Source organism: Phyllobates terribilis, unplaced genomic scaffold (assembly GCF_046119375.1).
Source record: "Phyllobates terribilis strain yellow unplaced genomic scaffold, ASM4611937v1 Scaffold_3__8_contigs__length_932513732, whole genome shotgun sequence".
Classification (NCBI taxonomy): Eukaryota; Metazoa; Chordata; class Amphibia; order Anura; family Dendrobatidae; genus Phyllobates; species Phyllobates terribilis.
In genome coordinates this window covers 756116230-756188318 of record NW_027362763.1, presented here as the reverse complement: position 1 = coordinate 756188318, position 72089 = coordinate 756116230, and the positions used below count along the sequence as shown (strand labels likewise).

Below are 72089 nucleotides of genomic sequence, written 5' to 3'. Positions count from 1 at the left end.
GCAAAGGATGGGCTAAAAAAGTGGTGAAATGATTCCGCAAAATTGATGTTACCAGCAGATACTGTGGTTCTGTTACGGTTTGAGTGCTGAACACTTGACGGTCCCACGGTTGGCAAGTTGGAACTGTGAGATTCACTACGTGCACCACTGGTGTTTTGTGGAAAAGCACATGTAAGATTCTGCAACAGTCTCTGCTGATACTCCTGCATGCGTGCATCCCTTTCTATGGCAGGAATAATTTCTGCAAATTTACTTTTGTACCGGGGATCTAACAGTGTGGCAACCCAGTAGTCAGGATTATTTCTAATTCTCACAATTCGAGGGTCATGTTGCAGGTAGTGCAGCAAGAAGGCACTCATGTGTGTTGCGCATCCAGGAGCACCAAGTCCCTGTTGTGTTGGTGGCGAGGTAACAATCATGCTTCCTTCCTCTGTCCTCTCCCCCCAACCTCGCACAACAGAAATGTGATCAAGGTCTCCCTCATCTGATGAGTCTTCCATCAGTTCGTCACCCTCACATGCCTGCCGCCTTGGTGCTGCCGACCGTCTGGACCTTGCAGATGTTAGCCCTTCCGCATACAACTCCTCCTCCTCTACTTCCTCCACCTCCTCTTGTGCCACCACCTGACTCCGAATTCTGTTTAACATGTGCTCCAGCATGTAAATCACCGGAATAGTCATGCTGATAATGGCATCGTCAGCACTAAACATCTTCGTCGCCATTTCAAAACTGTGCAGAAGGGTGCATAGGTCCCTGATCTGAGACCACTCCTCCAGCGTGATTTGCCCCACCTCTGGATCTCGTTGGCCCAGGCTATACGTCAGAACGTATTGCACCAGGGCTTGTCGGTGCTGCCACAGTCGCTGCAACATGTGCAGAGTTGAATTCCACCGGGTAGGCACATCGCATTTTAGCCGGTGAAGTGGCAGGCCCAACGACTTCTGTAGAGATGTAAGTCGCTGAGCTGCGGGATGCGAACGGCGGAAGTGAGCACACAGCGACCGTGCCCTCTGCAGAAGGCCATCTAGTCTGGGATAGTGGGCTAAAAATTGCTGGACAACCAGGTTCAACACGTGAGCCATACAAGGCACGTGTGTGACATTGCCCCGGCGAAGGGCCGCACCCAGGTTTGCAGCATTGTCGCACACGGCCTTCCCTGGTTTCAGGTCCAGTGGAGACAACCATTCATGAAATTGGTTCTCCAGAGCTGACCACAACTCCTCAGCTGTGTGACTCACATTTCCCAGACATTTCAAAGTAAAAACCGCCTGATGACGTTGAGCCCTATTGCCAGCATAGTAAGGAGGTGTGCAGGATCCCTTCTGCGCAGTTAGAAAGCTTGTGGCATGACCAGACAGGCTTTGGGTGCAGGTGGAAGACCGAGAGGAGGTTGAGGAGGCAGAAGCAGTGGAGGAACTTTGACATAAAGAGGATTGACGCACAACTCGTGGGGACGGCAAGACTTGGACAGCAGCCCCTTGTCCTGCTGTCACCATAGTTACCCAGTGCCCAGTCAGCGACATGTAATGCCCCTGTCCATGCCTACTCGTCCAAGTGTCTGTGGTGAAATACACCCTGTCACACACAGAGTTTCTCAAAGAAGCGGTGATGTTGTGTGCGACATGCTGGTGGAGCGCAGGCACACCTTTCTTTGAGAAGTAGTGCCGACTGGGCATCTGGTACTGGGGCACTGCGACGGACATAAGGTCTCGAAAATCCTCTGTGTCCACCAGGCAGAAAGGCAGCATTTCTGTAGCCAAGAGCTTGCAGATGGTGAAATTCAACCTCTTAGCTTTCTCATGGCTAGGAGCAAATGGTCTTTTACTTGTCCACATCTGAGGGACCGAGGGCTGGCTATTGTGCTTAGACGGCGTTGATAAGAGTGTCCCCGGCAAACTGCCGGTCTGTGAGGAAGATGCAGGCGGACATGTTAGGTTGCCTTGATCCAAAGGTGGTGCTATCGATGTCGGACAGCGCTCAACACCAGCTGGTGTTACCACCTCCAAAGAAAATGATGACCTGCCAATCACGCTGGCTGTTGCGGGTAAAGAGGTGGCAGGTCTGCACCCCAAAACAGGTGTGATTGCTGTCCCCCCAGTCACAGAGGATGAAGAGGCCGCGGATGCACAAGATATGGCAGACGGCGGTTGGCCCGGCCGGCTAGGCCGCATTGTAGCACACTGAACTTCCCACTGCAACTTATGCTTCATGTCCATGTGCCGGTTCATGCATGAAGTACTCAAACTATGTATTTTTTGGCCTCTACTTAGCTTTTGCTGACAAATGTTACAGATAACACGAGTTGGGTCATCTTTATCGATCTGAAAAAATGCCCAGGCTATGCAAGGCTTAGCACCCATGCGACCTGAAAAGCCACCACGACTTGTGGTGAGAGGCAGAGTTGTGTTTGAGGATGCAGTTGTTGACGTGCTTCCAGTACTACGTCTCTGTCCAGGAAGGCGCAACCTGACCTCGTCGTCACTAGCATCTTCCTCCACCTCCTCTGCTGACCTCATCTCTTGGCTGACTGTGGCTTGACAGTAAGTGGGATCTCCAACCTCATCATCATCACCCTGTGCGTTATCACACCCGTCGTCCTCAGAGCCAACCTGTTCCTGCCCTGACAAAAAACTAAAGTTGTCGCTCCAATCAGGTATTTGAGTCTCATCATCGTCTTCCTCATTGTCTCCACCAACAGGAGTTACAGTTTGGGAATGAGGGTCTACATTATGGTCAGAACCTTCTGCGTCTGGTCCTGGATCCGACTCATAAAGATTCTGGGCATCAGTGCAGATCATTTCCTCGTCTGGATTCACAGAAGCGCTGGAGTCGACCTCTGATTCCCAGGCTATAGTATGAGTAAACAGCTCTGCAGACTCAACCATCTGTTCTACCTCATACTCAGACGGGCAGCTGGAGATTTGGGGGCTGTGAGGAAGCAAGTGCGATTGGGGTGACACCTTTGAGGACTGGAGTATTTGTGATGTTGAAGTTGATGTGGAGGAGAGCCCACTTAAAGGAGCACTTGATATCCGTTGAAGCACCTGCTGTTTTTGTGCCTCATCTGGAATTTGTAGCGATTGGCGTGGCCGTAAGAAAGGGATCTTATCACATTGTCCGCTAAAAGAAGTAGACATTTTAGTTTGGCTGGAAGATGGTCTTTCTTCTGCAGATGTTACTGTTGCTTTAACACCTACCCCACGGACACAACCTTTTTTCCCCTTCCCAACACGCCTATTCCCCATTCCACCAGCAGCAGGCCTTTTTCCACACATTTTGGTGGTTAACTAATTCACAACTCTGGAGTTGTTTGCACAAAAAAACAATGGATGGGAACCGAGCAGAGCTGAGTGGCTAAACTGTGGTATTAGGCCAAAACTATTGGCTGGGTTAGATGCAGAAAAAAATTATATTCAATTTGCAACCTGATGGAGGTCAGTATAGATGGACTAATAGAACAAGTCCCACACACAGCTAGAAGCCCAAATATTTTTTCAGAGGTAGATGCAGAAAAAAATTGTATTCAGTTTGCAACCTGATGGAGGTCAGTATAGATGGACTAATAGAACAAGTCCTACACACAGCTAGAAGCCCAAATATTTTTTCAGAGGTAGATGCAGAAAAAAAATATATTCAGTTTGCAACCTGATGGAGGTCAGTATAGATGGACTAATAGAGAAAGTCCCACACACTGCTAGAAGGCCAAATATTTTTTCAGAGCTAGATGCAGACAAAAAATTATTTTTAATTTGCAACCTGATGGAGGTCAGTATAGATGGACTAATAGAGAAAGTCACACACACTGCTAGAAGGCCAAATATTTTTTCAGAGCTAGATGCAGAAAAATATTATATTCAGTTTGCAACCTGATGGAGGTCAGTATAGATGGAATAATAGAACAAGTCCCACACACAGCTAGAAGGCCAAATATTTTTTCAGAGGTAGATGCAGATAAAAATTATTTTTAATTTGCAGCCTGATGGAGGTCAGTATAGATGGACTAATAGAGAAAGTCCCACACACTGCTAGAAGGCCAAATATTTTTTCAGAGCTAGATGCAGACAAAAAATTATTTCGAATTTGCAACCTGATGGAGGTCAGTATAGATGGACTAATAGAGAAAGTCCCACACACTGCTAGAAGGCCAAATATTTTTTCAGAGCTAGATGCAGATAAAAATTATTTTTAATTTGCAACCTGATGGAGGTCAGTATAGATGGACTAATAGAGAAAGTCCCACACACTGCTAGAAGGCCAAATATTTTTTCAGAGCTAGATGCAGAAAAAAATTATATTCAGTTTGCAACCTGATGGAGGTCAGTATAGATGGACTAATAGAACAAGTCCCACACACAGCTAGAAGCCCAAATATTTTTTCAGAGGTAGATGCAGAAAAAAATTATATTCAGTTTGCAACCTGATGGAGGTCTGTATAGATGGATTAATAGAACAAGTCCCACACACAGCTAGAAGCCCAAATATTTTTTCAGAGGTAGATGCAGAAAAAAATTATATTCAGTTTGCAACCTGATGGAGGTCTGTATAGATGGATTAATAGAACAAGTCCCACACACAGCTAGAAGCCCAATATTTTTTCAGAGGTAGATGCAGAAAAAAAATATATTCAGTTTGCAACCTGATGGAGGTCAGTATAGATGGACTAATAGAGAAAGTCCCACACACTGCTAGAAGGCCAAATATTTTTTCAGAGCTAGATGCAGACAAAAAATTATTTTTAATTTGCAACCTGATGGAGGTCAGTATAGATGGACTAATAGAGGAAGTCCCACACACTGCTAGAAGGCCAAATATTTTTTCAGAGCTAGATGCAGATAAAAATTATTTTTAATTTGCAACCTGATGGAGGTCAGTATAGATGGACTAATAGAGACAGTCCCACACACTGCTAGAAGGCCAAATATTTTTTCAGAGCTAGATGCAGAAAAAAATTATATTCAGTTTGCAACCTGATGGAGGTCAGTATAGATGGACTAATAGAACAAGTCCCACACACAGCTAGAAGCCCAAATATTTTTTCAGAGCTAGATGCAGACAAAAAATTATTTTGAATTTGCAGCGTGATGGAGGTCAGTATAGATGGACTAATAGAACAAGTCCCATACACTGCTAGAAGGCCAAATATTTTTTCAGAGCTAGATGCAGAAAAAAATTATATTCAATTTGCAACCTGATGGAGGTCAGTATAGATGGACTAATAGAATGATGCTATGCCCAAAAGATTTTACTTCACTAAGTGCAGTAAAAAAATTGGTATTCTATACACAGGTGGTATATCTTGCAACACAGATAAGCTACTCCACTGACTAACACACTCTGCAATAGGCCAAAAAGGATTAGCTTTGCTAGATTCAGCCAAATGCTGTGAAAAAAACTTGCACAGCACTGGCACAGACCTGCCTGGCAAAAACTGATAGGAACTGATGTAACCTAGTCCTGAAAAGGACTGCAATTACAATTAGTCTTTACTCCCACAATCTATCTATTTAAGAGCACAGACCTGCCTGATAAAAGTCGTAGGAAATGCTGTAACCTAGTCCTTAAAAGTACTGCAATCACAACTATTCCCTACTCCCAAGCTATCTGTAGATTTGTGCGAAAATTGGCTTGAAATTAACAAGGTATAGCGCACACAGCAACAGCGGTGCCGTTTAACACGCAGCTGCAGCAGTGAGAAAATGGTGGCGACGGGGAAAATGGCTTGGTCTTATAGGGCAAGGACATGTGACATACACTGCCAATGACACATGCCCTTGCTTGTGTGAAAAAAAGCACTTCGCTCCGTGTGTGCGCTGCTGATAGGCTGACAGATTGCACCTCCCCACTGTAAATGCGGGAAAGAGAAAAAAAAATGGAGATCTTCATTATTCCTGCAGAGATCGATCCCCTGCCCCTCCCCCCACCCCGCTGTACACTCAAACTGCGTATTAACATTAATTTTCATCATTACTGAGAAAAAATCCAGTTATGATTTTGGTGCACGAACAGTTATCGAACATAACCTCGCACAGCCAAATTTTTCTCAAATCGTTTGTGTTCGCCGAACGGCTCGAACACCGCCCAAAACAGCTCGAATTTGAGATTGGCGAACAGTTCGAGTCGAACAACGCTCATCTCTAAAGGCAACCCTAATTAATACTTGGATGCACACCCTTTGGCATTGATGACAGCCTCCAAACGCTTCTTGTAGCCATCTATAAGCTTCTTGCACTTCTCAGCTAGAATTTTCTCCCACTCTTCCTTTGCAGTTTGTTCTAGCTCTTGAATGTTTGCAAGGTTCTTTTTCCTAATGACAGATTTCAGCTCACCCCAAAGATTTTTAATGGGATTGAGGTCAGGACTCATTGCTGGCCGTTTTAAAACAGTCCATTTTTTCTTTTTCAACCATTCCTGTGTACTTTTGGATGTGTGCTTTGGGTCATTGTCTTGCTGGAGAACCTATGATCTTCGACTCAAACCAAGTTTTCTTGTTTTTTTGGCTTTCACTGAGTAGGACATTTAGTTCTAAAATCTCTTAATAATTCTCTGATTTCATGATTCCTGTGATACAGTCAAGGCCTCCAGTACTGGACGCAGCAAAGCAACCCCACAGCATTATGGATCATCCACTATGCTTAACTGTTGGTAAGGTGTTCTTTTCCTTCTAAGCTTCATTGCGCTGTCTGTAAATAAAAGCATTAAATAAAAGCATTTTCCCAGAAGGATTGTGATTTGTCAAGGTACTCTTTGGCAAAGATCAGTCGTTCCTTTTTATGTCTTTTCTTCAGCCATAGTGTCTTCCTTGGCCTTCGCCCATAAAACTCTGCTTGGTTTAGTGTGTAGCGTATGTTTCTTGTTGAAACCATGACCCCAGACTGTTCCAGGTTGACCTTCAGGTTTTTGGATGTTTGACGTGGTGTTTTTTTCCACCATTCGCACCAACTTTCGAAGATATCTCTTGTCAATTTTCCACTTTCCCTCTTGTCCATTAAGGTTCTTGACGGTTTCATGCTTGGTAAACATTGCACACTGTTGAAACCGGGATACCAAGGTCTTTGGCGGTGGCCTTATACCCTTTGGAAGTCTTGTGTTTGCTAATAGCCGTTCTGATGTCGTCAGACAGCCCCTTTGTCTTCACCTTTGTGACAAAGGAACAGGGCTTACCATGTGACTTTTTAAAACATTGAAGTCATCATTCATTGGCATCGACACATGGGCACCGACAATTAATCCCAGGAGAATCTCTTTTCTGATTTACCACAGGCGAGTCAAATGTGTTTCCATACTAAATTAATGTAAAGGGTGCCAATACCAGTGACACAGCAAGCTTTAGGTTTTTCTATTCTTCCCTCCCATTGTTTTTCATTTTAAATTATTGTTTATCATTTGCTCTTTTGCATTTAACATGAGTGCTCTATACAAAAAAAACAGTTTCACTTGATTCATTTTTTTCAGGAGATATTCCACATTATGTACTTAAACTTCATGGGTGCCAATAACGATGAGCAGAACTGCATGACTTCTGAGTCTAACTATTACCCACCATCCTACTTGCCACCACACGTTTCACCGGCTCAGCGCCTACTTCCTCGGTGGAAATAGGGCAAAGGCAGCAATTTACATGTTACCAGAGTTTCTAAGACTTATATTTGAGGGTCATTACAAGGAGTATATTTTGCTCAGCATATCATTTTTAATTTAGGGGACACATGTATTAAAATGATTGACACATTGCTGCACCAATAACTATTTCAGATCTTGCCTCCACTTGGAGATCTTCCTCAACACACGCGCGCTCACTATAACTACATTGATTGACAAGCCTCAGAGCCAGTCAAAGAAGAGATTACACCTCCTACTGGAGGCTATTTTGGACACACGCACTAACATATTTTTTTTGAGCATGCACTCCATAGCAAGGCATTCTTTTAAACCCACATCCTATATTAACTTTATGGAACATGCACATTATATTTAGCAATCCAGGACCTGCACACAATGGTCCTCAACCCACATCAAGCACTCCTTCTTCATCTTATCCTGTAGTCAAAACTATCCTCTTTGTAATGAATGAGTGGCACAAATGTTTGTTCCATTTTTGCTCCACATGAAATACAACTTGGACAGAAAACAGCAAATGATGAATATTGAGGAATAAGGCTCAGGGTCTGATGAGTCCTTAGAAATTTAGGATCTGTAGTTGATGGAGTGAATGACAGTCCTTTTTCCAGGACTGATCTCTAACACCAGGTTTTCACCATTTTACATGGGTTAAAGAGGTTGTCCAGTGAAAACGAGTTAGCATCTAATGATATGATAGTTTGTTGATCAGAGTGTGTCTAACCACTAGGACTAGGTAGGCACAACAGGGAAATTTTATCCCTGTTAGAATAGAGTGGCAGTGCGCATGGGCGAGATGCACTCCATTCATTCCCTAAGAGGTGCAGAGTATTACGCTCGTTTCTTCCCAGCAGCCCCATAGAGGATGAATGGATTGGCGATCGGCGTGTGACCTGCCGCGCCATTGTGTAACAGATAAAAATGTACCATTGGGAATAAAAGTCCCCCTATCTGCCCATCTTTGTGAGTTCCCAGGGGTGGGACATCCACTGATCAGCAAGTTGACATCTTTCCTGTGAATAGGTCATAACTTGTTTTTACTGGACAAATCCCTTTAAAGTTATTAATGATCTTTGCCCATAGATTGACATTATAGAAAATCATATTGGGGTGACTCATCATAACCTAAGACAGTTACAAACAAAAGAAGGAATGGCGATAAGCATTTGATAGAATTTGGAAATGGAAAATATAAGAGGTATAGATCAAGTCCAACCTTCATTCTCCACATTGAAACCGAAATCAACTACTCCACCTTTTTGACAATTTGAAAATATAGAAAGATTTCTTGGAAGGGTCACTGAAGAGATTCTGCAAATCCAAAGAAGTTTTGAAATCTAAAAGCTGAAGAAGAGCTTGATGATTTGAGGAATAATAATATAGATTGTAAACCCTCTAGTAAATAGGGCAATCTTGTCATCAGGGATGAACAAGATTATCAAAGTATGGTCAGGAACCTACTTGAGGACTAAAACACTTATATAGTTCTGGATGAGAATCATATGAATCAATATGTGGCACCCCAGGGTTCTGGTTACCACAGTAATAGAAATATTACGTCTGAGAGCAAGTGGGAGGTTCCCTGGTCAGGAGCCCTTAAACATGCAACACCTTCTGTCCCAGACCAGATAGGGGAGGAACCTGCCCTATATAAACTGGATATGGGGCGGGGTTATTTCAGTTAGAGCCTGGAGTGAAGTTCCAGAGACAGGGAAAGCAGCAGCTAAGAGCTCTGTAGGAGCAGGAGCTGAGTGCCAGGGACTGGAAGCAGATATTGCTCGTCCTGGCTGAAGACACTACGACCGGACACAGGAGTCCGAGGCTGTGGGGATCTCTAAGTCCAGCAGCAGAAACCAGCCGGCAGGGGATTCCAGGTCCTCTGGCCATAGGAAGCCCGGAGGCTCAGTCACACACAAGGGACCGGTACAGCCATCGAGGAGCGGAAGCTACCAGAGGGTCCAAGTCACCAGCCATACGGGTGAGCACCACACGGTATACTCAGGGACGTGGGCTACTTCCACTCGCTTACAGCAAGGTAGCCAGGAAGAGTGCAGATAGACGGGGAGGCCTACAACTCCACCTGGCCAGGGGAACTCCTGTTTGTTCACAGACTGACCAGGCCCCTTATGCTAGCCAGTAATCCCGGGAGGGTCTGCCTTACCATCATCAGTAAAGACCCTGAACTGCACTGCAAAGACTCTGAGTCGTTCCTGCTTCACCCGTGCACCATCACTCCCATCATCCACACTCACTGCCCTGAGGCTATACTCCTCCCGTGGGGAGTTGTCCCATCCTCTGCTGCGCACACCACACCTGCCTCAGCGGTCTGCCTCGCAGCGGCGGTACACCCTGACCGCAATCCACGGGTGGCGTAGTCAGACATTAAATCATAAAAACCCTATAAAAGACGGCCACTGGTCTGACCACCCTGAGCCATGGACCGGGTCACCGCCACGGAGACTACAACCCCCAGAGACCCGGCTCCGGGTAACCCACACACGTGCAAACACACGGCCCAGGGGGTGCGTCAAATACATGAGGGAACTTAAAGATAATATATTATCAGAGAATGTCCTATTGTTTAAGGCAGGTGTTTTGTTACAAGTATTAACATAGGTCTAAGGGGTAACGTTTCTACCTTGTGGAGAGTGACATACCGGCTCTGCCAGGTCACAGAAAGGAGGTTTATTCGCCGGGCTGTTGGCTCTGATGAGGGTCAACAGCCCAAAACACCGTGTCTGCAAATTGAGATTTTGATTTGGCTATTATCCTAAGTCACATTGCAAGACTCTTTAAAGGGTCGATTGTGACTTGTAGGATTGCTGCTTCCAATAGGTGGCGCTATAGAGTTCAAGTCCTCTTTTTCTCTGAAGAGGCAATTTGCATATTAAATTTCCCAAATAAGCATTGCAAGTCAAATAGGCCTCCTTACCTTGGCATGTCAGAGCCGGTATGTCACTCTCCACAATGAGAAATGTTACCCCTTAGGCCTCAGTTCAGAGCCTCTCACCTAGCCAAATCAGTTCTCATACTTTGCACTGATGAGGGCCAATAGCCCGAAACACCGTGTCTGCAAATTGAGATTCTGGTTTGGCTGTTATCCTAAGTCATATTGCAAGACTCGTTAAAGGGTCGATTGTGACTTGTAGGATTGCAGCTCCCAATAGGTATTGCTATAGAGTTCAAGTCCTCTTTTTCTCTGAAGAGGCAATTTGCATAATAAGTATTAACATAAAATTGCCAATTTTTTTAATTTTCATATCGTAATTTTTATTAGAAATTAGTAACGTTGCAATTTTTACACTAGCCACTATTTTAGACTCATACTTCCTGTCCTTACAGGAAGTTTTCAGCAGGCTCATTATCATCAGAGTCAGGATCATAATGGCGGATAACACCCTTATACACAGATGAAAACACAGGATCCACCATTCTCAATAGATGATTTCACAGCTCCCCCTGCCTTCCTAATGACCCGCTCATTAGATGCTTCAGCACTAGTGATGAGAGAACGTGCTCGCCACTGCTCGGTACTCGCCCGAGCAACATGGTGCTCCACAAGCTCGGCAAGTATTTCCGGTCCCTGCCCTGCATGTTTAGCGCTTTTAGAGAGCCAATGAACATGCAGGGATTGCTTGCCACGCACTGTAATGTTATAGCCATGTTGGTTGTGGGCATTACAGTGATTGGCTGGCTGCACAGCATCATCAGGTGTATATAAGACCTGGCACCGCTATGCTCGTCCCAGTCTACCCCGGAAACAGGCTGAGTAGGGAGAGCTGCTGCTGAGTCAGGGAGAGATTTGCTTGTTTATAGTCAGTATAGGTATTCCACAACATGTATATATATATATATATATATATATATATATATATATATATATATATATATATATATATATATATATATATACATATCTGAACTAACAGTCCTTCTGAGGACTAATCCAGCTGCATATATTCAGTGCTGATAGCAGGAGTTAGGCAGGCAGGCAGTGTATGTGGCAGACTGCAGTGCATATAGTACAAGAGGGTCCATAGCACGTTCCTGCTGCTGCTGTTCTTACAGATATTTGTAGACACAGCCCTAGGTATCAGGGGCCAGGGCAAAATGTTTTTTTTTATCTTAATCCTGGTTATTTGCTTAAAAACCAAGGCAGGCAGGGTATGTGACAGACGGCAGTGCATGATATAGCACAAGAGGGTCCACTGCATGTTCAACTTTTGAGTGATCCTGCTGTGACAAATATTTAGAGGGTGCCGAAGCAAAAAAGAAAAATGATCCTATGGCCCATTGTATTTAAAATATGAAACAACTTTATTCAAAATATTAACACAGAAAATCTGGGGGGGAAAAAATGCCAAAAATACATACATTACTTTAAAATATCATTAAAAGCAAGCAATTGTCATGCAAGATGCTCCGCAGGCTCCGCTTTATCCTCTGGTAATGATGGTAGATGGCGGCTATTTATGATGGATGGAGGGAAAGTGACATGAGTATTTAGGTGTGGCTATTTATATTATACATACAGGTTTACTTTTCCTTCCCTATGTATCAGCACACTCTCTCCATCATATGATAATTATGGAATATTAAAAAAAACTTTGGAGAGGTGTGATACCTGCATCTTGCATGACAATTGCTTGCTTTTAATGATATTTTAAAGTAATGTATGTATTTTTGGCATCCCCCCCCCCCCAGATTTTCTGTGTTAATATTTTGAATAAAATTGTTTCATATTTTAAATACAATGGGCCATAGGATCGTTTTTCTTTTTTGCTTCGGCACCCTCTAGGTTTTAGCTGTTGATGACAGGCCTTCTGTATATCCATTGAGTAGGTTGCAGTATGGATGACATATGTACGTTTCATGTAATATTTGCAATTATACTGTGCAACCCAATACTCTTTTCTAATTTTCCCCCTTGTGTGACAAATATTTGTAGACATAGCCCCAAGTATCATGGGCCAGGCCAAATTTTTTTTTTATCTTAATCCTGGTTATTTGCTTAAAAAAGCAATCCAGAGTACACCATTTTCCTGCTCCATTTGCTTGTTAGCACTGCAGAATACAGCCAGATCTGTTCCATATTTCAGCGATAAAAATCCAGAAATTTGAACAGTGTATCGGTCAAGCAATTCACACTAGGTCTCTGTTAAGAATAGTATTAGTAAACTACAGGCCTGCTATTTAAAACCGTGGTTCTCTGTCAGACGTATCACATATAACAGCGTTCCAAAATCAGCCATTTCTGCCTTCCATTTCCATTTTGTTGCAGTGTGCCGGTCAAGCTATTCACACTAGGTCTCTGTGAAGAATAGTATTAATAAACTACAGGCCTACTATTTAAAACCGTGGTTCTCTGTCAGACGTATCACATATAACAGCGTTCCAAAATCAGCCATTTCTGCCTTCCATTTCTATTTCGTTGCAGTGTGTCGGTCAAACTATTCACACTAGGTCTCTGTGAAGAATAGTATTAGTAAACTACAGGCCTGTTATTTAAAACAGCGTTCCAAAATCAGCCATTTCTTTCTTCCATTTCGTTGCAGTGTGTCAAGCTATTCACACTAGGTCTTTGTGAAGAATAGTATTAGTAAACTACAGGCCCGCTATTTAAAACCGTGGTTCTCTGTCAGATGTATCACATATAACAGCGTTCCAAAATCAGCCATTTCTGCCTTCCATTTCCATTTTGTTGCAGTGTGTCAGTCAAGCTATTCACGCTAGATCTCTGGGAAGAATAGTATTAATAAACTACAGGCCTGTTATTTAAAACCGTGGTTCTCTGTCAGATGTATCACATATAACAGCGTTCCAAAATCAGACATTTCTGCCTTCCATTTGCATTTTGTTGCAGTGTGTCGGTCAAGCTATTCACACTAGGTCTCTGTGAAGAATAGTATTAGTAAACTTCAGGCCTGCTATTTAAAACCGTGGTTCTCCGTCACACCTATCACATATAACTGCCGTTCAAATCCAGGTATTTGTAGTGAACGTGGAAAATATTGTCCTCCATTTATAGATTGTAGCAGTGTGTCAGTTTACACCATTTTACAGCTCCATTTGCTTGTTCGCAGAATACAGCGAGATTTTTTTAGTTTTATTCATATTACGGTATTGTGGGAGCAGAGGAACTTTTTTCAATGATCAGACGCACGTGATCCATATGACTGCCGTAATAATACCGAAATTTTGTGGAGCTTGCTAAATATTCCACTCCATTTAAAGTCAGCCACCTGTGTTTTGTTGAACCAATTGACACTTGGTCGCTGACAAATACCATAATTTTAGGTGACTGCCTGAAACCGTGGCCATCAGACGTTATCCCATATGACTACCCTAATAATCCAGCAATTATTGTGAGAGTGTCAAATATTAAATTCCATTTAAAGTATTGCAGTTGTGAGTTTAAACCAATTCACAGTTGGCCGTTGACAAATAGCATATATGTGAACAATGTTGTCAGAGTATTACGCCACTTTTACTTACTACCAAAAAAAACATACAAAAAACAAGCTAAAATGGAAAAAATATTAAGAAACATTCTTTCCAGGGTAATGACGTCTATATAAGGCCAAAGAAATAAAAAAAAAATAAAGTTATGGACTGTGGAAGACATTTATGCGACCAGAATGAACCCTCATCTGTATTTGGTGATGATGATACCACCTAGCAGCACCTGGCCCTATTGTAAATGCATCTAACAGTGTTATTGATAGGGAATAGAATTGATTTTACATTTTTTTGGGCAGAACGCAGTATAAGGCAATAATACCTGGCTGGATTGATGTAATACGCTATCCATACTGTGATACCTCACCGGTAAAAGAATTTCAGATAAGACAGTTAATATTCTAGAATATAGAATCTATTTGAATTGCCGTAGTTGAGGCATAGATGATGAGGGCATGCACTAGTGTTTTTGCAGATTCATGGTTGAGAAATGTGCGGATGTGGGATGATATTTTTGAGTTGGAGTTGGCAACAAGTGGGAAGGGCTTGGATATGAGGTTTGAAGGAGAGATCAGTGTCAAGAGTTACCCGGAGGCAGCGAGCTTGCCGGACTGGGGAGAGTGGGCAGCCATTGACTTTGATGGATAGGTTCAGTTGGTGCGGTAGGATGAGATGGTGGAAAGATGATGAAGTCAGTTTTATCTATGTTACGTTTTAGAAATCTAGCAGAGAAGAAGTATGAAATAGCGAACAGACATTGTGGGATTCTGGTTAGTAAGGAGATGATATCAGGTCCAGAGAGGTAGATTTGTGTGTCATCAGTATAGAGATGATACTGAAAGCCGTGAGGCTCTATGAGTTGTCCAAGGCCGAAGGTGTAGATAGAGAAGAGCAGGGGTCCTAGAACTGAACCTTGGGGGACACAGACAGATAGGGGACGAGATGAGGAGGTGGTGTGTGAGTGGGAGACACTGAATGTCCGATCTGTTAGGTATGAAGAGATCCAAGATAGGGCCAAGCCTGTGTTGCCAAGAAATGAGAGAATCTGTAGTAAGAGGTTATGGTCCACTGTGTTGAAGGTAGATAACAGGTCCAGGAGGAGGATCCCACGCATGTAACAGATGTTCTTTATATGCCAACGATAACAACTTTTATAAATCTGGTGAATCAGAAGAAATAATATGTCTGGCAGTTTATGAACTGTCAAACCACAGGGGTAATTAATCCCACAATATGTACTAGCCCAAACTTATGCATGTCACGATTCCTCTCAGTATTGTGAGTGGCAGCTCAGCGGTCCAATCTGGGGCAGGGCATGCTGAGTTGTCAGTGTGGTGAGTGACAGTCCAGCCGCCTAATCAGGTTCGGGGCTGTCACAGGGTTACCGCGACAGTTTGGAGCCAGAAGACCTCAGCGTCAGATGGCTCCAGCTCCGAGAAGAAGCACTTCTCCGTCATTTTAAATGTGTGTTTATTTCTTCCAGCAGAACAGGGGTTAAGAGGCCATGTTGGAATTCCCTGTGCTCACAGCTGAGCTTGGTTAGCCCCTGACGTCGGCGGTCGCATGACCTGTCACATGACTAAATGATGTCATGAAAGGTCCTTTCACACCACCGAGAGAAGTGCAAGAGACTGGACGCAGGGGAGAAAGACCGGGGGCCATCGGAAGGTAAGTATAATCTTTATTTTTTATCATTCTTATTCCTTTTTTTTTATAACTATTACTTAGTCACACTATATAAATCCATGCCGGTTGCATGGATTTATATAGTGTGACCAAGTTGTCAAGCACTTTTCCAAGTGATGCTAAAATCTCTTGGAAAAGCGCTTGATAACCCGCATGCAGAAATGCATGCAAAAACCCTTGACAAACGCTTCTACCTGGCAGGAAAAACGCATGTAAAATCTCCATGCGTTTTTCCTGCCAGGGAGAAGCGGAAAAAATATGCAGCATTTCTGCATCGTGGGCATTTAGCCTTACTGCTACATGTTATTACATTCTCACATGAGACTATGCATTTTGGCTAAGATATCTCTGGTACTTGCTTACTCCCTCCCAGGGATGCCTGGGCTTGGGTTTATATATGTGTATATGTACTACCCTCATTAGTTACTTATATAGCAAGAGTCTCCTTTACCCCCGAGGGTGGTTTGTACGTTAATGACCGGGCCAATTTTTACAAATCTGACCACTGTCACTTAATGAGGTAATAACTCTGGAACGCTTCAATGGATCCCGCTGATTCTGAGACTGTTTTTACAATTTGAATTTTTATGCTCTTAAATCAGAGAGATATGTCTCATAAAATAGTTAATAAATAACATTTCCCACATGTCTACTTTACATCAGCACAATTTTGGAACCCAAATTTTTTTTTTATTAGGGAGCTATAAGGGTTAAAAGTTGACCAGTGATTTCTCATTTTTACAACAAAATTTACAAAACCATTCTTTTAGGGACCACATCACATTTGAAGTGAACATTTAACTTTTTTCACAAAAATGTTACTTTAGACCCCAATTTTTTTATTTTTGCAGGGGTATCAGGAAAAAATGGACCCCAAAATTTGTTTCCCCTGAGCATGCAGATACTCCATACGTGGGGAAAAAACACTTTTTGGGTGCACGGCAGGGCTCAGAAGGGAAGGAGCGCCATTTCACTTTTTGAATGTAAAATTTGCTTGAATAATTAGCGGACTCCATGTTGCATTTGGAGAGCCCCTGATGTGCCTAAACAGTGGAAACTCCCCACAAGTGACACCATTTTGGAAACTAGATCCCTCAGGGAACTTATCTAGATGTGTGGTGAGCACCTTGAACCCCCAGGTGCTTCACAGAAGTTTACAACATTGAGCCGTGAAAATAAAATTTTCACATTTTTCCCACAAAAATGTTTTTCAGCCCACAGTTTTGCATTTTCATGAGGGTAACAGGAGAAATTACACCATGCAACTTGTTGTGCAATTTTTCCTGAGTAAGCCGATACCCCATATGTGGGGGAAAACCACTGCATGGGCGCACGGCAGGGTTCGGAAGGGAAGGAGCGCCATTTGACTTTTTGAATGTAAAATTTATAACATAGAGCCGTGAAAATAAAAAAATCTAACTTTTTCCACAAATAATATCTTTTAGCCCCAATTTTTTTATTTTCACAAGGGTAAGAGGAAAAAATGTAACCTAAAAACTGTTGTACAATTTCTCCCGAGTACGCCAATACCCCATATGTGGAGAAAATAAACTGTTTGGGCGCACGTCAGTGTTCAGAAGGGAAGGAGCACTGTGTGACTTTTTGAACGCAAAATTGGCTGGAATCAAGAGCGGATGCCAAGTAGCATTTCGGGAGCCTATGAAGTGCCTAAATAGTGGAAATTCCCTACAATTGAATCCATTTTGAAAACTAGACCCCTCAAGGATTTTATCAAGGGGTATAGTGAACATTTTGAACCCAGAGGTACGACAGAATTTGATAACATTAGTTCATCATATTGAATAATTTGTCATTAGTCTTGAGCGCAAGTGCTTTCTACTTGAGTTTGCATCGGATACTCGGGTATGCACCATGTATCGTGGCCCGGGTGCTCGAGTGACATGTTCCTCTCCGCATGTTTAATGGTTGTTAGACACCCAAAAAAACACATGCGGGGATTGCTCGTGCATGTCAGACAATCCCAGCAACATTTTTTTGGACTGCAAAGCATATGGGGCGGAGACTTGAGCATATCACTTGAACACCCACGATACTCAGTGCATACCCAAGCACCCGATGCAAACTCTAGTGGCGAGCACTTGCGCTCAACACTGGTCGCCATATCGTCATCATTTTTTTTTTCTTTACTTTTAAAAAAATCTCAACCCTAATACAACCCTAGCCCAACCCTAACACTAGCCCAACCCTAACACTAGCACAACCCTAACCCTAGCACAACCCTAACCCTAGCACAACCCTAACCCCAACCCTAATAAAACCCTAGCCCAACCCTAACCCTAGCTCAATCCTATCCCAACCCCAACCCTAGCACAACCCTAACCCTAGCACAACCCTAACCATGACTTTATTTTTTACGCCGTTCCTCGTGTGGTATAAGTGATTAGACAACTTATTCTTCGGGTCAGTGCGATTACAGCGATACCAGATTCATATGGGGTTTTTATGATTGACAGCTGTCACACACTAAAAGACGCTTTTTTTGCATCGCCATATTTTGAGAGCTATAATTTTTCCATATCTTGGCCGACAGAGTCATGTAAGGACTTGTTTTTCGCAGGACAAGTTGACGCTTTTATTGGTACCATTTTCAGGCACGTGATATCTTTTGATTGCTTTCTATTCCGATTTTTGGGAGGCAGAATAAACAAAAACCGGCAATTCTGGAATTTTTTTTTTTATGCCGTTCCACCTGTGGTAAAATTGATAAGGCAGCTTTATTCTTCGGGTCAGTACGTTTACAGCGGTACCGCATTTATATAGGTTTTTTATGTTTTGGCGCTTTTATACAATAAAAACTTTTCTAGAAAAAAGATTTTTTTTGTATCGTTTTATTCTGAGAGGTATAACTTTTTTATTTTTTGGATGATGGAGCTGTATGGCGGCTTGTTTTTTGCGGGACAAGATGACGTTTTCAGCGGTACCATTTTTATTTACGTTCGTCTTTTTGATCGCGTGTTATTCTATTTTATGTTTGCAGTATCATGATAAAGCATAATTTTTTGCTTCGTTTTTTCATTTTTTTCTTACCGTGTTCACTAAAGGGGTTAACTAGGGGACAGTTTTATAGGTCAGGTCGTTCTGGATGCAGCGATACCAAGTATGTGTACTTTTATTGGTTTATTATTTTTTTTTTCATAATAAATAAATTTTATGGGTACAATATGCGGGGGTTAATGTGCCAGCAGCGGTGCGGGACCACTCCTGGCACATAGCACCGGGTGTCAGCTGTGACAATCAGCTGACACCCGGCGGCAATCGCCCCGCACCGCTTGTGTGCGGGCGCGATCGCAGCGCGTGTTATAGTTCGTGGCTGGTCCATACGTACTAATACTGACTTGGTCGGAAAGGGGTTAATATTGTGGTTACATTTTGATACTATGGTTGTCTACTGCTCATGGTTATATATACCCTGTATAACACTGTGGGGGCAAATTAGTCTCTGACTTATTCATTTTATTATCAACAAGGTTGAGTCCTTGGATATGGTCTACATTATGGTCTGTGGTCGTTGTTTTTAATTGTTTTTAGTGTGTGTGCATTAATAAAGCTATTATTTTTTTATACTATTCGCTTGCAATTTGGTGTGCATATCCATCCTGTGCATTGATTCTTTCTTCTCTTGATGCTATTTATTGTCTTAAAAAATGCAGGATATAGCTCCCAATATTACTTTATCAGGTACATGGTGCACCCCTTTTTTCTATATATAATCCCTGTCATCTAAATGAATCCTACCCTTCTTTTCTTTTTCCATCTGTACTGACACCGACACAGGGTCAGACACCCGACTTGCCAGATCATATCCACTAAACAATCCACCCCCAATCTGCGGACCGACCCATGCCCATACATGCCCTGGCTGTCCCCTGCCCCCTTCCAAACGCGACAACAGATCTCTAACGCTTCCAAGCACCTCCTTCACCCCTTTGCTTCCCAAATCCAATCTTCCCCTAGTGAACCCAGCGTTCCCAAATCCTGATTACTAGGAGCACACAGACATGCGCTGTGATCCTTCCAGCCGATATACCAGAATCCAGTTGTCCGTCTCCATCCCTGGGTCGTCCTGATGAGCCTTCAGGAGCCTGAAGCCCGAATCCTCCTGATTCCTTTGCGCCTGACGCTGCTAGATACTGTTACATCCCTGGCGGCGTGCTTGCATAGTGCACCACCTCCCACTATGCAAGACCGCAATCTTACCTGTCAGTCCAGTCTGCAATCCCTGCTCCAGTTCATGCTATGTGCATTTCTCTTGACTGACTGCTTAAGGCGGCGGCCCAGCTACTTCCTGATTCTTATAGCTGCTGTGGGCGCACCCCTAATGCGTCTCCAGCCTATTGCTGTGAGTCTCTGGATATTTAAACCCCCTCCACCCAGTAGGAGGCGCCTGAGCAACACCTTCACTCAGTTTGTCTTTGCAACTGTATTGCCCGGTCATGTCCTGTTATCTCTGACTTCTAGTCTGTTTCGGCCACTCTGGGGGCCGCATTCCCAGACCTGTTATCTCTGACTTCTAGTCTGTTTCCACTACTCTGGGGGCTGTATTCCCAGGCTCGTTTTTGTATCTCATTGCAGTAGCAGTTCCTGTCTGAACTGTATCCTAGCCTGTTACCTGTTTGTCTCTATGTCCGTACCTTCTCTTTTCCTGCAGTATCTGAACCTGCACCTAACTCCAACTCGTTGTCTCTGTACTTGTGTTTGTGAGTTTTGTGTCCACTCGCTACTTCATAGGAAGTACCTTGTGTGTATCTGGTTCTGCCTGTCCCTTTTCCCTTCCTCCGTATCTTCCTGTATTTTCCAGTCTGTTCAATGTGAACAGAGCCCTGTCCTCTCTGCCTTGCCCACCGATCCGGCGGTTTCTCTCTGCTCTGAATTGCCCACCGCTCCGGCGGTTTCCCTCTGCTCTGCCTTACCCACCGCTCCAGCAGTTTCTCTCTGCTCTGACTTGCCCACCACTCCTGCGGCTTCTCTCTGCTCTGCCTTGCCTACCGCTCCGGCAGTTCCGCTCTGCTCTGCCTTGTCCACCGCACCTGCGGTTTCTCTCTGCTCTGCCTTGTCTACCGCTCCGGCGGTTGCGCTCTGCCTTGCCCACCGCACCTGCGGTTTTCGCTCCGCTCTGCTTGCTCACCGCACCAGCAGTTCCTCTCTGCTCTGCCTTGTCCTCTGCTCCGGCAGTTTCGCTTTACTCTGCTTGTCTACCGCATGTGCGGCTCTGTACCTGTCTCCCAGTCTGTACTGGACCCTATCCAGCCTGCGCTCCAACCTGCTAGTACCTCCCGGTCTTCACTCCAGCCGTGCTTGCCAGTATCTCCCAGTCTGCATACCAGCCGTGCTTGCCAGTGCCCACCTGTCTGCGTACCAGCCGTACTTGCCAATACCCACCTGCCTGTATGCCAGTCTAGCCTGCCTGTTCCTGCATTCCCCGGTGTGGGTTAACAACTGTGACCGGGGTCTGACCTGGAGTCGCACCTGGTCCCTCTGCTCGGTTCCTCCTTGGTCCATGGAGTTGACTAAGCCGCCGTGCGACCTTGGTCGGATCGGGTTGATACTTAATTACGCCCCTCCAGGCACTCCTCGGTTCATGGTACAGTGGGATCACTAATCACACTCACGCCAGTCAGTCCGGACGCGAGCGTAACAGATACCGATCTCCCTGTAGGATAATGACCAGTGGGTAGTATCCGGTGGGGTTCTCCAGCCTCTGTTAGCTCATAATCCGCTGAACCGACAGGATGCGGGGTTTGATTCTCATTGTCAGCAACAATCATTCCCCAGAGGGCGGTCCACTGCTCCCCCACATGTACCGGCAGGCCTCCATGCCTGCCGCACTCCTGCCGTAATTCAGGATGGCCGGTGGTATCCACGTTGCTGGGAGGAGCGAGCCGTGCGGCCAGAACATCACCGCGCTGACCCGCCGTCACGTCATGGTACCCAAGGTGCTCGACGCATAAAGTACCCGCCCCCGTCGTGCGCTCCGACCTAGACACCGCCGCTGAACTCAGCATGGCAAGCGGATTCCTCCCACGCCGCACCCGGCCTGGAGGGTCCCCGGAGGGGCTCTTGCGCCGTTGCTGAGTTCTGGGAGCATAGTCAGGCGACAGCCTAGCAGGAGGCCGCTGTCACGCCAGGTGTGAGTGCAACACAGAAAGTCACGTCAGGTGTGAGTGCAACACAGAGGGCAAAGGGTGCCCAGACACTAGGGATAGGGGGTAGAGGTGACCTCCTAATCTAAGCTAGTGTCACCCTGTCTCCCCCTAACGTCCGTATACAGCCTCCGCAGCTGTCGCCGATCATGTGCCTCGTCCTACTATCCCTGGTGTAAGGCTATAGCTGGGTGTGGAAAGAGATGAGCACTAGTCAATCTCCGCTAGCACTCTAAAGACAAAAGAGGAAGACAACAGAGGGGAGCTTTAGAAGAACCCCAACAGGGCACACGGGCTCAAGACTCTAAAGAGGACGTGATGCTGCTTCAGCCAAGTTCCAAGTAGAAATGAGTATAGCCGACGACGCCCACCTAGACACACCAGGTATATATACACCCAGACAAAAGGGAGGTAGTCGCTGGGTACTAAACACAGCCTCCTATCTAGGCAGCTGTCTGCATTGCCAAACGTGGAGATCTCCTGCAAACCACTGCAGGACAACTGTCTGTCACCTCTGATACACCAGTGACAGCCGCGCCCAATGGACCGCCACTCCGGAGGTGTTGCCACCGCCGCAGTCCCGGCTCCCCCGCCGATGATCCCCGCTACCTGGCCCTCCAGCCACCCAGGCGGCTGCGACTTCTGCGGCCCTCAGCATCTACAGCAGTTGCAATTTGGATGCCATGAGGTAATACAGGGTAATGCAGGAGGACTAAGTTTGACCCCTGTGAGTGGGAAAGTGTGGCCTCCCCCCTCCCTTCTAGTCCTAGAAATGCCCTACTGACCATCCCCATTCCTTTAGCCAACACGCTCCTTCCCACCCATAGTCATGCAGGCCTTCGCCCACGCCGTGGAGGTGGGTCAGCTGTTCTCCCGCCTTTTTCTTTATGATTACTGCACAGAGATAACATTTCAAATAAACATCTTTTGACAGATGAAGTAAAATTATAATTGTATATATAACTAGCATAATGGATTAAATTAATTTATTAAAGCCATCCAAAGTAAAACCTTAGAATGAGGCTAAGTACCTTGGCACGTAATATATGTAGCACCCTGAGGACTCGGCTGCTACAGGGGTATTGCACCTCACTCCAGAGGTGTGGTATTCCACTCCCGGGTAAGGATGGAGTGTGGGACTGAGCTCAGACAGCTGCATGCACTACACTCATCCCATTTCCGGGGGACAGAACTACGGTACTCCCACCAGTTAGATGTGCAGGTACGACAGCGTCTGTCCCTGGCTGGAGTGGGAGGGGGGGAGGAACATCCCAGTAGTGTAGGGGCAGATAGGGGAGGGACTCTGGGCATAGAGGTAGGAGCCCATTGGGTGCTAGTCACCTGGGTTCACACATAGAGGGAGTATATATGGTGGGCACCATCTTAGGACAGGGTCAGTCAGTCTGAGGAGGAGCAGAGCAGAGGAGCTCAGCCAGGAGGGCTGACAGGGAGCTGTGGCTCCGGCTGGGCCCAGCTCCAGGGCCAGGCCTGTAGTGGAGAGAAGGAGGAAGAAAGGCCCAGAGACACAAGACAAGAGGGAACCCTGAGATCCCAGAAGTAAACCAATAGGGTGAAGGGTTGGCAGAAACGGGTACTGGAACCCTAACTGGCAGAGGCTAATGATCCTTAGCCAGGAACCGGAGGTCGTGGTTAAGTTTTGCCACGACCCTCACCACATCCACCAGGAAGGCACACCACGAATAGGGTCAGGAAAGCCAGAGAAGGTTTTACCACCAAGAGGCCCGAGGGAGCCGGACAAAGGTGGATCCCTGGTGGGAACGGCCAGCAGAGAGAGAGAGAGAAGGGAGCTCAGGACCACGCTCTGGACTGCCTGGGAGTTGGCCGAGTCCCACACCTGGTGGACGCAGCACGGCTCGGGTGGTCACTCAAGGCTGGAGTGACCGGAGCAACACCTGTGAGTAAAAACCCTGAAACTGCATCACCTGTCTCTGAGCTTCCTTGCTGCACCATCACAACCACCAACTTCCACATCTGCTGCCCTGAGGCCATACCCCTCCCGTTGGGGGTTATACCATCCTTGCTGCACAATCCTACCACCGGCCTCAGCGGTCTGCTCTGCAGCGGCGGCCTCCTAGCCGCAATCAACGGGTGGCGTAGTCGACACTTAAACAACATCTACAAAGACTGCCGCACACTTAGTTTGACCACCCTGGGCACGGACCGGGTCACCGCCACAAGGACTACTACCCCTATCTAGATCCGGCTCCGGGTATCCCTTGAACATGGCCCAGGGGGCGCGTCAACTTTGGCGTAGTCGGCAGGATTACGTGCCCGCAATCACCGGGTACTGCGTGCCTGAAGAAAAGTTCATATTTACCGTAAGAAGAAGTCTCCCGCCGGTTCCGGAGGGTCCCCGCCATCGGACGCCATCTCGGGTCGTTTCCCGCCATCTGCAGCCTTTTACCGCCATCCACGGAGTTTCCCGCCATAAAGAGACAATTCCCGCCATCTGAGACGATTTCCCGCCCTGGCAGAGCGGACGCCATTATGGGCGTGCCAGAGAGTGGCAAGAGGCCACCTCCCATCGTGGGCCAGGTCCAGGAATGGCGCCAAAAGCGGAAACCGCCCCCACCAGCAGAGACTGCAATGGTAGAAATGTCCATCAGCGTGAGAGGGCTGCCCCTGGAACTGACAATCACCAAGTTGCCCCAGGACCGCCCTCAGGATGGGCGGATCAAGAACAAAAGAGAGAGGATGGGTGCAGCCTGGAGGAGTCTGGAGAGAACGCACCCGGAGATGGAGGGAGAGTCAGGCAGCACCGACCCGATGGTCAGGAGCCTGCTGCAGGCCGCCACCCCAGAAGGCCTGGTGGAGATCCTGGCACAGCTCCCCAAAGATCGGGAGCATGCACAGACCGCGCTGGAGGGCTTGGCTCGGAAGATGGCCCGAGTGCAGCAAGAAGTACTGGCCGAGTGGAGCAGAGAAATGGCCCTGCAGGCTGGAACCCGCCAGCATAGGACGCCACCCGCAACGAAGAGCACGCCTGCCTCTGAGGATGGTGCAGGAGGGACGAAGGCCGGAGACGACGCCGTGGAAGGAGCTGAAGAGATGGAAGCAGGTAAAGGGGACGTCACCACCCCAAGCCTAGAAGCCGTAAGCCTGCCCCAGCTCCCCGTCGCAGAGCCCGAAGTCCCACTGATCGTTCCCGTTGCTGCACCGTCACCGCTCCAAACTAGGCCTCAAGCGGCAGGAGCCGCGGCCACGCCCCCTGTGACGTCACACGCCTTGACCCTGAGCGCGACCAAGCAGGAAACGCCACCGGCCTGGTCGCAAGGCCGAGTACCCCCGGGCGCCGCTGTCTCCACAGTGCCCTTCACCTTTAGGGTGCCACCGGCCTGGTCGCAAGGCCTGGTGCATCCGGGCGCCGCTACCACCACCGCGCCCTCAACCTCCACTGTGCTACCCTTGGGTGAAGACCTGTTCACGCAACATACTTGCCCGGATGGGCAGCCCTTTGAGTGGCCACCGGAGTACCTCAATCCCCGACTCCGGAAGGAAAGACCCCTATGTGAGCCCCTGATCCCGGCTCCGGCGCCCGCCAAGATCACCCCACTCCCGTTGGAGGAGGCGCAGTTCGAATGGGACCCCACCGGCGAAAACCTCATGGGGTTCACCCAAGAGACCCGGGCGGCCGCAGCCCAGCGTGCGGAGTGCTGCCGTCAGCAGCTGGAGGTCTTTCAGAGGGAACGGCGAGAGAGGCGGATCCGCGAGGAGCGGCTGCAGGTCCAGAGCGCGGAGCAGAAAAGCCGGACCCGGCGAGACCGCCGAGCGGCCCACGGTCCCCGCGCCACTGGGACTGTCATCAAGTTCCAACTGGAGCACGGTTGGGGCTTTATAAGGGATCACAGAACCCCCGGCGACGTCTTTGTCACCCGCAGGGATGTCGAGTCTCATCTGCCGGAGGGACACCGTGGTCGTGACCTTTACCTGGGTGACGAGGTCACCTTCAACCGGCATCAGTGTGCCAAAAGACCGTACGCCCTTCATGTGCACCGGTTGACGGAGGAAGAGCTGCGGTACGAGGAAGAACAAGAGGACCCGGACGGGTCTGAAAATTACCATCAGGAAGGAGCAGGAGGGCATCGTTACCACTGAACGGTAAAGAGAACTGTATAAAGTTACCCGTCGGGGTATGAGAACTGTTACAAGAACTGTTATGTGCATTGCTGCTAAGTGAAGTGTGGTCCCCGTTGGGACTAGTGTGAACTGTTACCTGTGTGCCCCTTTTCCCCACAGGCTGAGGACTGTGAGCAGCCATCCCTTATCCCCACTGACCGAGGACTGAGAGCGGTCGTTCTTTCCCTCTACCTGGCCGAGGACTGAGAGCGGCCATAACCTGTACATAGTTGCGCTTCCCAAGGCGCCCCCTACCGGTTTTATAGGAAAACTGCTGTTTTCTTCTAGTGACTGTGGCCCTTTACCTGGTCACAATTTGCACAGTGGCCAGAAGCTTAAGAACATTTTATATGAAAAGTTTTATATCAAAAGTTATATTGCTAAAATAATATATGAGAAGTTACCTGTCATATTATATGTGTTTATAATGTTTTATATGTTAGTGTATGTTTTAAAAAGTTTGTATGTTTTGGTATGTTTTATTCTTTTACAGCCCGAGGACGTGCTGTGGTTTACCAGGGGGGAATGTAGCACCCTGAGGACTCGGCTGCTACAGGGGTATTGCACCTCACTCCAGAGGTGTGGTATTCCACTCCCGGGTAAGGATGGAGTGTGGGACTGAGCTCAGACAGCTGCATGCACTACACTCATCCCATTTCCGGGGGACAGAACTACGGTACTCCCACCAGTTAGATGTGCAGGTACGACAGCGTCTGTCCCTGGCTGGAGTGGGAGGGGGGGAGGAACATCCCAGTAGTGTAGGGGCAGATAGGGGAGGGACTCTGGGCATAGAGGTAGGAGCCCATTGGGTGCTAGTCACCTGGGTTCACACATAGAGGGAGTATATATGGTGGGCACCATCTTAGGACAGGGTCAGTCAGTCTGAGGAGGAGCAGAGCAGAGGAGCTCAGCCAGGAGGGCTGACAGGGAGCTGTGGCTCCGGCTGGGCCCAGCTCCAGGGCCAGGCCTGTAGTGGAGAGAAGGAGGAAGAAAGGCCCAGAGACACAAGACAAGAGGGAACCCTGAGATCCCAGAAGTAAACCAATAGGGTGAAGGGTTGGCAGAAACGGGTACCGGAACCCTAACTGGCAGAGGCTAATGATCCTTAGCCAGGAACCGGAGGTCGTGGTTAAGTTTTGCCACGACCCTCACCACATCCACCAGGAAGGCACACCACGAATAGGGTCAGGAAAGCCAGAGAAGGTTTTACCACCAAGAGGCCCGAGGGAGCCGGACAAAGGTGGATCCCTGGTGGGAACGGCCAGCAGAGAGAGAGAGAGAAGGGAGCTCAGGACCACGCTCTGGACTGCCTGGGAGTTGGCCGAGTCCCACACCTGGTGGACGCAGCACGGCTCGGGTGGTCACTCAAGGCCGGAGTGACCGGAGCAACACCTGTGAGTAAAAACCCTGAAACTGCATCACCTGTCTCTGAGCTTCCTTGCTGCACCATCACAACCACCAACTTCCACATCTGCTGCCCTGAGGCCATACCCCTCCCGTTGGGGGTTATACCATCCTTGCTGCACAATCCTACCACCGGCCTCAGCGGTCTGCTCTGCAGCGGCGGCCTCCTAGCCGCAATCAACGGGTGGCGTAGTCGACACTTAAACAACATCTACAAAGACTGCCGCACACTTAGTTTGACCACCCTGGGCACGGACCGGGTCACCGCCACAAGGACTACTACCCCTATCTAGATCCGGCTCCGGGTATCCCTTGAACATGGCCCAGGGGGCGCGTCATATAGACAGCCAAAGAAAGCTAAATCTAAATTGACTTTACTGACGCATTTCTCTTGGCAGTAGCACTTTATTTAGAAACGCGCTTTGAATGTTTATTACGAGTGTGGGCTGCAGGATGGACAAATCAAAAAAAAATTTCTAGCTATTCATATCCACTTTTAATACCCTTAATTAAAACATATCTTAAAAGAATATCTGATCATCTGCAAAGGTAGACATGATTTGCCATTTAACAGTCTGTTGATAATCCCGGCTCTAAACCTCTGCTCAATTCATGTACGGTTCATAAAGCGTAGGGATAAAAAAGGTATTATATTACATTTATGGCAGCTCTAACTAATTCTCTAGAAATGTCAAGTAGTTACAACTTAATTAATTCCAGCTCATTTAACTATATTAATTACTCATTTTAATAACACAGCATTTTTGTCAAGTATCTCATAGGATAAAACATTGAATGACCAAAAAAAAGAGGCAGCATTTATAAGACGCTGGAGATGCAGACACTGATCCACGTCAATCATTCAGATTACAAAATGAGCGTCCTATTAATCAAGAATATTGTGAGTCATTAGGAACACCTTATGGAAAACTGAAATTTTTTGTAAACGATACTTGTTCACTTCATTGCATATAAAAACTTTATGTGAACTGTATAGTTAAACTGCTTTTCTGACACTTTAATATTAATTAACTATACTTAGGCTAAGTCATCAATACCAGGTTGTTGGGGCTGCGACACCTAGTACTCTTTCCGATCAACTGTTCTCGGTGCTGGCAGTGGTCAGATGTGCTTAGTTGTGGAGCAGAAAAACACAGCTCCATGAATTGTATAGTGGCCGCAGCGCGGTACTGCAGATCCACCCCTATTCATTTGAATAAGGGCGGATGTGCAGTACCCAGCCGTGGCCACTATGCACTTGACAGAGCTGTGCAGCTCCACAACTGATCACATTCGGTCAGCACCGTGAGCAGCTAATTGGCAGGAGTATCAGGTGTCGCACTTCCAACAACCTGGTATTGATGATCTATCCTATGGCTAGGGTCACACTAATGTATTGACTCTCATCTCAGAGAATCGGGTCGATTATGCTAATCACACTCTGATCAGCATTTGACCAGAGTGTGATCTGATTTTCTTGGATGAGGAGAAGATGGAAAAAAATTCTCCATCATCTCCATTCTGTCAGTCCGTGAAAATTGAACCGCACTCGGATGTCATCTGGGTGTGGTGCAATTTTTTTCCACAGATTGTGCATGGTGCGATTTTTTTTCCTTGGACAGATTCGGTCGCAGGAAAAAATCAGACATGTACACTGTCCTATAGACTAACATTGGTTTGATGTTTTGTCGGAATGCACTCGAATTGAAAATATGGTCGTCTACAAGAGCCGTCACGTGTCCCCCACATCACATTCACAGTGGTGACAGAGCTGTCACACAGGGCCGACTTCAGATTTTCGTGGGCGCCGGGCGAAAGAGCCTCATTGGGCCCCTTTAATACATGCGACATGCACACACATACAGTATGTTGCCATGCACACACATACGGATACGCAGACATACACACACATACAGTACGCAGACATGCACACACATACAGTATGTTGACATGCACACACATACAGTACGCTGACATGCACACAAATACACGCAGACATGCACAATTACAATACACAAACATGCACGCACATACAGTACACAGATATGCACACATACAATAAGCAGACATGCACACATATGGTTCACAGACACATGCACACACACATGCACACATACAATACGCAGACATGGACATACATAAAATATGCAGACATGCACAATTACAATACACAGACACACACACACATACAATATGCAGACATGCACACACATATAGTTTGCAGACACACGTACACATACACACACATGCACACGGTACACATATGCACACATACAATACGCAGACATGGACATACACAAACATATGCACAGATACTTACACACAGGTATACATACGTATACATATTTGAAGATAAATTCACAAAGACACATGTAAACAGACATAAATATATACACCGCGTGCAGAATTATTAGGCAAATGCATATTTTGATCACTTTGATACTTTTTATACATGTTGTCCTACTCCAAGCTGCATAGGCTTGAGAGCCAACTACCAATTAAGTAAATCTGGTGATGTGCATCTCTGTAATGAGGAGGGGTGTTGACTAATGACATCAACACCCTATATAAGGTGTGCTTAATTATTAGGCACCTTCCTTTCCTTTGGCAAAATAGGTCAGAAGAGAGATTTGACAGGCTCTGAAAAGTCCAAAATTGTGAGATGTCTTGCAGAGGGATGCAGCAGTCTTGAAATTTTCAAACTTTTGAAGCGTGATCACCGAACAATCAAGTGTTTCATGGCAAATAGCTAACAGGGTCGCAAGAAGCGTGTTGGCCAAAAAAGGCGCAAAATAACTGCCCATGAATTGAGGAAAATCAAGCATGAAGCTGCCAAGATGCCATTCGCCACCAGTTTTGCCATATTTCAGAGCTGCAACGTTACTGGAGTATCAAAAAGCACAAAGTGTGCAATACTCAGGGACATGGCTAAGGTAAGGAAGGCTGAAAAATGACCACCTTTGAACAAGAAACATAAGATAAAACGTCAAGAATGGGTCAAGAAATCTCTTAAGACTGATTTTTCAAAGGTTTTATGGACTGATGAAATGAGAGTGACTCTTGATGGGCCAGATGGATGGGCTAGAGGCTGGATCAATATAGGGCAGAGAGCTCCACTCCGACTCAGACACCAGCAAGGTGGAGGTGTGGTACTGGTATGGGCTGGTATCATCAAAGATGAACTTGTGGGACCTTTTCGGGTTGAGGATGGAGTGAAGCTCAACTCCCAGACCTACTGCCAGTTTCTGGAAGACAACTTCTTCAAGCAGTGTACAGGAAGAAGTCGGTATCGTTCAAGAAAAACATGATTTTCATGCAGGACAATGCTCCATCACATGCATCCAACCACTCCACAGCGTGGCTGGCCAGTAAAGGTCTAAAAGAAGAAAAAATAATGACATGGCCCCCTTGTTCACCTGATCTGAAACCCATAGAGAACCTGTGGTCCATCATAAAATGTGAGATCTACAGGGAGGGAAAACAGTACACCTCTCAGAACAGTGTCTGGGAGGCTGTGGTGACTGCTGCACGCAATGTTGATCGAAAACAGATCAAGCAACTGAGAGAATCTATGGATGGAAGGCTGTTGAGTGTCATCATAAAGAAAGGTGGCTATATTGATCACTAATTTTTTTGTTTTTTGTTTTTGCATGTCAGAAATGTTTATTTCTAAATTTTGTGCACTGATATTGGTTTACCTGGTGAAAATAAACAAGTGAGATGGGATTATATTTGGTTTTTATTAAGTTGCCTAATAATTCTGCACAGTAATAGTTACCTGCACAAACAGATATCCTCCTAAGATAGCTAAATCTAAAAAAAAGACACTCCAACTTCCAAAAATATTAAGCTTGGATATTTATGAGTCTTTTGGGTTGATTGAGAACATAGTTGTTGATCAATAATAAAAATAATCCTCTAAAATACAACTTGCCTAATAATTCTGCACACAGTGTACACAGTCATACGCACTGACATACACAGACATACACATCATACATGCACAGACATACAGACACATTAGAAATATTTTTAATATGGGGAAGCTGGCAACAAGCCTCACTCACCTCTCCCTGGCTTGTCACCCGTCCTGGCCTGTGGCTGTGCAAGGCGCGCTGCTTGATGGCCGTCACTTAAACAGACATGGCCGCGCGCAGTGCACTGTGCGACTGCTTCTGCTACTAATGACGCAACCGGGTCGGCACTGCACCTTTTAATTTTGTGTGTCGGCCCGGCCTCGTTATTACTAGCAAACACAGCGCACTACACACGACCATGTCTGTTTAAGTGACGGCCATCAAGCAGCACCGAAGAAACAGGTGGCCCTACACAGCTGCTGGGGGAGTGGCCCCGTCCAAAACGGCGAGTGGGCCCCCTCCCTTTGTCAGGACGACTGCACCGTATTGAAGGGAGGATGGATGGGGTCATGTATTGTGAGATTTTGGCCAACAACCTTCTTCCCTCAGTAACAGCATTGAAGAAGGGTTGAGACTGGGTCTTCCAGCATGACACACAGCCAGGGCAACTAAGGAGTAGCTATGTAAGAAGCATTTCAAGGTTCTGGAGTGGCTTAGCCAGTCTTCAGACCTGAACCCAATAGTAAATCTTTGGAGGGAGCTGAAACTCAATGTTGCCCAGCGGCAGCCCCGAAACCTGAAAGATGTGTACAAGATCTGTATGGAGCAGTGGGCCTAAATCCCTGCTGCAGTGTGTGCAAACTTGGTCAAGAACTACAGGAAACATCTGACCTCTGTAATTGCAAACAAAGGTTTCTGTACCAAATATTAAGTTCTGTTTTTCTATTATATTAAATATTTATTTCATGCAATAAAATGCTAATTAATTATGTAAAAATCATACAATGTGATTTTCTGCTTTTTATTTTTAGATATTTTTTAGATTCTGTCTCTCACACTTGAAGTGTACCTATGATAAAAATTACAGACCTCTCCATTCTTTGTACATGGGAAAACTTGCAAAATCGAAAGTGTATCAAATACTTATTTTCCCCACTGTGTGTGTGTATATATATATATATAATACAATATGACACCCTACATTGTGTATAGGATGTGATACATATTTAGATAGATAGATAATGGATAGATAATGATTGCTTCTTACAGCATTTTTTGCAGTATTTGCGGCAACCAAAAATAAAATGCAATTTTGGCGGTTTTAATTTTTTTCTGTTTAGGGGTTTACCGATAAAGTTAATTAATTTTATATTTTGATAGACTGGACTTTTCTGTAAATGGCCAGACGACATATCTAGTATCCTGGATAGGAGCCACTGAGAGAGTTAATAGGACCAATATATGGATCCAGGTTTTTTAGGAATGACTAGATGAGATGGGCAGAACTAGTCATTCCCATCCTCCAATGCAGAAGGTGCAGCTGGTTCTGTTCATTCCTTGTCTGAGGAAGGTTATGGAGTTAATAAACCTTCCTGTTTGGACAAGAAACTGTGAACCTGTGTGAACGCTGCCAACTACCTACGAGCTAGATCCCTACAATTGGTGGAGAATGCGGGCACAGAATCCCAAAAGGTAAAGGTGATTGCTGAATAAAGTCTGCATGTCCTGGGTGAAGGCAGTGTCAGCATTGCAAACATGGTCAGAAAGTATGGAGGAGCTTGTGACGCAATAAGTCCAGGTGCAGCATCAGCAGCAGATGGCTCTCATTGCAGAAACTGTTTCCGCCAGCCAAAGGGATGGTATACGTGTGAGGCAAACCATACAAGAAAATGACTCTGGAGGATGATGTCAAGGCTTTTCTGACTGCATTTGAGTGATTGGCAGACAGGGAGAAGCTACACCCAAAGCAATGGACCATACTGTATGTTACAAGGGAACCACAGAAGACGTATTATGACCTTGCCCTGCAGGATGCTAAGGAGTATGATAAGCTGAAGGTGGAGATTCTGGCACGTTAGGGTGTAACTCTGGCAGTCTGGGCGCACCTCTGGCGCTACCAAAATAATAAACCTCCCCGGGTCCAGATGGTTGACCTCCTGAACCTGGTCCAACTATGGCTGCAGCCTGAGACTTGTTCCCCAGAACAGATAGTGGAGAGGGTGGTGATGGACCGGTTTATATATTCACTTACTAAACCTGCATTTTCCTGAAGTCTTTTCATGGGCAGCATGAATCTGAGTCTGGCTGCACGATTGTGGCCAGGTATATCTTTCTCTGAAGCGCTCCAGCGTTTCATAGAGATTATAATTAGAAGAGATGGCTAGGGAGCATATCCAGACACCAGACTGACCGGCTTCTCCCAGTGCCGCTCTGCGTGATTGACAGGTCTCTCACTATAGGAACTGCGCTGGGAGAAGCTGGCCGGAGGTGGCGCCGGACTAGTGTGGTCTCCGGCCATAGTCCCCAGCTGGATCTTCTAACTAAGGTTTGTATGAAACGCTGGAGCGTATCAGAGAAAATTATACCTGTCTGCAATCATGCAGCTAGACTGATTCATGGTGCCTGTAGTTCAGGGAGCATGAATCAGCTGATAGGTTCAATTTAAGGGTTACTCTCAGGTTCCCAGCCAGCTTTTGTGCCACTGTGCTCCTGTGATGCTACAGGGGTGAAGCTTTGCTCTAATAAAATTCATACCTTTTAGAGCAGAGGTCCCCAACCGCCGGTCCGCGGACCAGGACCGGGCCGTTGGGGTTTTTCAGCCGGTCCGCGGGGAGAGGGGGCCCCTCCAGCCTCCAGCAGGGCCGCCATCAGGGCATGACTGCCCTGACTCCAGTATGGGGCCCGGCCGGTAGGAGCCCCCTCGGAGCCCCCCTCTTGTGCGTCTCTCTCCTCATGGGGCCCCCGGCCCCATGCTAAGCGCCGGGTCCGGGACATCTTAGCGCTGCGCTGCTGCGGCAGCACCTTCATGATTCCCCTGACTTCCGGTCATGTGACGGCGCCGTCACATGGCCGGAAGTCAGGAGAACCTGGTGTCAGCGATTTGGACGAGCGCCAGGATTCTGCAGGGATCGCATGGGGGTAAGTATAACAAGTTTTATTTTTTTTTAAATACAATTAACTAAGAGTGGGGGGAATGGGAGATGCACATGGGGGGAGGGGAGAGATGAGAGATGCACATGGGGGAGGGGAGAGATGAGAGATCCACATCGGGGGGAGGGGAGAGATGAGAGATGCACATGGGGGAGGGGAGAGATGAGAGATCCACATGGGGGGGAGGGGAGAGATGAGAGATGCATATGGGGGAGGGGAGAGATGAGAGATCCACATGGGGGGAGGGGAGAGATGAGAGATGCACATGGGGGGAGGGGAGAGATGAGAGATGCACATGGGGGGAGGGGAGAGATGAGAGATGCACATGGGAGGGAGGGGAGAGATGAGAGATGCACGGGGGGGTGAGAGATGCACGGGGGGGTGAGAGATGCACGGGGGGGATGAGAGATGCACGGGGGGTGGATGAGAGATGCACGGGGGGGTGAGAGATGCACGGGGGGGATGAGAGATGCACGGAGGGGATGAGAGATGCACGGGGGGTGGATGAGAGATGCACGGAGGGGGATGAGAGATGCACGGGGGTGAGCTGCACATGGGGGGGTGAGAGATGCACATGGGGGGGTTATGTTTACATAACTTTGTTGCCTTATGAAGGGCGGGGGGGCCCCCAAAAATTTCTTGCACGGGGGCCCACTACAGTCTGTGTCCGCCCCTGGGATGAAGTAAATGCAGCTGAACAGCAGCTGTCAGGACAGCTGCCCTGTCCTGCTGCAGGGCGTGATGGGGCCTCAGTGATGCGGCTCCTGGCATAGCTCCTGGCGGGGACCTGGTCTACACTATATGATAAGTATGCACTAAACTCCAAATCCCTCCATTACCCCGCCCCCATATGACCAAAGCCCCGCCCACCCCACCCCCTCCTTGCTGGGCCATGGAAAAATGATCTTGCTTCAAGCCGGTCCCTGGTGCAAAAAAGGTTGGGGACCACTGTTTTAGAGTATGTGCTCACGGTGCGGATTTGCTGCGGTTTTGATGCTGCATTTTTATGCTGCGTCAAAACCACAGCGGCCAGATGTTACAGCATAGTGAATGGGATTTCTAGAAATCCCATTCCCACTATGCGTTTTTGTGCACCTGCGGATCACCCGCGAAAACTGACATGAGGTGCGTTTTTCAGATCCGCAGCATATCTATTTCTCTTGCGGAAACGGATGCGGATTTTCCCCATAGACTTGCATTAGATGAAGAAAATCCGCATGCGTAAAAACCGCATGTGTGTTTTGTGTGCGTTTCCGCAGCGGAAACGCACACAGAAACGCTACATGATGATCAATACAGTTTGTTTAAAAAAAAACACTATTCTCTAATTTCAACATGAAGACATGAAAAACGCATGCATAAAAACTGCATCAAAAACCGCATGTAAAAACCGCACCAAAAACGGCAAGTAACCTAAGTTGCATATTAGGTGCGGAAATGGTGCAGAAATTCTGCAGCGTCAAAACAGCAGCAAATACGCACCGTGTGCACATACCCTTAGGGTACGCTCCTATGATGAGGTTTTGACGCCGTGTATTTTTGCTAAGTTCAAAACGCATCGTCTGACAGTTCCAGCAAAGTGGATGGGATTTATAGAAATCTCATGTTTTTATTTTACTCAGAGTAAGCTGACCTGCGGTGCGTGTTTCACATCCACAACATATCAGTTTCTCTTGCAGGTACGCTGAGTTTTCGGGGTGGATTTTCCCAATAGACTTGCGTTAGGTGCTGAAAATCCGCAAATAAAAAACGCACCTGCATTTTTAGTGCATTTCTGCGGCGTAAACATGTAAAAAACGTCTGTAATTCGCACGTGACTGTAACAATAAAGTTTTGTCAAAGCCAAATACCAGGAAGTATACAAAACATAGATTTATTTGAAGCATGACCCACCAAGAAGAGACAAATAATACGTGTCAAAAACAAAATCGCACACAAAAATACAATGCAAAAAGCGCAAAGAACCTGAATGAAATGGACGTGGTATGATCCGCCATTAGGCTTTAAGCTGTTGCACATTAGTCTGTGACTGAGTAAAGTCTGGGATTGGCTCCAATGATGAATTAGCTGAAACCATGAGGGTAATGAAAACCAAATCAGAGCACAAACCAAAAAATGACAGGACTGAAAATGACCAGCGCCATAATGGAGCCAACGCAGTTATATGTAATGGGGGATTATTTAGGTATTTTTAATTTGAAACAAAAAAAAATGAAATCCAAACTTTTAATAAAAAAGCACAAAATGAATAATGAATCGGGGTTCCATTCTGTATCTTATAACGTATTACAGGTTGTCAGAAGCCTTTGTGACACAAGGTGCATCGCAGCCCCCGCATCCAGCCAGCCTCATCACACAGACTGCACAGCACACGAGCTAAGCACTCCGTGATCGGCAACCTGAAGCTTTCAGCCTAGTGGAAAACGACGTCGAGCATGCTGGGAGTTGTAGTTTCCGGACACTCCGGAGCGACTCAAGCTGCAGGAAGAGATCGATTCTGACAGTTCTATTTGCCCACCAAAAAGATGGCCGCCGCCATATTAATAACATGCTCTGATTTTACGTCACTTTGCGTCTCAAGTCACATGATGAACGCGAGGCTGCTGGGGAAAAAGTGACGTTAGCACGTTGCTGTGTAAAGAGCCGGCCAGCATTCACACGGTAAGTAATGGAGTGTCCTGGTTTTCCTCTTCTGGAAGCCTGGCCATGCGTTGTGCTTAGGGCGCCGGCCGTTCTGTACTGGTGCTTCGCCCGCTGGTCCCTGCACGGTTATATGTGCCGTGCGCTCCCTGCGGCTTCTAAGCAGTGAGCGGGAATAGTGTGTGCGGCAGCCTGTGTGACTGCACATTACTGCACTATGGAGCTGACGGGGAGCAGTCAGGGGTTAATGTGTTTTAACCAGTTCCTGACAGTCCCCGCACCCGAGCAGCCATTCACTTCTTACCCCTTTCCATATCGGGCTATGTACCCTGCTCTCGACCGGGCGCGCTGCCTCCTTATCCCCAGCCCCCCACTGAACCATTTACTCCCTAATCTACTCCCGCCCCCGCACCAGGCCATATACCCCCTGTATCTCCCCCCCCCCCCGCACCAGGCCATGTACCCCCTGTATCCCCCCCCCCGCACCAGGCCATGTACCCCCTGTATCCCCCCCCCCCCGCACCAGGCCATATACCCCCTGTATCTCCCCCCCCCCCCGCACCAGGCCATGTACCCCCTGTATCCCCCCCCCCGCACCAGGCCATGTACCCCCTGTATCTCCCATCCCCCCCCCCCCCCCCGCACCAGGCCATATACCCCCTGAATCCCCCCCCCCCTGCCTCGGTACCAGACCATGCACCCCCTGTATCTCCCCCCCCCCCCTGCACCAGGCCATGTACCCCCTGTATCTCCCCCCCCCCGCACCAGGCCATGTACCCCCTGTATCTCCCCCCCCCCCCCGCACCAGGCCATGTACCTCCTGTATCTCCCCCCCCCGCACCAGGCCATGTACCTCCTGTATCTCCCCCCCCCGCACCAGGCCATGTACCTCCTGTATCTCCCCCCCGCACCAGGCCATATACCCCCTGTATCTCCCCCCACCCCCTGCACCAGGCCATGTACCCCCTGTATCTCCCCCCCCCCCCCGCACCAGGCCATGTACCACCTGTATCTCCCCCCCCCGCACCAGGCCATGTACCTCCTGTATCTCCCCCCCGCACCAGGCCATATACCCCCTGTATCTCCCCCCACCCCCTGCACCAGGCCATGTACCCCCTGTATCTCCCCCCCCCCCCCCCCCCCGCACCAGGCCATGTACCCCCTGTATCCCCCCCCTGCACCAGGCCATGTACCCCCTGTATCCCCCCCCCCCCCGCACCAGGCCATGTACCCCCTGTATCCCCCCCCCCCCGCACCAGGCCATGTACCCCCTGTATCTCCCCCCCCCCCCCCCCCCCCGCACCAGGCCATATACCCCCTGTATCTCCCCCCCCCCCCCGCACCAGGCCATGTACCCCCTGTATCCCCCCCCCCCACACCAGGCCATGTACCCCCTGTATCTCTCCCCCCCCCCTGCACCAGGCCATGTACCCCCTGTATCTCCCCCCCCCCCCCGCACCAGGCCATGTACCCCCTGTATCTCTCCCCCCCCCCCCCTGCACCAGGCCATGTACCCCCTGTATCTCTCCCCCCCCCCCCCGCACCAGGCCATGTACCCCCTGTATCTCCCCCCCGCACCAGGCCATGTACCCCCTGTATCCCCCCCCCCCCGCACCAGGCCATGTACCCCCTGTATCCCCCCCCCCACACCAGGCCATATACCCCCTGTATCTCCCCCCCCCCCCCCGCACCAGGCCATGTACCCCCTGTACCCCCCCCCCCCGCACCAGGCCATGTACTCCCTGTATCTCCCCCCCCCCCCCGCACCAGGCCATATACCCCCTGTATCCCCCCCCCACCCCGCACCAGGCCATGTACCACCTGTATCTCCCCCCCCCCCGCACCAGGCCATGTACCTCCTGTATCTCCCCCCCGCACCAGGCCATATACCCCCTGTATCTCCCCCCACCCCCTGCACCAGGCCATGTACCCCCTGTATCTCCCCCCCCCCCCCCGCACCAGGCCATGTACCCCCTGTATCCCCCCCCTGCACCAGGCCATGTACCCCCTGTATCTCCCCCCCCCCCCCCCGCACCAGGCCATGTACCCCCTGTATCCCCCCCCCCCGCACCAGGCCATGTACCCCCTGTATCTCCCCCCCCCCCGCACCAGGCCATATATCCCCCCCCCCGCACCAGGCCATGTACCCCCTGTATCCCCCCCCCCCACACCAGGGCATGTACCCCCTGTATCTCTCCCCCCCCCCCCCCTGCACCAGGCCATGTACCCCCTGTATCTCCCCCCCCCCGCACCAGGCCATGTACCCCCTGTATCTCCCCCCCCCCCCCCTGCACCAGGCCATGTACCCCCTGTATCTCCCCCCCGCACCAGGCCATGTACCCCCTGTATCTCTCCCCCCCCCCCCGCACCAGGCCATGTACCCCCTGTATCTCCCCCCCTCCCCCCCGCACCAGGCCATGTACCCCCTGTATCCCCCCCCCCCCCGCACCAGGCCATGTACCCCCTGTATCCCCCCCCCGCACCAGGCCATATACCCCCTGTATCTCCCCCCCCCCCCCCCCGCACCAGGCCATGTACTCCCTGTATCTCTCCCCCCCCCCCCCCCCCCGCACCAGGCCATATACCCCCTGAATCCCCCCCCCCTGCCTCGGCACCAGGCCATACCCCCCCTGCCTCGGCACCAGGCCATATACCCCCTGTATCTCCCCCTCCCCCCCCCCCCCGCACCAGGCCATATACCCCCTGAATCCCCCCCCCCCCGCACCAGGCCATATACCCCCTGTATCCCCCCCCCCCCGCCTCGGTACCAGACCATATCCCCCCCTGCCTCGGCACCAGGCCATGCCCCCCCTGCCTCGGCACCAGGCCATGCCCCCCTGCCTCGGCACCAGGCCATGCCCCCCCTGCCTCGGCACCAGGCCATACCCCCCCTGCCTCGGCACCAGGCAGAAACTGTCAACCCCTTTTCTACCCTGAAACAAAGTGCCATCAATAGGGGGGGGGGGGGGTGGTGGTAAGGGGCTGGAACATCACAACACTCCCCTTGCTTCGTTTGCCTCCCTGAAACGAAGCGTCATCGGTGACTGATTTCAGTGGCGGTGCTGTCCCTGAGTGTCTCCCTTGTACAGTGTCTTCCCCTGTGCGATGATTGCAGCATCCGGTCTGCTTAGATGAATAGCTGGAATTAGCCGGCGGCAGAGCGGTGTCACTTGCAGGGGTGGCGCTTGTCGTTCTGCACACCGAGTATAGTGACACCGCTGTGCTGCCGGCTTACTATTTATCTAAACCAGGGAAGTAAAACTCAAACACACAGAGTGCCAAAATGAAAGACTTGGACAAAGTCACGGGCCAACCAGTATACTGAATAATGGGCCCCACACAGTCCTCCATGCAGAATAATGGGCCCCACATAGTCCTCCATGCAGAATAATGTCACCCACATAGTCCTCCATGCAGAATAATGGGCCCCACATAGTCCTCCATGCAGAATAATGTCACCCACATAGTCCTCCATGCAGAATAATGGGCCCACATAAGGGTGGTGGTTCTTGTGTAACAGGCCAAATAAACCACCCTGCTGGCCAGATTTGGCTCATGGGCCAGAGTTTGACATGCATGATCTAAACAGACAGGAGACCGGACGCTGCGCGTATCGCACAGGGCACTGTGAGACGCTACATGGAAAGCACTGCCCCTGAAACGAGCGTCACTGATGACTCTTCATTTCAAGGTGGCAAACGAAACAAGGGGAGTGTCGGAATGTCCCAGCCCCTCCATGACGCTTCGTTTCAGGGTCGAAACGGGAGTGACAGCACTAGGGATTCTAAAACTAATAGTCATAGGAAGTGGGTAATATACACAGAACCCTAACTTGCAGGACAAAGTGAATGGCGGGGAATTTTACTATGACATTACAAACTAATAACTTTTGTAATTTAAGATTTATTAATTGAAATTTACTTTTGGGTTTCAGAGTAACCCTTTAAAATATAAGAAGCTTCTGATTACTGCTGACACTTCCATAGCTTCTTGTTCTCTACATTGTAATGAATAATTGATTTTTCTTACAGACGGTCAGCACAATGGATATTCGGCCAAATCACACAGTTTACATCAACAACTTAAATGATAAAATCAAGAAGGAAGGTAAGAGAATTCTCTTTTTATCTCACAGAGAGAACACCTCAACGTTTACAATGTATTGCAGTGTAGAATGAAAGGAGCATCCCACAGCCATAGGGGAGAAATGTCTGATGGCTCTCTAGAGGTGAGGGACCTGAGGCGCCTGTGCCTCAAATGCAATGAGGATGAATGGAGCTGTGGTGGGGCACCATGATGTCTATGGGGCTGACTGAGAACAGCTGCTTTCTAAGGGTCTGTGTACATGGACCGACCGGCAACACGATACGATCTCCAATCTGTAAACTTTTAACAATCAGTGGTTGTTTTATCTGCCTATTTACACAGGCAGACCAAAGTAAGTGATGCACGCTAAGCAATCTGTACTAGATCTCTCGGCGCACATAGGCTGCCCTGGTTTTCTGCAGCACGAGTCTTGATTACACAGGATGACGCTCTGCGGAGAACGATAATCTTTTCCATTGCGCAAAAGATCTTTTCAAGTGTTTTCCTCGTTCATTGGGTGATCAGCAGCCTGTTTACACTGCAAAACAATGCTTAACACTGCTTGACTAGTTTTGTTGTCCCCCAAAATATAAATTGGGTGGCAATGTATATCGATGACCTGCTCCTCCTCACTGAGGTCATGCAGTAAGGAAAGATTGGGGGGGACTCGGGAGCTGTTCCAGTGATCAGTAGGGCTCGCAGCAATCAGACATTTATCGCCTATCCTGTGTAAACATGATTGTCCTTTACAGTAAAACACCTTTAAACATTAAAGCCATTCAAGCATGCTATCTTTGGTGGTTGCCAGTCATGTATGGGGGTAGCCTAACTTAGATCTGGGTTTTTAGGTTATCTATTGCTTTTCCCTGTTCAAGGCGCTGCTATTCAGTGCGGCAACAGCAGTAGCTCAATGGACACATTGTGAAGCGAACTAGCGTGAGCATTGGCTTATCCCCTGTAGGAATAGTTTGTGCCATAAAGCACTTGCCCCTTGCAGCAGCCTCAGATCAGCGGGAGAGTAGGTGTCTGGCAGCTGGGTGGATGCCAGCTCTATCTTACGACTGACTGGCTGTACAGTCGGACGAGGTGCTCACATTTAGGTGTTTTGTTTCTTTTTTTAATGTCAAGATTTCCATCTAACTGGTTTGGCAACAGACCATTCCTTTCTGTGCTGATGGCATAAAACATGATGGGAGAAAGGTATCTTGTTAGGTTATGGTCCCAGCAGAGGGGGTCACCTTGTCGTTGGCTGTTGGGCACACATTTTTTAACTTATTTTCTATCGCAGCAATGCAATTCCAATTTCATATATTCAATGTTTGCATACTATAGCATTTCAGAGTGCATCTTTAATTTGTTACTTATATATAGTGGCTCTCTTAGCTGACACGTTCACATTTGTCTTTCTGTTTGGAACTGACTGTCAGTATTTTGATGTTTCTGTCTCCACTTGTGTCATCCCAGCGGCTCTCTGCCATTTATAGTCCAGTAATTCTCATCTAGCATCATTTCTGTACAATAAAGGCCTCTGTCTATAAGGGCTGGTTTACAGTGGGATTTTCATGTATACATCACATATGCATCAAGCTGAAAAAGTACATGACTATTAAAAGGGGTTGTCTCAAGATGATTTGTCGAGGGAGAAGCCCAGGGGCACTGGGGCTGGCGAGATCCCGCGATCGGGGCACTGGGGCTGGCGCGATCCCGCGATCGGGGCACTGGGGCTGGCGCGATCCCGCGATCGGGGCACTGGGGCTGGCGCGATCCCGCGATCGGGGCACTGGGGCTGGCGCGATCCCGCGATCGGGGCACTGGGGCTGGCGCGATCCCACGGTCCGAGGAGCTTCATAGCGACACAATCTGGCTGTAAAGCATAGTGCCAGCTTGTGCCACGCTCTTTGCCTGGGAACCCGTCCTCTCCAGGACTGCAGGGTGATCAGTAACCAACCTCACACTATAAAATCTGCCCACTCTTGAGAATACCGAGGAATTTAATAATCGGCAAATTTCAAAGTTGTTTGTTTTTTTGCAAGCACTTTGCAGTTTTACCTATTTATGAACTTGAGACAACCCCTTTAATATATACATGTGTTTCACATCCCCTTCAGGAATTTTAACATAATGTGATTTTTCTGGTTTTGTTCCCAGAACTGAAGCGATCTCTGTATGCGCTGTTCTCCCAGTTTGGCCATGTAATGGATATTGTGGCGTTAAAGACCACGAAGATGAGGGGACAAGCCTTTGTAATTTTTAAGGAGCTTGCTTCAGCCACCAATGCTCTGCGGCAATTACAAGGATTTCCTTTTTATGACAAACCAATGGTATGTAGCATCATGTTTTCTGGGGTTTTTATACACTTGGAGAGAATGATGAACTCCCCTCTATGCCAGTTTTCTGGTCTAAATAATAGACTATTGCACTATTCTATAGGTTACGTAAATGTTTTCAGAAATTCTCAACAGCTTATAGCTGCCATAGATTTCATTTACTGGCACATGGACAGCCCAAAAAAAGAATATGAAAAAATATTAAGGTTTTTTTTATTTCGTCTTTTAAACACCAGGGGGAGCAGCTGCTGACATTTGCCATGAAAACCTAATGTAGTGCTAGCTCACTTTACGACTGCAGTAAATGTGGGAGGGATCTACTCCATGTGTGATGTCTCATCTCGTTCTGGTTGTTTGTGGGGAAGGCTGAAGTTTAAGATCATAGTGCCGCACTATTTTGTTGGTGATTGAAGTGTGATACTGATATGTGGACAGGGTCACAGAAAACCACCGACAGTGCCGATTCTGGCTTTACTGCTAACTAAGTGAATATTGAAAAGCGCCCCCCTTCCCCAAAGTGCAATATAAACGTGCAGTGATTCAATACCTCCATTTTTTTGAGGGAGTTTATTTAAAGGGAACTTGTCACCAGCAAACACGCTATTAACCTGAAGATATGGGGTTAATCTGCAGGTTAACGGCGTAATTATGCTGCCGGCTCCTGCATGTAGTCAAATGCTCCAGGGAGAAAATTAACTTTATTCTTCCCGCCAGCAGAATACGGAGCGTCTGCTGTAACCGCGCCTCCGGCCCTGACTGCCAGGCGGCCCCAATGCAGATGGAGGGTCTGTCAGTGCCGGGGGTGCAGTTACAGCAGACGCTCCTTATTCCAGAGTGGTGAGTGAACCTGTGCTGGCCCCACCCCCGTGACTGAAACCAAATGCTCGCAGGAAGAATACAGTTCATTCACTCCCCGGAGTGTTTAGCCACACGCAGGCGCCGGGCAAGTTAGTAACGCTATTAACCTGTTGATTAAGCCCATATCTGCAGGTTAATAGTGTTTTTGCTGGTGACAGGTTCCCTTTAAAGCATTCATTGTATAATAAAAATGTACTGTCATGATCCTCCAGGTCAGTGTGATGACGGAGATATCAGACTTATATTGATTTATTTTTTTGAGAAAGAAAAAAAAATTGTTTTGTGGCACCATTTTCTAAGACCCGTTACCTTTTTTTTATTTTTTTCATCAATGGACATTAGTTAGGCCTTGTTTTGTGTTGATCTCATTTTAGGGTACATTCAAATGAAGAATGACAGCTGCAGTAGCTGAAGAAAGAAATAAACAAATGTTATATAAAAATTTCATAAAAAAAGTAAAAAAAAAATGGTGATGTGTTCCATTTAAAGGGAACCTGTCGGGTCCGATAGCACTATTAACCTGTAGATATAGAGTTAATCTGCAGGTTTAATGTTATGAAAGTACTCGGCTGCAGTTCTGACAGTGAGGCACTCAGAAGAAAAAGGCCCCAGAACTGACTGACAGCCAGCTTAGCAGGACATCCGTACAGAGCCGGCTGTCAGTCAGTGCCAGTGTGTACTTACAGCTGCTCTCAGTGCTGTGAGCAGAGACTGTTATTGCTCCTTGCATTCCTGTATGACTGAAAGCTGGCGGCTCTCAGGAGAAATAAAATTAATTTTCTCCTGGGTGCTGCACTTTTCAGTACTGCTGCCGGGCACCTTCATAATACCTGCAGACTAACCCTGTATCTGCAGGGTAATAACGTTATCGGACACAACAGGTTAAAGAGGTCTACGTCTTAGTCCGGTTCCACAAATCCAATATTCATGGTCCGATGTATGATCAGCCCCGGCATCTCCTGACCTGGACTCTACAGTCACATATCTGCCTATGAGGCTTTTGGGGTAAGATCAGGAGACCCGTGGTCGGACCTTACATTGTGGTGTGTGCTCGGACCATGAACCTTTGCTCACTTATGCTTTATATGCATAATTGCTGTGTGATCCTGAAATCTGTATACATGTCCTCCTTCATGTCTTGTATTACAGATTTGGTATCATACCCTTGAAATTCCAGAATATCCCATGCATAGATGTGCTTTTTTTCTAGGTGGCGTATTGTCTTTACTATGTGATAAGTGTCATCCTTATATGTTCTCCTGTAGTAATGATGAGGGTTTCTCCTGCAGCGCGTTCAGTACGCAAAGACAGACTCTGACCTGGTGTCCAAGATGCGGGGAACGTTTGGAGATAAGGAGAAAAAGAAGGACAAGAAAAAGAACAAGGCTCTAGAACAAGCCGCTAATGCCATGAATAAGAAGCCACCACAGGTAAGTAAAGCGCTTCCGGACCTCTGTATACAGGGAGCCCGCATGTCTGCATTATTATTTCCCAGTGTGGAACGAGTCATTGTGGGATGAATGTGTGTTATGGACGTATCTAATTAATTGTGTTGTCTGTAGTCTCCATATCCATGCTTGCCGGGAAAAAAACTAAAAAATGGAGCATCCACTGCTTTAATGTTGTGGTCTTCTCTTACTGAATTACCAACTCGATTGGTCTCTTCTAAATGGATCTGATCACTAATTTGGCCTAAAACCTACATGCCTTTTGATTTTGGTCATATTTTTTTTATTTTTAGATGTCTGAAACAGAAAACGCATTACCTGGAGGATCACTGAACTCACAGGTAAACTGATCTGCGAGAAATCATTTTATGGCCACATTCACACGTTCAGTATTTTACACCAGTCAAAATCAGGAGTGGAAGAATCGGAGGAAAAGTATAATAGAAACACGTCACCACTTCTGTATTTATCACCCACTCCTGGTTTTGGATTACAAATACTGATGTAAAATACTGAACATGTGAACGTGGCCTATCTGTGTTTTATAGGTTTTTTTTTGTTGTTGTTTTTTTGGTCTAGTTTGTAACTAAATGAGGATTTATTTTTAAAAAAAAATTTTTTTTTAATAACTAGCGATGGTCACAAATTTTTCATACTCTCTGCGTATGATATTAGTAAATAGAAAACTGGGCCATTCCCTTCCTAAAATGGGCACATCCCTACATAACATTTTACTAGCACCAATTTTTCGCCGCCAACACCCAACTGGTAGCCGGATTTTAAGTATTTATAGGTAAAGCTGAACAATCACTTACTAAGAACAAGACCTGCTGATTTGTTCTCTTCTAACTCCTTGGCTACATCCACTGTGTGTGTGTGTATATATATATATATATATATATATATATATATACAGTACAGACCAAAAATTTGGACACACCTTCTCATTTAAAGATTTTTATGTATTTTCATTACTTTGAAAATTGTACATTCACACTGAAAGCATCAAAACTATAAATTAACACATGTGGAACTATATACTTAACAAAAAAGTGTGAAACAACTGAAAATATGTCTTATATTCTAGGTTATTCAAAGTAGCCACCTTTTGCTTTGATGACTACTTTGCACACTCTTGGCATTCTCTTGATGAGCTTCAAGAGGTAGTCACCGGAAATGGTTTTCACTTCACAGGTGTGCCCTGTCAGGTTTAATAAGTGGAATTTCTTGCCTTATAAATGGGGTTGGGACCATCAGTTGTGTTGTGCAGAAGTCAGGTGGATACACAGCTGATAGTCCTACTGAATAGACTGTTAGCTGTTTTTTTCTTGCCATAATACAAATTCTAAGTAAAGAAAAATGAGTGTCCATCATTACTTTAAGAAATGAAGGTCAGTCAGTGCGAATAATTGGGAAAACTTTGAAAATGTCCCCAAGTGCAGATGCAAAAACCATTAAGCGCTACAAAGAAACTGGCTCAGATGAGGACCGCCCCAGGAAAGGAAGACCAAGAGTCACGTCTGCTTCTGAGGATAAGTTTATCCGAGTCACCAGCCTCAGAAATCGCAGGTTAACAGCAGCTCAGATTAGAGACCAGGTCAATGCCACACAGAGTTCTAGCAGCAGACACATCTCTACAACAACTGTTAAGAGGAGACTTTCTGCAGCAGGCCTTCATGGTAAAATAGCTGCTAGGAAACCACTGCTAAGGACAGGCAACAAGCAGAAGAGACTTGTTTGGGCTAAAGAACACAGGGAATGGACATTAGACCAGTGCAAATCTGTGCTTTGATCTGATGAGTCCAAATTTGAGATCTTTGGTTCCAACCACTGCGTCTTTGTGCGACGCAGAAAAGGTGAACGGATGGACTCTACATGTCTGGTTCCCACCGTGAAGCATAGAGGAGGAGGTGTGATGGTGTGGGGGTGCTTTGCTGGTGACACTGTTGGGGATTTATTCAAAATTGAAGGCATACTGAACCAGCATGGCTACCACAGCATCTTGCAGTGGCATGCTATTCCATCCGGTTTGCGTTTAGTTGGACCATCATTTATTTTTCAACAGGACAATAACTCCAAACACACCTCCACAAGGTGCAAGGGCTATTTGACCAAGAAGGAGAGTGATAGGGTGCTATGCCAGATGACCTGGCCTCCACAGTCACCAGACCTGAACCCAATCGAGATGGTTTGGGGTGAGCTGGACCGCAGAGTGAAGGCAAAAGGGCCAACAAGTGCTAAGTATCTCTGGGATCTCCTTCAAGATTGTTGGAAGACCATTTCCGGTGACTACCTATTGAAGCTCATCAAGAGAATGCCAAGAGTGTTCAAAGCAGTCATCAAAGCAAAAGGTGGCTACTTTGAAGAACCTAGAATATAAGACATATTTTCAGTTATTTCACACTTTTTTGTTAAGTATATAATTCCACATGTGTTAATTCATAGTTTAGATGCCTTCAGTGTGAATGTACAATTTTCATAGTCATGAAAATACATAAAAATCTTTAAATGAGAAGGTGTGTCCAAACTTTTGGTTTGTACTGTATATATATATATATATATTGTGAGGCAGTGACCGGAATCATATACGAGGGACGTTATATATCCCCCAGAATGTGTACAGAGACCTATTAAATCCATTGGAGTTCATTTCTGTCACCGACACAGCTGCGGCTGCAATGCAGGAATGAAGGTGAGCAATCACCTGGTCAGACTACCTGGCTAAGGCAGATTAAGTAAAACCCGGCAGGGCCTTCATTCCTTGGAGGAGGTCACAGGAGGCTGTGGGGCGGCCTCCTCCCTCGAACACGGATTTTCCAGTGACTCTTGCCACAGGTCCTTTAAAACTCCTTCACTAAGGTTTAGTGTTGTTCTATGTTGCAACCTGCTAGGAGCACAGCAGGGAAGCTCAGCAGGACTGAGTGTGGCTGAACCACTGCCTAGGAAGGCTCTGCACCTGTCAGGCTCTGAGAGGCCCGGCGTGGCCGTTGCCCCCGGCAACCGTTGTTTATGGACTCATGTTAACCCGGCTGCGAACCGGAGGACTTTCTGTTTAACCGTGAGTTGCTGAATAAAAGCTGTTTTTGTTGGACTTGCTTGGGTCACTGCCTCAGTTACTGCACGGTGTGTACACCGCCGCCTTACAGCTTGGTGGAGAATGCGGGCAGTGTGACTGAGGTATACCCCACCGGCAGCTGCATGACCACAATTCGGCCTGCCACCTTCCAGTTCCACCCCATGGACAAAATGGAGGAGCTGTTTAAGCAGCTGGTACTCACCCACGAGCAACAGATGCAGTCTCAGCGGCAACAGCAGGAGCAGTACCTGAGTCTCCAACGGCAGCAGCAAAAAACAAATGAACTGATGATGCAACAAATTGCTGCCCTGCGGGAGACACCGACGGCATCAGCCCCCGAACGTCGAGATGCCCGGGACAAGGTTCGAGGAAGATGGGACCGGAGGACGACGTGGAAGCCTTCCTTACCATCTACGAACGCACAGCAGAGCAGGAAAACCTACCAGCTGACCAGTGGGCGGAAGTGGTGGCTCCGTTTTTGGTTGGCGATGCCCAGAAGGCCTGTTTCGACCTCAGTCAGGAGGACGCCCGGGACTACCAGAGGCTCAAAGGTGAGATCCTTGCCCGGCTGGGAGTCAATACATACGTGAGGGCTCAGTGTGTGTTTTCGTGGGCCTATGTGGAGACCCGACCTGCCCGGTCTCAGGCTTATGACTTCCTGCAGCTGGTAAAGCGATGGCTCCAACCTGAGACTTTGTCCCCAGCCCAGATAGTGGAGAGGGTGGTGGTTGACCGGCTGGTGAGGACTCTGCCAGTCGCTATCCAACGTTTGGTGGGGCAAGGGGACCCCGGCACCCTCGACCAGGTGGTCAGTTTGGTCGAGCGCTACTCGGCTACTCAGGACTTCATTCGAGACGCCGATCCCTGCCAACCCAGGAGTCGGGAAAGGGGTCGCGTCTCTCTGCTGGGGACAGTCAGCACTGTGCCCGTGCTGAAGGGGAACCCCGGAGTGGGAGCGGCAGGAGACAGGTCTTATGGCAGTTTGGGAGGGAACCAAACAGTACCTCCACCCTTAGGTGCTGGCGGTGTCAGGGGCCAGGACATGTGATTGCTAATTGTCCCCTGACTACGGAACCCATGGACTGCGGATATAGCCGCCGGGTCTCAATGTACGCCCAGACCGTCTGCACAGCGAGCGCCGAATCCCGGGACAGCCAGTTACTGGTTAATGGGTACCCCACGGAGGCCCTCCTGGACTCAGAGAGCCTCGTGACTCTGGTACATGGGTCGCTGGTTGCAGGAGACAACCCCAGTGGACGGCCAGTCGGGGTTATGTGTATCCATGGGGACCTCCGAGAGTACCCAACTGCAGAGATAGTTTTGTCCACGCCATGTGGAGACATGAAACGTGGTGGGAGTGGTAAAAACTCTTCCCTATGGGACTGTGTTGGGAGGAGACTTGCCCCTGTTCTGGACTCTGTGTAAAAACAAAATCCACTCTCCCCCGGTAAAATGTATTTCAGACGCTGTGCCCGATGAACCTGCGGTAGGGGTGTCCAACCTAGTGACAGAGTGTGACCCCGATAGGTTTCCCTCAGAGGTGTTGGCAGGAGAGGTCGAGGACTCCCCATCGATCCCCGAGCTGAAAGTGTCCCGGGGCACGTTTGGGACAGCTCAGCTACGGGATCCCACCCTGACTCAGGCGCGGGAAAGGGTGTTCGAGATAAATGGCGTAGCTCAACAGCCTGGTGCAGATACTGTATTTCCACGCATGGTAATCAACGGTGAGTTACTCTACAGGACAGATAAGATCAGGGACGAGGTTGTAGAACAGTTAGTGGCACCTCAGTCGTACCGTCGAGAGATTCTGGAGATGGCACACTCACACCTGGGTGGACACTTAGGGGTGAAAAAGACGCTAGACCATATCTTACAGCGGTTCTTTTGGCCTGGGGTTTACGCGGAAGTCAAAAGGTATTGCGAATCCTGCTCCGAATGTCAGTTGACCTCACCCATTGCAAGTTTCCGTAGCCCATTGGTACCTCTGCCAGTGATAGAGGTGCCTTTTGAACGGATTGCAATGGATTTGGTTGGACCCATTGTAAAATCCGCCCGTGGACACCAACATATACTGGTAGTCGTCGACTATGCCACTCTGTACCCGGAAGCTATACCACTACGCCACACCTCGGCAAAACTGATTGCACGGGAGCTGTTTGCCATGTTCTGTCGCCTTGGACTCCCCAAGGAGATCCTGACAGATCAGGGGACCCCCTTTATGTCCAAAGTGACAAGGGAACTATGCAAATTGCTAAAAATTAAACAATTGCGCACCTCGGTGTACCACCCTCAAACCGACGGGCTAGTAGAACGGTTCAATAAAACCCTCAAGTCCATGTTAAAAAAGGTGGTTTCTAAGGATGGAAGGGATTGGGACATGTTGTTACCCTATTTGATGTTCGCCGTCCGTGAGGTACCCCAGGCTTCCACAGGGTTCTCTCCCTTTGAGTTATTGTACGGCAGACACCCTAGGGGTCTGTTGGACGTAGCCAAAGAGACATGGGAACAAGAGCCGACTCCACATAGGAGTATAATTGAACACGTGGCTAGTATGCAGGACCGGATCGCGGCGGTCATGCCCATCGTGAAAGAGCATCTGTTACATGCCCAGGCAGCTCAGAGGCGCACATATAATAAAAGCCAGAGTCAGGTCTTTTAACAAGGGCGATCGGGTGTTAGTACTGGTACCCACAGCCGAGAGTAAGTTCATGGCCAAGTGGCAAGGACCATATGAGATTCGAGAAAAAGTGGGGGAGGTAAATTACCGGGTGTATCAGCCCGGAAGGAGGAAACCTGAGCAGCTTTACCATGTAAACCTGTTAAAACCTTGGAAAGATCGAGAGTGTTTAGTTACAGACGTCACTCCGCGCATATCACCAGAGTTCTCTACCTTTAGCCAGGGAAGCATCCGAGGGGGAGGTCAGGATAAGTGATGCTCTCACTAAACAGCAGCGACGGGAGGCTCGCTCACTGGTGCAGCACAATAACGACGTGTTCTCAGAGCTACCAGGTAGGACTACGGTTATCCAGCATGACATCGTCACCGAACCTGGGGTACGGGTACGAATAAGACCTTAGCGGGTACCAGAGGCCCGGAGGCAAGCCATCACGGCTGAGGTAAAACAAATGCTTCAGCTAGGCGTCATAGAGGAATCACGGAGTGAGTGGGCTAGCCCCATCGTATTGATTCCAAAACCAGACGGATGATTACGCTTCTGTAACGATTTCCGGAAATTGAATGAAGTGTCAGAGTTTGACCTTTATCCAATGCCCAGGGTGGATGAGCTGATTGAGAGACTGGGGCAGGCCCAGTATTTTACCACGCTCGATCTCACCAAGGGTTACTGGCAGGTACCCCTCACAGATTCGGCGAAGGAAAAGACCGCCTTCGTAACTCCAGAGGGTCGATACCACTATGTGGTCTTACCTTTTGGGTTATATGGGGCCCCGGCTACATTCCAGAGGTTGATGGACATAGTGCTTAAGCCCCATCAGGAGTACGCGTCCGCCTATTTAGATGACATTATCATCTTTAGCACTGACTGGCATACGCACCTATCCCAGGTACAAGCGGTTCTGGATTCTCTCAGAGCTGCGGGGTTAACGGCAAATCCAAAAAAATGTGCGATAGGGCTAGAGGAAGCCCGATCCTTGGGGTATGTGATAAGCCGAGGAGCTATTAAGCCCCAAATCAATAAAGTTGAGGCCATAAAAAACTGTCCTAAACCGTCAAGTACAAAGCAGGTGAGGGCGTTCCTTGGCATCCTTGGGTATTACCGCCGGTTTATACCTAATTTTGCTGGGCGAACGGCAGCCCTGACTGATCTCTTGAAAGGAAAAAAATCAGTAATGGTTCAGTGGAACCCTAAGGCAGAGGAAGCTTTTCAGTCCATGATCTTGGCCCTGTGTGGACAACCGGTCCTCATCAGCCCCAACTTCAATGAAACCTTCATTGTACAGACAGATGCCTCGGAGGTAGGCCTAGGGGCGGTATTGTCACAAAAAGTTAATGGTGAAGAGCACCCGGTCACCTACTTGAGTAGAAAACTTGTTCCGGAAGAGAAAAACTATAGCGTGGTAGAGAAGGAGTGTTTGGCTATTAAGTGGGCCTTGGAATCACTACGCTATTATTTACTCGGGCGTCAGTTCGCTTGGTGACGGACCACTCACCCTTGGTATGGATGGGGAATGCCAAGGAGAGGAATGCGCGAGTCACCAGGTGGTTCCTGTCATTGCAAAATTTCAGTTTCTCGGTAGAACATCGCCCTGGGAAGTCGCAGGGAAACGCGGATGCCCTGTCCCGGGCACCCTGTATGGTGGCAAATGTTCAACCCCACAAGTTTGAACAGAGGGGGGGGGGATATGTGAGGCAGTGACCGGAATCGTATACGAAGGACGTTATATATCCCCCAGAATGTGTACAGAGACCTATTAAATCCATTGGAGTGCATTGCAGTCACAGACACAGCTGCGGCTGCAATGCAGGAATGAAGGTGAGCAATCACCTGGTCAGACTACCTGGCTAAGGCAGATTAAGTAAAACCCGGCAGGGCCTTCATTCCTTGGAGGAGGTCACAGGAGGCTGTGGGGCGGCCTCCTCCCTCCAACCCGGATTTTCCAGTGGCTCTTGCCACAGGTCCTTTAAAACTCCTTCACTAAGGTTTAGTGTTGTTCTATGTTGCAACCTGCTAGGAGCACAGCAGGGAAGCTCAGCAGGACTGAGTGTGGCTGAACCCACTGCCTAGGAAGGCTCTGCACCTGTCAGGCTCTGAGAGGCCCGGCGTGGCCGTTGTCCCTGGCAACCGTTGTTTATGGACTCATGTTAACCCGGCTGCGAACCGGAGGACTTTCTGTTTAACCGTGAGTTGCTGAATAAAAGCTGTTTATGTTGGACTTTCTTGGGCCACTGCCTCAGTTACTGCACGGTGTGTACACCGCCGCCTTACTATCTATCTATCTATCTATCTATCTATCTATCTATCTATCTATCTATCTATCTATATCTCTGATCAGCACACTACTTGTATAGATTTGGAGTCAAAGAAGTCGAGCTTGCTTGATACACGACAAATATAACAAGTGTGATTAGAGCTAGGTCCACTCACTGTTGTTTCACCCCTTAGAGCAGGGATGTCAAACACATAGAGGACGAAAATGAAAAACGTGGACAAAGTCGCTGGCCAGCCAGTAAACAGTATAATAGTCCTTCATACAGAATAATGGGCCCCACATAACTATACCCATGATCCCAAGAACCATGCTCTGAAGAGATCTGTCTCTTGAGAGGAGGTCAAGCTTACACACTCTGCAATCTCCAACAATCCTATAGAGAATGAAGGGAGCAAAGGGTCACTTGCTTGACTTCCACACCAATCAGAAGGGGCTCTGCATAGCCCCATTCTCGGGGTCGTGGGTGTCCAAGCCGTTGAAGCCCTTGCGATCAGGAAGATATCCCCATAACTCCCAAACTTGGAACAATTGCTATAAGTAATTTTAATAATGTTCTCATCTTTGTAAAGCACACGTGTCAGCAGGATTGTGCTCAGTAAACCACATACTGTCAGGTGGGCAACATTACACTGATTAATATGATACCTTGGTTGATGAAATCCGTCCTGTGGTTCTTGTGTAATCTTTCCTTTCAGTTTGGAGGTAATGATATGCTCGTGCTTCTGTGGGGGGCACCCTATTTGGTGCTCTGCTTACATATTCATCTGTATGCTCTTATGACAGCTCACTGTGCCTTCACTGACCTGCCTCCTATTTTACATAATGCATCTAGTAGTGCAGGGCTAGGTAAAATAGGAGGCAAGTCAGTGAGCTGTCATAAGAGCATACAGATGAATATGTAAGCAGAGCGCCCCCCACAGGCCGCTCCGAAGCACGAGCATATCATTATCTCCAAACTGAAAGGAAAGATTACACAAGAACCACAGGATGGATTTCATCAACCTATGTATTATATTAATCAGCGTAATGTCACCCACCCGACAGTGTATGTAGTTTACTGAGCACAATCCTGCTGACAGGTGCGCTTTAATTCTGAAAATCCAGTCTTCCCGCAGTGAAAGTGCTACACTGGCGTGTTGGGTTATATCACTTTGATGTTGCCCAAATTGTTAAATTAAAGGGGTATTCCCTTCTCCAAGCTCCTAACCCAATATGTAGAAGGTGTAGTAATATTATATAATTAATATTTGCAAATACCTCCAATTACAAATGTAGTATAGTTCTTTTGATTCGCTATGTCACTTACCACATGTGCAGGGCATTGCAGTAGCTTAGGTATCATTGGTTACGACCACTGATATAGTGACAATGTTAGCTGGTAGTGGTCGTAACCATGGATACCTAAGCAACTACAATGCCCTGCACATGGGATAAGCGAAATAGCGAATCAGAAGAACTATACTACATTTCTAATTGGATGTATTTGCTAATATTATTATTACACCTACAACATATTGGGATAGAATCTTGGAGATGGGAATACTGCTTTAAGTTCTCTTCTGGGCCCATCTTTTGAATTACATTCTTACAGCATATGTAATGAACGTGTCATTAAATGAATCCTGTACTGTAAAGCTCGTTCAATTATTAAACAGTATATACATTTTGTTATACCTGTGATTATTTATTTTTCTTATTCTCCTAATTTAAACTAGATTCCTGATAACCCGCCTAATTACATCCTATTCTTGAATAACCTACCCGAAGAAACCAACGAGATGATGCTTTCTATGTTGTTTAATCAGTAAGTATTCCACATGTCCCATAGTTGTCAGACTTCAATGATCTGTTGTGCTTTTCTGAGATTATGTCCTTACATATCATATTGTCTCCTGGGATGCTGGCACTTTCTGAACCTTTGTATTGCATGCATCATTATAACGCTGGGTGCTAATTATCTTTGCCCCTAATAATTGTGGCCTATATTCACTTAAAGAGAAACCGTAGTTTTAATTTTTATCTCCTAAATCAATAATGCACATGAAAATAAGCAACTTTGTAATTTGTAATATATCTGATCAGGGAATTCTGCTTCTTTCTCCTCCAGGACTGATCATTCATTCTGAAATTTCTCAATTCACGGTTAAATCTGTCTTTAGTGACTGCAGATTATTACATTACTGAGATGGGAGGTGACAGTTGTAGATTCTATGCAGGAGGGAGGGGCTAGAGGCAGAGCTCCTCCCCTTCCCCACTACATAGAACCTCATAAGCACCAACCGTCATCTCCTCTCTCAGCAATGTGAAAGTCTTCACTGAACAAATTTTAGCCTTGAATTGATCATTTTACAAATAAATGATTATTCCAGTAATAATGGTTACTCTTTAGTTGGCAAAGTCTCCTACAGACGTGGGAATTGCTGCTGCAAGTGTCTCCTGGGACAGGGAAGGTAGCTACAAACCAGTGTACAGAAAGCTTGTGGATAAGTAAATAAAAAAAAAAACAGCACTAGCGCTGCAAAACATATAATGTATTTCTGTCTTAAAGTAGTAACGTTTCTCCTTATGGAGAGTGACACACCAGCTCTGGCACGTCAAGGTAGGGAGGCTTATTTGCCATGCAATGCTCCTCTGGGAAATTTAATATGCAAATTGCCTCTTCAGAGAAAAAGAGGACTTGTACTCTATAGCGCCACCTATTGGAAACAGCAATCCTACAAGTCACAATCAACCCTTTAACGAGTCGTGCAATATGACGGGATAAAAGCCAAATCAAAATCTCAATTTGCAGACACGGTGTTTCTGGCTGTTGGCCCTCGTCAGTGCAAAGTATGAGAACTGATTTGGCTAAGTGAGACTAGCCAAATCAGTTCTCATACTTTGCACTGACGAGGGCCAACAGGCCGAAACACCGTGTCTGCAAATTGAGATTTTGATTTGGCTTTTATCCTAAGTCATATTGCACGACTCGTTAAAGGGTTGATTGTGACTTGTAGGATTGCTGCTCCCAATAGGTGGCGCTATAGAGTACAAGTCCTTTTTTCTCTGAAGAGGCAATTTGCATATTGTCTTAAAGTAACGCGTTTCTGGAAGTACAAAAGTCTTTTTATCTGAGGATCGGGAAAATACCATACTCCCAGAAACTTGTTATTTTAAGACAGAAATACATGTTATGTGCTTTGCAGCGCTATTACCTGGGTTTTTTAATTTACTTATCCACACTTTTTTTTTTTTACCTGTTAGAAGTTGCTATTAGAAGATGCTTTAGCTGTCGTCTATAAATTGGGCTGTTACTGATTTTCGGGAGTCTGAGCATATGAGGAAAGACTAGTTGCTATATCTCCCATACACCGTACACACAGAATAATAATCTTTATTTCTCTAATCCCCTCCACAACAGCACCAACAGGAGGTTGCCTCCCCATCCTAATTAGGGACAGGAAACAAGAGGTTTAAATAACCCTCCCCTTCCCTCTAACCCCAGTGTTTTTCCTGTCCCTGAGGGATGAAGAGGTCTCCTTCTGGTGGGGCTGTGGCTTGCAATCAGCTTCCCCAAAAATCAATACTTTTTCAGCCGGGCAGCCGTGGATCGATCGCCCAGGGCCTTCCTTCCATGTCCTCTGCTCCTGCTCCCGGCGGGACCCCACCATCTTCCTGTGCTCTTGCAATGCTGGATTGTGAGAAGATATTGGCTGGGGGCCTCCCATAGCTCCCCAGCCATTTGCGATGTCCCTCCCTCTCCCTGCACGCAACGCTCTCCTCCGGTGTATAGCCGGCCGCATGGAGAGCAGATAGGAAGTAACACGCGCCAGTCCATTCAATGGCCGCGTCGTCACTTCCGGTTGCATTCCAGGGTGGAACGCACTGCCATTTTGGTGGGAAATTTGAACTTTAACCCCTTTACAACCAAAGGTGGTTTGCACATTAATAACCAGGCCAATTTTTACAATTCTGACCACTGTCACTTTATGAGGTAATTACTCTGGAACGCTTCAACGGATCCCCCTGATTCTGAGATTATTTTTTCGTGACATTTTGTACTTCATGATTGTGGTAAAATTTCTTCTATATCACTTGCATTTATTTGTGAGAAAAACTTAAATTTGGTGAAAATTTTGTAATTTTCAAAATTTGAAATTTTTTGTGCCCTTAAATCAGAGAGATATGTCACACAAAATAGTTAATAAATAACATTTCCCACATGTCTACTTTACATCTGCACAATTTTGGAACCAAATTTTTTTTTTTATTAAAGAGCTATAAGGGTTAAAAGTTGACCAGCGATTTCTCATTTTTCCAACAAAATTTACAAAACAATTTTTTTAGGGACCACATCACATTTGAAGTCAATTTGAGGGGTCTTTATGACCTAAAATACCCAAAAGTGACATCATACTCAAAACCACATTCAAGAAGTTTATTAACCCTTCAGGTGCTTCACAGGAATTTTTGGAGAGTGGAAGAAAAAAATGAACATTTAACTTTTTTCACAATTGTTTTTACTTTCGCAGGGGTAACAGGAAAAAATGGACCCCAAAATTTGTTGTGCAATTTCCCCTGAGCACGCAGATAACCCCATATGTGGGGAAAAAACACTGTTAGGGCGCACGGCAGGGTTCGGAAGGGAAGGAGCGCCATTTGACTTTTTGAACGTAAAATTTGCTTGAATAATTAGTGGATGCCATGTTGCGTTTAGGGAGCCCCTGATGTGTCTAAACAGTGGAAACCGCCCCACAAGTGACACCATCTTGGAAACTAGACCCCTCAGGGAACTTATCTAGATGTGTGGTGAGCACCCTGAACCCCCAAGTCCTTTACAGAAGTTTATAACATGGAGCCGTGAAAATAAAAAAATCAAACTTTTTCCACAAAAATGATGTTTTAGCCCCAATTTTTTTATTTTCACAAGGGCAAGAGGAGAAAATGGACCCCAAAAACTTTTCTGAATTTGTCCTGAGTACGCCAATACCCCATATGTGGGGAAAATACAGTGTTTGGGCGCACGGCAGAGTTCAGAAGGGAAGGAGCACTGTGTGACTTTTTGAACACAAAATTGGCTGGAATCGGAGCGGACGCCATGTCGCGTTTGGAGAGCCCCTGATGTGCCTAAATAGTGGAAACCCCCCACAACTGACCCCATTTTGAAAACTACACCCCTCAAGGATTTTATCAAGGGGTATAGTGAACATTTTGAACCCAGAGGTACGACACAGAATTTGATAACATTAGGTCATCATATTGAATAAGTTGTCATTAGTCTTGAGCGCAAGTGCTCGCTACTTGAGTTTGCATCAGGTACTCGGGTATGTACCAAGTATCGCGGGTGCTCGAGTGACATGCTCGAGTCCCCGCCCGCATGTTTCACGGTTATTAGACACCCAAAAAAAACCATGCGGAGATCGCTTGTGCATGGCAGGCAATCCCCGCAAGGTTTTTTTGGCCACAAAGAATATGGGGCGGAGACTCGAGCACCCGCAATACTCGGTGCATACCCGATGCATACTCAAGTAGATAGCACTTGCGCTCAACACTAGTCGCCATGTTGTCATCCTTCTTTTTTTTTTTTTTTTTTTTACTTTTGAAAAAATCCCAACCCTAACCCGAGAGTTTATTTTTTACGCCGTTCCTAGTGTGGTATAAGTGATTAGACGACTTTATTCTTCGGGTTGGTGCGATTACAGTGATGCCAGAATCATATGGGGTTTTTATGATTGACAGCTGTCACACATTAAAAGACACATTTTTTTGTAAAATCTAGTTTTTGCATCGCCATATTTTGAGAGATATAATTTTTCCATATTTTGGCCGACAGTCATGTGACGGCTTGTTTTTTTGCGGGATGAGTTGACGTTTTTATTGGTGCCATTTTCAAGCACGTGACATTTTTTGATCGCTTTCTATTCCGATTTTTGGAGGCAGAATAAACAAAAACCAACAATTCAGGAGTTGTTTGTTTTTTTTTTTTTTTTTATGCTGTTCTGTGTGTGGTAAAATTGATGAGGTAGCTTTATTCTTCGGGTCAGTACGTTTACAGCGGTACCACATTTATATCGTTTTTCTATGTTTTGGCTCTTACACAATAAAGGCTATTTTATAGAAAAAAATATTTTTTGCAGCGCTTTATTCTGAGAGCTTTAACTTTTTTATTTTTCGGCTGATGGAGCTGTATGGCGGCTTGTTTTTTGCGGAACAAGATGACGTTTTTAGCGGTATCATTTTTATTCATATTCGGCTTTTTGATCGCGTTATTCCATTTTTTGTTTGGCGGTATGATGATAAAGCATTGTTTTTTGCTTCATTTTTTATTTTATTTTTTTACCGTGTTCACTAAAGGGGTTAACTAGTCAGACAGTTTTATAGGTCGGGTCGTTCCGGACGCTGGGATACCAAATATGTGTACTTTTTTTGTTTTTTTTTTCATAATATTTAATGATGGGTACATTATATTTTTATTTTTGGTGAATTATTTATTTTTATATATATATTTTTACTGATTTTTTTATTTTTTTTTATTTTTATTTTTTTCACTTTGACACTTTTTTTTACTTTTATTGTTTGTCCCACTATGGGACTTTCACTTTTTTTATCCTGATGGCCTGTATAGCACTGGAATGCAGCACCATCCCTGTGCTATACAGGCTGTCAGTGCTGCAGATGCAAAAGATATTTTGGTCATGCACTGCGCATGACCAAAATATCTTCCTGCTTTTTGGTGACATGGCAACATCCGGGAAGCCGCGACAGACCGCGCTGGAGGCCGGCAGGAGAAGTGAGTATCCAGATCACCCCCCCCCCTTGCCACCGCAATGCTGCGATCGACTTTGATCGCAGCATTGCGGGGGTTAATGTGCCGGGAGCGATGCGGGACCGCTCCCAGCACATAGCACCGGGTATCAGCTGTGACAATCAGCTGACACCCGGCGGCGATCGCGCCCTCACAGCCTGTGTGCGGGCGCGATCGCAATGAAGTATTAATACGTATCAGGCGCTTAAAGCCCAGGGCGCAGATACGTATTAATACATCTTGGGCTTTAAAGGGGTTAAAAAAAAAAGAGCAATAGTCAGGATTGGAGGACTTGACATTAGGAGAAGTGGGGTCTCATCCTATTGGATAGGGACAGCGCTGGATCTCGGTTCCTGTATAAAAGGACCCTAATGGAAGACCCGATAAGGAAGGACTGAGGTTCTAAAGATGGATGTGTCTGCCCCTAAAGCTGCATCTGCAGAGCCCAGCGCAAACCCTGGCCCAGTAAGTATGCCTGGTAAGGGTAAGTCCGTCTGCACCGAAATCAGAAGAAAAACCCGCAAGTTGCAGATGTGCCATTTGCAATAAGAAACTCCCACCCACCCACAAAAAGGCCCTATGTCAGCCGTGTACGGAGAAGATTGTCCGTGAGGAACAACCATCCCTAATGGATGAAGTCAGGGTGCAACATACCTGGCGGCGTCCTTGCATAGTGGTCCATCTCCCACTGTGCAAGAGCGCACACTTGATCTCCAGTCCAGTCTGCTAGCCTGGCTTCCCTCCATGCTGTCTGCTTGCCTCTGTTTCTGCTGCTTAAGGGCGGCGCCCGATCACTTCCTGTTTCTTGTAGCTGCTGCAGACACACCCCTGATGCGTCCTCAGCCTATTGCTGTCTGTCACCTGGTATTTAACCCAGCTCCTCCCAAGAAACCCTGCCTGAGCATTGTGTTCTGTCAGTTGGCTTCTGGTCACTGATAGGCCAGGTCCCGTTTGTTTCCTGCCTTCGATATCAGTTCCCGTGTCTGAACTGTGTCCTGTCTGTATTATCTTCTAGCCTGTTGTCTTCTGCCTATCCTGGAGGCTGTATTTCCAGGCCTGTGTGAACACGCTCCTAGCCTGTTCTTTCCGCCTTCTAGGGGCCGCATACCTAGACCCGTTCCTGTATCTTGCCTGTTCCTGTCTGAACATGCTCCTAGCCTGTTCGTTCCGCCTTCTAGGGGCCGCATACCTAGACCCGCTCCTGTATCTTGCTGCTGTGTCTGTTCTTGTCTGAATACTCTCCTAGCCTGTTTCCTGTTTTTCTCTATGTCCGTACCTTCCCTTTTTCTGCAGAGTCTGAACTCGTACCTAACTCCTGCTCGTTGTCACTGTACTTCCGTTTGTGAGTTTGTGGTACACTCGCTACTTCACTGCAAGTACCCTGTGGGTATCTGTTTCTGCCTTTCCCTTCGTGTCTGTTCCGTGTGAACAGAGCCCTGTTCCCCCTGCTCTGCCTTGCTCACCGCTCCGGCAGTTCTAGCCTGCTCTGCCTTGCTCACCGCTCCGGCGGTTCTAGCCTGCTCTGCCTTGCTCACTGCTCCGGCAGTCCTGCTCCTCTCTGACCCTTTGCTCGCTGCTCCGGCAGTCTCGCTCTGCTCTGACCCTTTGCTCGCTGCGCCGGCAGTCTCGCTCTGCTCTGACCCTTTGCTCGCTGCGCCGGCAGTCTCGCTCTGCTCTGACCCTTTGCTCGCTGCTCCGGCAGTCTCGCTCTGCTCTGACCCTTTGCTCGCTGCTCCGGCAGTCTCGCTCTGCTCTGACCCTTTGCTCGCTGCTCCGGCAGTCTCGCTCTGCTCTGACCCTTTGCTCGCTGCTCCGGCAGTCTCGCTCTGCTCTGACCCTTTGCTCGCTGCTCCGGCAGTCTCGCTCTGCTCTGACCCTTTGCTCGCTGCTCCGGCAGTCTCGCTCTGCTCTGACCCTTTGCTCGCTGCTCCGGCAGTCTCGCTCTGCTCTGACCCTTTGCTCGCTGCTCCGGCAGTCTCGCTCTGCTCTGACCCTTTGCTCGCTGCTCCGGCAGTCTCGCTCTGCTCTGACCCTTTGCTCGCTGCTCCGGCAGTCTCGCTCTGCTCTGACCCTTTGCTCGCTGCGCCGGCAGTCTCGCTCTGCTCTGACCCTTTGCTCGCTGCGCCGGCAGTCTCGCTCTGCTCTGACCCTTTGCTCGCTGCGCCGGCAGTCTCGCTCTGCTCTGACCCTTTGCTCGCTGCGCCGGCAGTCTCGCTCTGCTCTGACCCTTTGCTCGCTGCGCCGGCAGTCTCGCTCTGCTCTGACCCTTTGCTCGCTGCGCCGGCAGTCTCGCTCTGCTCTGACCCTTTGCTCGCTGCGCCGGCAGTCTCGCTCTGCTCTGACCCTTTGCTCGCTGCGCCGGCAGTCTCGCTCTGCTCTGACCCTTTGCTCGCTGCGCCGGCAGTCTCGCTCTGCTCTGACCCTTTGCTCGCTGCGCCGGCAGTCTCGCTCTGCTCTGACCCTTTGCTCGCTGCGCCGGCAGTCTCGCTCTGCTCTGACCCTTTGCTCGCTGCGCCGGCAGTCTCGCTCTGCTCTGACCCTTTGCTCGCTGCGCCGGCAGTCTCGCTCTGCTCTGACCCTTTGCTCGCTGCGCCGGCAGTCTCGCTCTGCTCTGACCCTTTGCTCGCTGCGCCGGCAGTCTCGCTCTGCTCTGACCCTTTGCTCGCTGCGCCGGCAGTCTCGCTCTGCTCTGACCCTTTGCTCGCTGCGCCGGCAGTCTCGCTCTGCTCTGACCCTTTGCTCGCTGCGCCGGCAGTCTCGCTCTGCTCTGACCCTTTGCTCGCTGCGCCGGCAGTCTCGCTCTGCTCTGACCCTTTGCTCGCTGCGCCGGCAGTCTCGCTCTGCTCTGACCCTTTGCTCGCTGCGCCGGCAGTCTCGCTCTGCTCTGACCCTTTGCTCGCTGCGCCGGCAGTCTCGCTCTGCTCTGACCCTTTGCTCGCTGCGCCGGCAGTCTCGCTCTGCTCTGACCCTTTGCTCGCTGCGCCGGCAGTCTCGCTCTGCTCTGACCCTTTGCTCGCTGCGCCGGCAGTCTCGCTCTGCTCTGACCCTTTGCTCGCTGCGCCGGCAGTCTCGCTCTGCTCTGACCCTTTGCTCGCTGCGCCGGCAGTCTCGCTCTGCTCTGACCCTTTGCTCGCTGCGCCGGCAGTCTCGCTCTGCTCTGACCCTTTGCTCGCTGCGCCGGCAGTCTCGCTCTGCTCTGACCCTTTGCTCGCTGCGCCGGCAGTCTCGCTCTGCTCTGACCCTTTGCTCGCTGCGCCGGCAGTCTCGCTCTGCTCTGACCCTTTGCTCGCTGCGCCGGCAGTCTCGCTCTGCTCTGACCCTTTGCTCGCTGCGCCGGCAGTCTCGCTCTGCTCTGACCCTTTGCTCGCTGCTCCGGCAGTCTCGCTCTGCTCTGACCCTTTGCTCGCTGCTCCGGCAGTCTCGCTCTGCTCTGACCCTTTGCTCGCTGCTCCGGCAGTCTCGCTCTGCTCTGACCCTTTGCTCGCTGCTCCGGCAGTCTCGCTCTGCTCTGACCCTTTGCTCGCTGCTCCGGCAGTCTCGCTCTGCTCTGACCCTTTGCTCGCTGCTCCGGCAGTCTCGCTCTGCTCTGACCCTTTGCTCGCTGCTCCGGCAGTCTCGCTCTGCTCTGACCCTTTGCTCGCTGCTCCGGCAGTCTCGCTCTGCTCTGACCCTTCGCTCGCTGCTCCGGCAGTCTCGCTCTGCTCTGACCCTTCGCTCGCTGCTCCGGCAGTCTCGCTCTGCTCTGACCCTTTGCTCGCTGCTCCGGCAGTCTCGCTCTGCTCTGACCCTTTGCTCGCTGCTCCGGCAGTCTCGCTCTGCTCTGACCCTTTGCTCGCTGCTCCGGCAGTCTCGCTCTGCTCTGACCCTTTGCTCGCTGCTCCGGCAGTCTCGCTCTGCTCTGACCCTTTGCTCGCTGCTCCGGCAGTCTCGCTCTGCTCTGACCCTTTGCTCGCTGCTCCGGCAGTCTCGCTCTGCTCTGACCCTTTGCTCGCTGCTCCGGCAGTCTCGCTCTGCACTGACCCTTTGCTCGCTGCTCCGGCAGTCTCGCTCTGCACTGACCCTTTGCTCGCTGCTCCGGCAGTCTCGCTCTGCTCTGACCCTTTGCTCGCTGCTCCGGCAGTCTCGCTCTGCTCTGACCCTTTGCTCGCTGCTCCGGCAGTCTCGCTCTGCTCTGACCCTTTGCTCGCTGCTCCGGCAGTCTCGCTCTGCTCTGACCCTTTGCTCGCTGCTCCGGCAGTCTCGCTCTGCTCTGACCCTTTGCTCGCTGCTCCGGCAGTCTCGCTCTGCTCTGACCCTTTGCTCGCTGCTCCGGCAGTCTCGCTCTGCTCTGACCCTTTGCTCGCTGCTCCGGCAGTCTCGCTCTGCTCTGACCCTTTGCTCGCTGCTCCGGCAGTCTCGCTCTGCTCTGACCCTTTGCTCGCTGCTCCGGCAGTCTCGCTCTGCTCTGACCCTTTGTTTGCTGCTCCGGCAGTCTCGCTCTGCTCCGGCAGTCTCGCTCTGCTCCGGCAGTCTCGCTCTCCTCCGACCCTTTGCTCGCTGCTCCGGCAGTCTCGTCCTGCTCTCAGCTTAAGGATCCACTTGATCGTAAGGTGGACAGTTTACTGAGAAAGTCTTGGGAGACATCAGCTGCTGCCCTAAGAACAAACATCGCCTCCACCTGTGTCACAAGAACCCTGTTCCGCTGGTTACATCAGTTAGAAGATCATATCCAGAGTGGTACTTGCAGAGAAGATCTTCTGGCCTCTACCCCTCTTACAGAAGGCAGCGGGATTCCTGGCGGACGCTTCGGCTGAATCTGTCCGGATTGCAGCAAGGACTTCGGTTCTCTCCAATACTGCGAGAGGGGCTGGATGGTTAAAGATGTGGAGTGGTGACGTCCTTTCTAAATCCAAGTTATGCTCCATACCTTTCAAAGGGGAGTATGTGTTTGGTCCAGCGCTGGACAATTTATTGGAAAAAGTGTCCGATAAAAGGAAATCTCTAACAGAACCAAAAACATCCAGAAAGAGGCCATTTCGTCCCCCTCAAACACACAATCCTTCATACAGAGGAAACGGTAAATCGGGTCGCTGGAGCCAATGGGGGTAGAGGTAAAAACATTTTTCAGTCCCAACGTTCTGATAGGCAATGACGCCAGACAAGTAAGGGGCAGAATCTCAGGATTCTTCAGACGGTGGGGAAGATGACATCAAACCACAAGGTCCTAGACTGGAAATAACATCTCTCCTGTCAGCAAAACTACAGAAAGTTCTAACATCAGAGCTTCAACAAATGCTATCTTCAGCAGTTATTACTCCCGTGCCAGAAGCAGAGCAGGGCAAGGGACATTATTCAAGATTGTTCCTGGTAAAAAAAACAAACGGAACCCACCGGGTTATTATCAACCTAAAGCGGCAGAATCAATATATTCTTTATCAAAGATTCAAAATGGAGTCTGTAAAATCCACGGTTCCTCTGATCAGAAAAAACGTTGTCATGGCTACCATAGACCTAAAAGACGCATGTTACTATGTGCCCATCCACCCAGATTACCAGCGTGATATTTTCTGTCTCTCTGAATCAGACCATGTGCCATTTTCAGTTCAGGGTCCTTCCCTTCGGCATCTCCTCAGCACCCCGGACCTTTACAAAAATCATGGCGGAAGTAGTTGCATTTATCAGGGAAGAAAATATCTGCATCGTCCCTTATCTGGACGATTTCCTCATCACTGCTCCTTCTTCTTCAGTTCTCAGAGACCAACTTCAATCAGCCCTACAGATCCTGGGACCCTTGGGCTGGATCTTAAATCGAGAGAAGTCAGACCTTACCCCATCAACTCAAAGGGTCTTCTTAGGAATTCTCTTGGATTCTCAAAACCAGAGGTCCTTACTGCCAGCTTCCAGACGGTTAAATGTGAGATCAAGGATCCAGATACTAAAGAGCCAAAAGACGGTATCCATAAGGTTTGTCATGTCTGTCCTGGCGTCAACGACAGCGTGCATTCAGGCGGTCCCCTGGGCCCAGGCTCATACAAGAATCCTTCAGAACTTTTATCCTTTCTCGCTGGGACAAGTCTCCAGAGATGCTGAACTCAAAAATATCTCTTCCCCACCATGTGAAGGTATCTCTCAATTGATGGCTCAACTCATGAAATTTGACCAAAGGGATTGCTTGGATTCCGCACCTGATCTCTTCTCTAACAACGGACGCCAGCAAAAGAGGTTGGGGAGCAGTCATATATCCCAGAAGACCTTCCAGGGCATCTGGCCCAAAGAGATGGATAACCAATCCTCGAATTTCAAAGAAATAAACGTAGTAGAGGAGGCCCTGAAGGCAGCAGGTCCTATTCTCCAGGGAACACATGTCATGATTTATTCAGACAAGATAACAACTGTGACCCATCTTCATCATCAGGGCAGTACAAGGTTCAAAAGCCTTCGAGAAATCTCAGCAAGAATTTTTCTCTGGGCAGAGTATCATCTCCTGTCTCGATCAGCCCTTCATCTAAAAGGCGCCGACAATATTCAGGCAGACTTCCTAAGCAGGACAGAAATAAATCCGGGAGAATGGAGCCTCAGTTCAAGGATGTTTCAACTGATAACCAGGAAATGGGGACTCCCAGACATAGACCTGTTTGCAAATCGACAGAATCCAAAGGTGAATTGATATTTCTCCATAGACCCCAGGGAGAATAATACAAAGGTAGATGCATTTTCTCACCCATGGAGCTTCAGGTTGGCCTTCCCATTCCCTCCAATTCCATTACTGCGAGGACCTTGCAAAAAATCAGAGTGGACAACGTCAAAACCATTCTGATCTCCCCTCTATGGCCGAAGAGAAGTTGGTTTGGGGCTCTGAACCTTCTAAACCCAGAAGACCCTCTTATCCTGTCTCCGGATCACGATCTACTCCATCAGGGTCCGATATTTCATCAGGCTTCCCACACCTTATGCCTGGCTTCTGAGGCCTTAATCCTGAAAGCAAAAGGGCTCTCGGATGTTGTAATAGACACCCTGCAGAAAAGCAGGAAACCGGTCACTAATGCCATATATTTAAAAATATGGAAGACCTTCTCTACGTGGTATGATTCTACTCTTATTGATCCCTTTCATTCTGATATTGCTAGAATACTGGATTTTTTTACAGGACGGTCTATCTAAAGGGCTAAAACCCAGCACCTTGAAAGTCCAGATTTCTGCTCTAAGTTCATTCTTTGACCAAAACCTGGCTGACCACCGGTGGATAAAGCGGTTCATAACAGCAGCCTCTAGAATATGCCCGAGAAGACCTATCGTGGTTCCTACCTGGGACCTAAATATAGTTCTAAAGGGTCTAACTATCCCTCCCTTTGAACCTATGACCCAAACTCAGATGGACAAATTATCTTGGAAGGCAGCTCTGTTAGTAGCAATAACAGCAAGAAGAGTTGGCGAGATCCAGGCCCTTTCCATCAGGGAACCTTATCTGAGAATCATGGATGACAGAATAATCTTCCGTCTAGACCCTTCTTTCCTTCCAAAGGTATCATCCCATTTTCACATGTCCCAGGAGATAATTCTCCCATTGTTTTGTCAAAATCCCAGAGACAACAGAGAATCAGAATTCCATTCTCTAGATGTCAGAAGAATCATCCTTAACTATCTACAACAAACGGAGCCTTGGAGGAAGGATCAGAATCTTTTTGTCCAATACTGGGGACCAAACAAAGGGAAGAAAGCCTCCAAAAGTTCTCTAGCTAACTGGATTAAAAAAGCAATCACAGAGGCGTATAAAAGTCAAGATCTGCCTCCTCCAGTGTTACTAAAAGCTCATTCCACCAGAGCCATGTCCGCCTCATGGGCTGAAAGGGCCAGCGCTTTCTTCGAGCAGATCTGCAAAGCTGCTACTTGGTTCTCGGTCCATACCTTTACCAAGCATCACAGATTAGATTTGATGTCTGTAAAAGATTTAGCCTTTGGCATAAAAGTTCTGCAGGCTATAGTCCCTCCCTAACGATTTTTCTTTGGTATTACTCCTGTTGGTGCTGTCGTGGAGGGGATTAGAGAAAATAGAATTAGACTTGCCGGTAATTCGGTTTCTAAGACCCTCAATGACTGCACGGGTAATTTCCCCCCCTATAAAAACTCTATGTTCATTTAAATTCCTTGGTGTTAATAAATATCTCAAGCATTCATACTGTGTTGTCCTTGGAAAAACACTGAGGTTAGAGGGAAGGGGAGGGCTATTTAAACCTCTTGTTTCCTGTCCCTAATTAGGAGGGGGAGGCAACTTCCTGTTGGTGCTGTTGTGGAGGGTCTTAGAAACCGAATTACCGGTAAGTCTAATTCTATTTTTTATACCAACAACCTATCCCGTGGCAATTTACAAATCGGAGGGGACATGGACAGTCGACATCAGACATTACAGAGTAACACATAGTTCTACAAATGCCAAGAGGAGTGAGGCTCATAAGCTTAGAGTCTGAGGAAATAGGGGGACACAAGAGGTAAAAGTTCATATTGTGTAAGAGGAGCTCACTTGGGTTTTGTCTGTATAGTGGCCAATGTGAACATGCACTTACATGCTGCATGCACACCAACTTATATTCCAGTTCATCTCTTCAGGTTTTCTAATTCAATAAAATAATACTTCCTAATACTTTCAGGTATTGCGCCTTCTTTCCACCAGCCCGCGTGCATACCGACTCCTGCTGCGAGAAGCTGTTTAGCATGCTAAGCTATGTATCTAAATCTATGGCAGTGCTGTATGTCTCTACTCTCTGGGGTGTTTTTCTTTCTTCGCCTTTAGATGGCAGCAGATATTTCTTTGAAATGTTAATATTTTTAGGGCAGGACTGCATAAAGATCAGCTAATGGGCATTTGAATAGCTCTGCATGCTGTAGCTTATAAGTGCACGTAATCTATAGTGTCCTAGATTCCTACTATAAAATACGTAAGTGGCAGCACTATGTATGTTTATATTCAGAAATATTTGTCGCTCTGTATGATTCAGTTTTCTATGAAGCGATTGTGACTGTTCTGTATTCTGAGTGTGTGATTTCTCTTATTTTTCCCCCCAGGTTTCCTGGCTTCAAAGAAGTCCGTCTGGTTCCTGGAAGACATGATATCTCCTTTGTAGAGTTTGAAAACGAGAGCCAGGCGGGGTCCGCACGAGACGCACTTCAAGGATTTAAGATTACACCGTCTCATGCTATGAAGATCACATACGCCAAGAAATGAGACCGATTAGCTTAGCTGGACTTATTTATGACTTTTTATTTCTTCTTTTCTCAGAGAATGTAAAATTTATGTGCAAATCTCATAATGCAGAAGGAGTGATGCAGTTGGTGTTCATTGGATTCACGCTCTAATTTTGTACAAATAAATGTTTCTTTTTACTTTTGTGTAAAACATTGACTTTCAGTTACTGATGGACTAAATGAAGAATCTGTTATCTCTGGTTGTCAGGCATTGTTCATAAACACTCTATTGACTGATAAAGTAATCTCAGGTAAAGGATATAAAGCTGCTTTCAAAGCGGATTTCTAGCCTCCCTCCAAAAAAACTAATTATATTGGGGCCGATTCATCAAACCGTTTTTGCCAGAAGTCTGGTACGAAATGGTTTGTAATGTTGCAAAATGTTACAATTTTTGGCATTTTATTGCTAGAGAGCTCTGACAATTTTTGGAAAAAGTGGAAGGAGCTTCATGGAAAAGGTCATGACTGACAAACTCATTAAAAATGTATGTGAATTATGACAGAAATGTACTCCAGTCCCTGACCATAATACAGTTGTAGTATTGATGCACAGCAGCTGAAATATGTGCCATCTTCATCGAGGCACACATATTTTAATGAGTTTGGCGCATCTTGCATCAGTGCACTACTCATTAAGACAAAAACGTCAGTTTAGATCAGGCCGGGGCAAACTGAGGCCTTTGAGCCACATCTGTCTTTCTGGCTAAGCCTGTCTGGCCCTCTGATAGTTGCAGCCAAAGGGCCGGAAAGGGACTGATCCATGATTTTGATTTCTCAGAATCTTCATTTCGATTGCAGCCCCGTCATTGATGAATGTGGGGCTGCTGAGCTCCTTGTTTGCAGAGGTGCTCAAACTTCTGCAGGGGTGTTAAGGAGGACAGCTGGGACAACCATACCCATCTGCTGCATGTAATAGGCAAATAGTCGGTATTAGAGAGGTTTTCCATTACTTTTACATTGATGACCTATAGTTAGGTTAGGGCATCAATGTCTGATCAGCCGGGGTCTGACACCCGGCAAACCCCGCCTATCAGCTGCTATAAATGTTGGCGGCGGCCGCCAGTCGGAAGTGCTCACTTGCGGAGCTGCTCCGTCTACTTCTAGTGGCCGGGACTTGGCACTGCACATCCACCTCCTAATCAAATCAATAGGAGGTGGATGTGTAGTACTCTACAGCGGCCACTACAAGTAGTGGACAACTTTAAAGGGAATCTGTCACCACGTTTGACCTATGTAAACTATTAATATGGGCATACAGGTTATAGACTGCTGAGGAGAGTGATCCCTGTATGCCTCATATCAGACGCCTGGTTGTTGAGAAATCCTCTTATCACTTTATGTAAGTGACCTCTTCCAGGCTCTGGTTATGATGTTGCCTGAAAGATAACTCTGCCTCCCAGATATTATTTTACATGTAATGCGTGTACAATAAGCTTTATTGAAACAAGTATTATCAGGCTATGTTCACAAGACTAGTTTCGGTCCTTTAAAAAAAAAAAAAAAATCTGACCTCACACAGAAGCACTATGACCCATGTCATGCAATTGATCTGTTCAGATTACAAAACCAAAAAATATGAACTGAAGTATAAGTTGGTAGGTATTAATGTTGGTAGGAGCATGTTCACACTGGCCATTAATCAGACAAAACACGAAAAAGGGTCTAAAGAACACAACATGACCAGAGTTTTAAATTTTAAATATCTTTATTGAAACAACCTTAGTTGCTATAAAATATATAAAAACACAGCACTGTAATGCTACCAAACGGGGAAAGCAACCTAGACAATCATCAGCGCTAAGTATGTGTTAGAGTGGTGATTTCCTACTCCTCCATAAAGTGTCTAGTGCACATAGTTTAAGACCTTAATGCCCCAAATAGAAATCTCATAACCTCAAAAGTTGAATCATCAAGGTAGGGCATGAAGACCGTATACTTACTCTAGCGTTTTGTCTGGTATGTATCCCCGCGCCCCTACGCGCGTTTCACCCTCGCTTCTTCGGGGGGCGTATACATGCAGTGGTTCTGCCCTTCTTTTTATAATACCCCGCCACCAATCCTAACGTGTGCCGTCCACCTGTATAGCCTGATTTATCCACTAGACACTTTATGGAGGAGTTGGAAATCACCACTCTTAGGGTATGTGCACACGATGCAGAAATGCTCAGGATTTTTTCCTGAGCGTTTCTGCATCTCTCTGGCAGGAAAAAACGCATGCGGATTGTACATG

The 72089-nt window shown here is 47.6% G+C and overlaps 1 protein-coding gene across 1 annotated transcript; it reads left to right on the top strand.

Annotated features, from left to right (window-relative positions):
• Positions 1-36995: 36995 nt before the first annotated feature.
• Positions 36996-69997, top strand: SNRPB2 (small nuclear ribonucleoprotein polypeptide B2). The gene is made up of 7 exons (XM_073673331.1): positions 36996-37132; positions 41143-41218; positions 43346-43518; positions 45672-45812; positions 46124-46171; positions 55572-55660; positions 69680-69997. The coding sequence occupies exons 2-7, from the start codon at positions 41155-41157 to the stop codon at positions 69837-69839; spliced, it is 675 nt and encodes a 224-aa protein (XP_073529432.1). The 5' UTR covers positions 36996-37132; positions 41143-41154; the 3' UTR covers positions 69840-69997.
• The last annotated feature ends 2092 nt before the right edge of the window (positions 69998-72089 follow it).

What these genes read in the sequence shown, in the direction of transcription:
- SNRPB2 (XM_073673331.1), top strand. Translation starts at nt 41,155, where the DNA reads ATGGATATTCGGCCAAATCACACAGTTTACATCAACAACTTAAATGAT. An exon ending in CTTTTTATGACAAACCAATG is followed by an intron (nt 43,519 to 45,671) that starts GTATGTAGCATC and finishes TTTCTCCTGCAG; the next exon opens with CGCGTTCAGTACGCAAAGAC. An exon ending in TGAATAAGAAGCCACCACAG is followed by an intron (nt 45,813 to 46,123) that starts GTAAGTAAAGCG and finishes TTTTATTTTTAG; the next exon opens with ATGTCTGAAACAGAAAACGC.